The 70537-nt window shown below is 53.9% G+C and overlaps 1 long non-coding RNA gene across 1 annotated transcript; it reads left to right on the top strand.

The window, feature by feature from the left end:
- The first annotated feature begins 39099 nt into the window (after positions 1-39099).
- On the top strand, positions 39100-40173 carry LOC310922474. The gene is made up of 2 exons (XR_014592439.1): positions 39100-39198; positions 39635-40173. It is a non-coding gene; the product is annotated as an uncharacterized lncRNA (long non-coding RNA).
- The last annotated feature ends 30364 nt before the right edge of the window (positions 40174-70537 follow it).

The raw sequence follows: 70537 nt of genomic DNA, 5'->3' as shown, positions 1-70537 counted from the left end.
GTCACATTCTGATTTCCTATGCACAATGCCTTTGAAATGGAAATGTTTCCCCTCATTGTCTTCTCCAGTAAGGATCAAGAGGAAGAACGTGTTTCTCCTGGCTTTTCCACCCTCCATAATCGTTTTCTTCTCCCCAGCGACCAAACGAGTGCCATGGTTCCACACGCCACAGTATCTCGTGTGTGAATGCACGAATTCGGTGAATTTACAGTCTTGTTCTGGCACCTCTTGGGCTGTTTTGGGACACTCTCGTTTCTGACCCACAAAGAAGCTGCTTTCCAATCCAGGAAGAACTTTTCCATCTAATTTAAAAGGGGAATTTTCTGTACCTCCAGTCAGCACAATCTCTATTCCCATGGCCCGAAAGGATTCCCCCTTTTTCCCTTTATTCCTGACTCACCTCCCTGCACAATCCAGGTGAGGCGGGTCCAGCATGATCACGTCCTGGATTGTCTCCAGGAGGTTGTCCCATCCCTCCTGCTCCAAAGGGTGTGTCAGGAGAGGAGAGCCTGCCTGAGAGGCTCAGCACCCCCAGCACTGCTGGGCTGGATCTGGGCCAGGTGCCTCAGCCCCCAACCCTTCATCTGCAGCTCGGCTCCTGTCTCGTGCCGGGGCCGTGCCAGCAGAACTCCAAGGAATGCCATTTCCCGATGTTCTGCTTGTTAACAGTTGCCCACAAAGATTTAAAAGTCTCAGATGTGTGTCCAATCTGTTGGCTTTGGTAGAGTGATCAGAAGGGACCCAAAGGACTTGTGACTATCTTGAAATGTTATTAGAAGTTTGTCTGAATCGCTGATTTTCAGAACAATAACCTTCCCAAAGACTTCAAGCCATTCCTCTGCAAATTGGATTTAAAAGAAAATTAAAATGTGATGGAGGGAATTTTCTATATGGTGGGGTGGGGGGGGGAGGATTTCTGCCGGGGCTCAGAGAGCAGAGGGTGTGGTGTAAAATGTACAGAATTATTTTAGCTGAAGTATACGTTCCTCTGTGCCCTTTTTCCCAGTCTCTCCTAGAACAGGAACTCCGTAACATTTGATCCTTTAGACAAACTTTCAAACCCATAATGTTCAAGGGGGATTGAAATTAGGCGTAAAGAGTTTGTTCATCCTGAGGAATCTCTGAAATGGAGTAGTGAGAGCTCCTTGTCTTACACTGGGAATCCAAGGAAGCAACTAAGAATCATCCGGAGCCAAAAGAAATGAGGATTATTGGGTGTAGTGATGCACTTTTACACATCCAGCTTAAGCATCTCCTCCTAGAGCAGCACCTGGTCAAGGACACTCCCCAGGTCTCATTAAACTTGTCCCTCTCATTCCCATCCCTGGTGTTCTCACCAGGAAACGATCCCAGAGAGACACTGGCTATTGCTGTTACTAGTGATGGAACAGGGAGAAAATTGGCACAAATCATTAAGAGTGTCTGATAATTCTCCAGGTGAAAGCCCAGCTGGGCTCAGCAGCTTTCCCAGATCCATTTCCCTGATTTACAGTCATCTTTATCCTGGGAATCCTCCACTCCTGCAGCATCACTCAGCCATGAGCCTGGAGCCTCCTTTCCTCATCCTTCAGCCACAGGAGCCTGAAGTCAACCCCACCTCCACATTCCCACCCAGTGAGGTCTCCTGGTGGGAACTGGGAAGAGGCAGGGGGTGGTTTCCTTTGGTGGCCAAAGGCTGTGCTCGGTAGTCATTGTCTTCAGCTGTGTTTCAGTGGCAAATCCATGCAGGAATTTCCTATGTAGGATAGGCTTCCAGGTCCTTCCTAAGACAGAGGAAATGCTGATGAACAGAGAGCTTAGGAGGCACTGAGCTGCCAGGGAGGAATGGCCGGTTCATCCTCATGTTCACTATTCCCCCATAATGGGGATCTGAGCCTCATTCCTGCTTTCACTTTCCCCAGATAATGGCAGTCGTTGGCTCAATCCCATGTTTGCTTTTCCCAGATAATGGGGGTCATTGTCATTCCCACTTTGCCTTTTCCTGGATGATGGGGAGGAGGAGCACTCCCAGCCCCTGCAATGGTTCCTGTAGGATCTTGGTCCTCCCCAGCCTTGAGGGTGTTTATTGAGCCTGAGCTGGCAGGAATGATCCTCACCTCTGGATCCTCACCTCTGGATGGCAGAGCCAGGTCACAGCAGGGACAGGGACAGGGACAGGGACAGGGACAGGGACAGGGACAGAGATGCCATCACACCATCAGCCACCTTTCCCTCCCCACCCTGCGCTGGGACTGCTCTCAACACTTCCTCTCTGGAAGTTCTCCAGATCTGCTTTCTGGATTTCTTTGCCAGCCAGCAGAAGGGAAGGATGCTTGGCAGGTCCACTCTGTTTGGGAGACCTTTCCCTATAAAACAGGAAGGAACACCCAGCAGCATGGAGGGAATATTTTCATTTTGGTCTTTCAGACACCTGAGCGTGGAGTTGGTTTGTGAGCCTTGAGCTGAGCCAGGTGTGGGGACAGAGCAAGGGGAGACCAGAAAACTGCTGTGCACGGAGGTCCTGGAGCTCAGCTTGCCAAAATAAATCACTTTATGGAGCTTCCAGGTGACACCAGGAGAGAGGTGCCTGCCAGGGCTGCCCCTGGTGCCTGTGGCCCCACAGCCACAGGGCTCTTAGGCAAAGCAGGGAGGTTTTCAAGTCCTTCCTCAAAACACAAATTTAGATGAGTGTGATTGCAAAATGAAAATCGTTTTATATTTAAAAGTCAAAGGATTTCTCTTTCAGGAAATATTGAAATGTCTTAGTTCAGCCGATTTTATTTTATTTTATTTTATTTTATTTTATTTTATTTTATTTTATTTTATTTTATTTTATTTTATTTTATTTTTTAGGGGCAAGGGAGACAAAATAAATAAGTAAATACAGAAACAGGTGGAACATGCCAGGAGTTTTTTTGTAGTGTGGTGGTGGTGGTGTTTTTTTTGGTGTTTTTTTTTTTTTTTTTTTTTTTTTTTTTTTTTTTTTTCCCAAATTTATATTTTACACCTCTCATAAACTGCTGATAGATGCATTTGTCCAACTTCAACTCCTACAATATCCATTTATCAGCTGTGGCCAAGCCTCTAATGCAGCACTTCCCTGCTGCCTGGCTCCTATCAGGGAAGCATCAACCACAATCCTTCCGGCCATTGGGAAAACAAGAAAAAAAACATGGAAACACGGGACTTCTACCCCGCCTCATGTACCCGTCGGTGCCCTTAAGCAGGGTTTGTGTTCTGGATGTTTTCTGTGTTTCAATCCATCCCCAGCCCTGGCTGCCGCCGCGCTTTTTGTGGCTGAGCTTTCTCCGGGATGTTTTTTCCATTGTCATTCACGCAGGGCCAAAGGCAGAATGCATTAAAGCCACCGCAGGATGGGAGGGGGGCGGGGGGGGACGGCAATATTTGCCTCTCTTGGAGTTAATTCTCCAAATCGCTTCAGAATCTCTCCCTTCCCATTCATCTGGGGCACTTTCCGTGGATGTTCCCGGCGGCGCCGGGGCAGGCGAGGCGCTGGTGTGACCCTCGTGTTCCCTGCAAGGAGCTTTGCCTTTAGAGCGGCTGGGATGGGGAGGATGTGGAAGAATGCTCACCCGGAGGGTGCCCAGGGACGTGGGAAAGGCCAGGCTCTGCGATGGACTCACTCCCTTGGGAAAAGCAGTGGGAAAACCTGTCCCAGGGCGGAGCTGCTCCCGTGGCTCCCGCATCCCCCGCAGCCCAGTGTCTCCTCTCCAGTGACAGTGACTTTCCTTTTTATTCCAGAGCACGAACCTCGGCTGCATCCCTGCCCTGCCGTGCCTGTGCTCGTGCTGCAGCCCCTGCCAGGGTCGCAGTGCCGGGCACAGGGGCCTCCCGAGGGTGGGGCTGCAGCACAGGGGACATCCCGTGGTCACAGTGCAGGGTCCAGAGAGGGGACAGGGTTCCTGCACCCACCAGAGGACGAGGGGACACCCAGGAACTGCAGACCCCAAAGCAGCTCCATCCCCTCCTTGGTCCCCCCAGCTCTCCAGCACGGAGCCGATGGCAGTGGCCTCTTCTCCAATGTGTTCCTGCCCAAAACGTCGGGATCTGGAGAAAATGGGATTATTTATCCCTGCCTTTTGCCCCTCGGCTCTCCCCGGAGCGATGATATATGAACAGTCCCGGGTTTCCATCCCCTGAAGCTGCTCCGCCAGCCCCATCCACACCCCCGCTCCTGGGGGTACCCCAGGGCTTTCTCCAGGTCACGGGGCTACCTCTGGATTTCCTGGATTGTCTGAATTCCTCGTGCAAAGCTGTACATTTCTGAAATTCTATTTTTGGATTAATGAACATTTGGCAACAATACGAAGCCTGTTTGTAGCCAGTGGGGTGACCCTCCTAATGTATTCCCCATGCCTCCTCTTCCCTCTGGCCAAACTCCCCCCCAGGAAAGCCCTGGAGCCTTTCCCAAGTTTACCCCAGGAACGAAATCAGCTCCACGTCTGCCACAGCGAATTTTTTCTCTGTCCACAGGCACTTTCTCTTTTCCCCACCTGCCCGAGAGAGAGAGAAAGGAAGGAGGGGAAGCAGATGGAGGCAGAGCTGCAGACATGAAGTGTGAGAAAGGCAGCGGGGAAGAGGAAATTTGAGCATCAGGAAATTCTTCCAAGCACACCGAGGTGTCAGACAGAGCGATTGCCTTCCCGGGAATGGGGACCAGCCACACGTCTTGGGAAAAGAAGGGAGATTCAGGTTAGAGCAGACCAAAACCTGCAAGGCCCTGCACTGCCTGGGCTGAGATCCACTTGTTTTCCTCCCTGGAGTAAAGAATGACCCATGGGAGGATCCATGGGTTCAGTTCATCTTCCACCTGAATTCCCTCTGCTCTGGAATTGGGCTGGAAGAGCTGGGGGTGTTCACCTGGAGAAGAGGAGGCTTCAGGGACACCTCAGAGCCCCTTCCAGTGCCTGAAGGGCCTCCAGAAGAGCTGGAGAGGGATCTGGGACAAGGGATGGAGGGACAGGACACAGGGAATGGCTTCCCACTGCCAGAGGCCAGGGTTAGGTGGGATATAGGGAAAGAGAAGAATTGTTCCCTGTGAGGGTGGTGAGGCCCTGGCACAAGGTGCCCAGAGAAGCTGTGGCTGCCCCATCCCTGGAATTGTCCAAAGCCAGGTTGGACAGGGCTTGGAGCAACCTGGGATAGTGGAAGGTGTCCCTGCCCATGGCAGGGGTGGGATGGGACGAGCTGCCAAGGTCCCTTTGAACAAAATCTTGTCTGAGAATCCACAATTCCCAGAGTGTGGAGCCACAGCTGGACTCTGTCCACCTCCAGGCACCTGGTCCCACCTGTCCCCCAAGCCTGGGAGTTGAAGACTCCTCACAGCTCCTGCCCAGACTCACCTCAGCTCTCAGTGGGAGTTTTCGTGCTGTGGGACTGGGAATTCCATAAAACATCCTGAACTCTCCCTGCACCAGCACTTCCCAAGTGAATCCCTCTGTGTGGGCTGTGCTGAGGTGACACTTCCAGCCCCGCCACCAGACGGGAGGAGTAGCTCATGAACTGATGTAAAACAGGGGATGAAGGGTCCCCCGTGACTTTTTTCTTGCCTATTTCATCCCCAAATAATTCTGCGAGGGAATTTTTGTGTAATTGGATTAAGTGTGGGGAACTTGTCCTTGCTGACAGATTGCACAGGCACCAAACCAACATCAGGGGGGTTGCCACTAAATCTTCTTTCACTGGAAAAAAAAAAAAAAAAAAAGAAAAAAAAAAAAAAAAAGAAAAAAAAAAAAAAGAAAAAAAGAAAAAAAAGAGTAATTCAGGTTCGCAGCCAAACCGGATTTACCCAGCCCCAATGCAAAAGGATGGATTGCTCCCCATCAGTCCCACAAAAGCCACTGAGATCCCCTTTTTTTCCTCCAGTTTCATTTCATGGGCACGAGCAACTTCCACACAGCTTTTTTTTCAGTGAAAGGGGACTGTTTTTTAAGAGCAGGCCATGTTTGAGGGACGCGACGCCACGGCAGATCCGCCGATATCTCCTCTCTCCAAAGGAAGGGCTATTAGGGAGATAAGGGATTGCGAGAACACTCTCTCTGCGGCGCTAAAGAGCGGAGGAGGGAGATAACTTAGGAGCTCTGGTAAAGCCACCAAACATTTCTGTGAATAAAACCGTTTGAGGAATCATTTTCCTCGCTGCAGCGATTGTGTTTTTTTCCTGGGGGTGATGTTTATCTCTTGGCTCTGTTCCTGCGGCTCAGACACATCCAAGGCTCACCCAGGTCCCCACCCAGTGCTCTCGGCAGAGCCTGGAGGAGCAGGGGAAGCCTGGTTTAAAACTCACTGTCCTACACACCAGGGGATGTTCAGCTAGGACAGCAGGAGGAATTTCTTCCTGGAAAGGGTGGCCAGGCATTGGAAGGAGCTGCCCAGGGAGGTTTGGAGTGCCCATCCCTGGAAGTGTCCAAGGAAGGACTGGAGATGGCACTCAGTGCTCTGGGCTGGTGACAAGGTGGGGATTGAGCAATTTGGGGATTTGATGGCCTTGGAGAGCTTTCCCAACCTTAATGATTCTGTGATTCCATTAAGTTCACCCCACCCAGTGGCTGCAGCACCCACAAAGGCACCACCAACTCATCCCAGGGATGAGCCAGCACTGCAGGGCCGGTGTTGTCTGCCCAAGCTGAGCCCTGTCCAGCCTTTCCCTTTCCAAGGCGTCCCACAGCAAAGCCCAGAGCCTGTGGAGCCTGTGGAGCAGTCCAGGATACCCTGAGCTGTCTGTGCCCCCACCAGTTTCCTGCCCTGAGGGTGCAGCCAGCTCCACTGTCAGTTATTTACAGAGCTCCATCCAGCACGCCTGCATCGGCCCCCAAGCTCTTAATGAGATTACAAAGTTTATTTAAAAGACACCAATAAAAAGGATTTAAAAATCCCTCGCCATACCCCGAGTGCTCGGCCAGTGGGAGAGCTCCTCCAGCTCCCGCGTTTGTTTTCCTTTTGGAGCAGCCGATGCTGCTGCCTCCTGCATTCCCGTGCATTAGCAGCTTCTTCCCAGGTTGACCCCATGTATTATGGATGCGCTAAAATCTTCATGTTCTGAATAGGAGCTGCATTATTCATGGCTCTGCTTAGAGTTTGTCTTTAAAAGCCCTGCAGCCTTTTAATGAAATGCTCCGATTTTAACAGCAGCCAAGACCAGATATTTTGCTTTACATTTTTTAAAAGTCATCTCTGTGGATTTTTCCTCCCCTGTTCTCCCCCTCTCTTTGAAGGCTCAAGGCCACTCGGAAGACGGGATGGTGGTGGGGAACAGAGGCAGCTAAGGAGGTGTGAGGGTTCAGGGAGGAGAAGATGGGATGTGCTGATGGCCCCAAGCCTGTTCCAGCCCCACATGTGAGGTCAGGGGTGCTGGAAATCCCCGGGGTCCCTGAGAGGAGTGAGTGCTCCATGGGGCATCAGGGATGCAGCCGGAGGATGCACTGAGTGGGTGGCACTGAGCCTCTCCCAGCCTTGGTGTTGCTCCAGATTTGAGTCACATCAAGGTTTCCTTGGAATTGTAAGGAGGGAAAAGGGGAAGATGGAGGCAGCAGCACCACCTGGGCCCTGTGCGGTGGGATCACAGTTCAGTGTGGAAGGTGCAGGCTGGTGGGTGGGATGGAGGCTGTGGAGACCCCATGGAACTCCAGCGAGAAATTCCTGAGGCTGGCATGAGCTGGAGCAGAGCCAGCATGCCCTGCCTGGTCTGGGAGCAGGGAAGGAGCTCCAAAGGCTCTGCCTGGGCTGGACAGCACAGAGCAAACACAGCCCTTGCATGGGCACAACCCCAGCCCCGTCCAGGGGCTGCCTCTGCCTCCACCTGCAGTGAATTTGGCCTAATGACTTAAACACAGATCCCGTTTCCAGGCAAACATCCCAAGTGTTCTGTCCCTGGTGGCAGGGAAACTCCTTAAATCAAAGCGGAGCAATCCGATAGCCGGGGCCGCAGCTCGGGGCTTTATTGATCACATCTGGGCTGGGGCTGGGGATGGGATGGGACAAGGATGGGGCTTTGGGGAGCTCTGGACTGGGTCCCTGGGGACACTCTGCTCTCCTGCCCTCCTCAGAGCCCCGACCCTGCAGTCCCTCACACCGAGCACTGGAAGGAGAGAGAAGAAATGCTGGAATTTCTGACAGCTCCAGCCTTTCCGAGCCCAATGCCACAGATTCCTTTTGTCTCTCCAGTTCCCAGGAGCACATTGAATGCTGTTATTATTGTTTGGTAGGGTTTTGTGCTAATTCCTCGTTACCTCTGAGACTTGGGTATAGAAAAGTTGTGAAAAAAACCAAGTGATGGGAGGAATTTCCCTTCCTCTGTGCTCCAAATGCGATTAAACACCAAGGTCCCCTTGGCGCGGGGCTGTGACATGTGGCGCTGGCAGTGCAGTGCTGGGGTGGCTGCTTCCCGCCCTGGCTCATTCCTGAGCTGCTCCTGGTAACTCCTGGGAGTCAATGGTGTGGGACACACCAGCAGTGGCAGGGCCCCAGTGTGCTCTCTGCTGTGCCTCAGTCACTCTCTGGGGTGGAGATCCCTCTTTGCTGGGGTTTCAGCTCCATGAGAGGACTGTCCACTGGTTATGGACACCCTGCCAGCACCTTGGGAGCAGCAGGGGAAGACGGGATGGGGCACTAGGTGGGGGAAGTAGTGCCAGGCTGCCTGGCTGAGCTGACCCTGAGCCCAAAGACAGACAGCACATGCAGCTCCAGTACTGTCAGGACAATGCCACCATGTCCCAGACCGTGCCTGGGTGCAGAGCAGCCCTGGTTGGGTGCCAGTCCCCTGTAGCACAGCAGGATTGCAGCCCCATCCCTGTTCCTGGGACCTCCACGCTCCACATCCTCCCTCTGCCCACGTCAGGAGGCTCCGGGAGCCGCGGCCCCTCGGGAGCACATCCGTCACGTCCCATTTGGGAGGCAGGACTCTTCCCGTCACATTGTTGTGTCTGGAAGCAGGTCACCCCTCGTTTCCATAAGATCACATTTCCAGGCCAGCGCTGCCCGCAGCCCTGCCATTCATGCTCCATTGGAGAGCCGCTGCTGCCTGCACGGAGTGCGGGGGATAAAGTGATGTCTTAATTCATTGCACATTCTTAAATAAAGGAGCCGGAGAGAAAGGGAGCGGCTCAAGGTCAGCACTCGTTGCTGAGTGAGATTTCTTCGGCAGATTGTCTAAAATAGCCTGGAAAAAATAAATAAAAGCAAATTGATGGACGCTATATTGAGGCGATGGGAAGTGAAGATGAAAAGAGAAGTGCCAGCTTGACTGCTAGCTTGGTGTGAGAATAAAACCTGCAAAAATATTCTCAATTGGTATTTTAATGGCTGACCTGAATGCTTAAAAAACCCCAGGATTGCTGACTTGAGCCTGGCAGATGCTGAAGCCATTTGTGCATGGATGACACTGGGAGAATCCTTCAAAAATTATTTAATGATCTATCTCTCCAGTTCTGGCTGGAGCTGACCAAATTAATTTGAAATCAAAAGAAAGGCTCTCCATTACTTCCTTGAGCTTTGGATCAGGACCCTGAAGGCATTTAAGAGGCTTTGTTTTGCTTTGTTTTGTTTTCCACAGATATTCCTGTGAATTCTTTGAGGGGATGTTAATTGGAATTAGTGGTGGAAGTTGAAATTTGCAGATTTGTTGGTTTGATACCTTTGACCTTAAAGCCCCTTGACCTTAAATCCCACCCCTGCCATGGGCAGGGACACCTTCCACTATCCTAGGCTGCTCCAAGCTCCATCCAGCCTGGCCTTGGACACTTCCAGAGATCCAGGGGCAGCCACAGCTTCTCTGGGCACCCTGTGCCAGGGCCTCATCACCTTCATGGCCAGGAATTCCTTCTCAACATCCCACCTTACCCTGCCCTCTGGCAGTGGGAAGCCATTCCCTGTGTCCTGTCCCTCCATCCCTTGTCCCCATTCCCTCTCCTGGAGCCCCTTTAGGCCTGGAAGGGGCTCTGACATCTTCCTGGAGCCTTCTCTTCTCCAGGTGAATACCCCCAGCTCTTCCAGCCTGATTCCAGAGCAGAGGGCTTTGTGCTGTTTTAATGAGTTGCAATTATTATTTTGGCTCTTTAAAATAAACATTAAAAAAACCCCCACACCTATTAAAAAATAAAAAAAGAAAAATATTGCTGGGACAAGATGGAATTATTCTAGTAGGAGTTACAGCTGATCACCTTGGAACGACTGACTGGAAAAGAGGCTGGATGGGGTCAGATTCCTCATCCCAAAGCCCTGGGTCTGTTTTTTCCAGGTGTGAGCAGAGCTGCCCCAGGGGGATGAAGAAGGTACCAGACATCCTTCAAACATCCTCTGAGGTGAATTCCCAGCTGGACATTGGCCCCCCTCCCCTCTTTGGAACCATTCTGAGGCTTGTTCCAGCATAGCTCCTGCCCATGGTGTGCTCAGGGTGTCACAAACAGTGTCAGCGACAATCCCCAGAGCACCTGTGTGACAAACATTAAACATTTCCTGGCTGCTCATGCTGGGATGTGACACAGCAGGGAAGCTGGAGCTGCCTGGAGAGAAGGAGAACCAGACTGCCAGGAGAGACAGAGAGTGGAACTGCTGCCTTTTTTGTCCAAAACAGGAATTTTCTGGTTAAAAACAAAATATGGCTCAGATAAATAAAGATGAGTTAAAATGTAGGCAGCTGCCTCAGAGATCGTTCCTGCAGGCAGATCCTGAGCCTGCTGACAGCTCCCTGGCACAGAGAGCCTCCAAAAGCCACAACACCTCCAGTGGCTGGCAATAGAGATCCTGAGATGTGCCCAGGAGTTCCTGACCACTCAATATCTCGGGAAACAAGGGCTGAGGTGTCCTGTGACAGCAGGACCCCAGCTCTCTGGGCTAGGAGCAGTGCTGAATCATGGAATTTCAGATTACTGAGGTTAGAAAAGTTCTCCAAGACCATTGAGTCCAACCTGTGCCTGATCCCCACCTTGTCACCAGCCCAGAGCACTGAGTACCACGTTCACACCTTCCTTGGACACCTCCAGGGATGGGGATTCCAAACTTCCCTGGGCAGCCCCTGCCAATGTCTTGGAAGAAATTCCTCCTGATCCCACAGATGAAGAGATTTCCCATAGCACTTCCCAGCTGCCATTCCCACTCGGGCTCATCACTGCTCGTGGAAGGACATTTATCACATTCCAGCAACACAACAGCTCAAACTAAACCAGGGCTGGAGCTGCTCAGTCTCTCCTCCCAGGCTTCCCTCTGGATCCTGCTCCTGCCCTACCACAGCCTCCACTTGCCTGGAGCAGGATTATTCCCCCATGGATGTGAGTTCCTGCCAGCTCTGCCACTCACTGACCGAGTGCTGCCATGCAGATATCCCAGGATGAAAAGAATTGGCAATTCTGGGTGCCCAGTTTGAGACAGGGGATGCTTTTGGTCCCACATGGCCATTTCTCTAATAGCCTGGCTGTTCCAAGCCCAGCTCCTGATGGCTTTCCCCGGAGCCAGGGATGTTCATCACTTCTGAAGGCAGCCCCCAGGATCTTGGATTTGAATATTTAAGGCACAAGGCTCACATGAGATATTCTGTTCACCAGTAAACATTGTGGCTGGGGACACCAACAGACATCATGGCCTGAGCTGGGGACTGCACCCCAGAGGGGTGCTGGCATTCCTGAATCCCAAATCCAACTCCCACCCTTCATTTTCCTGCTTCACAGCCCTCACCCTGATCAGGATTTTAATAGCAAAGAGACAGTAAATTTTCATGAGCTGTCCTTGCTCATGGCTCAGCACGTGGCCAAGCCCAGCCGTGTTTTCCAGGCAGGAGGACACAAAGGGCATGTTCAGGCACTAAAACATCCTCCCAGTTTGGAAGCTCCTGCTGTAAAGAGACCTGGGGAAGAGCGAGAGCATTGTAAAGAAACATTTGCCAGAATTCAGCACATTTTTTCGTGAGTTTCATTCCTGGGAGCAGATTTCAGCGTTTTGGCTGAAACTTCGCAGAGTGATTTTGCTCCAGGCAGACACCGGCCCAGAAAATTTCATCTCCAACCATTCCAGTTTGGCAAAGCCGAGAGCAACTGCAAACACAGACCTGTAATGTGTGGAGCGGGAGCAGCCCGGGAGCCAGCACTGCACCCTGCACCCCATTCACTCCTCTCTTTCTGTAATTATTTGCTTAATCACAGCACACTTTTAATCCTGTGCCCTAATTAATGTGCTATTAGGAGCTGTGCAGGTCATAAACCTCCCCGTGGCATGAGCAGGATCATTTGCATTTGAGCTCATTTTTTTTCAGCCCAGGATCTTGAAGCACTTTCTGAAGTAGAGATCATTAACCCCGGGTTCCAGCTGGCGAGGCCCAGACAGAGGGGATGTGACACCGATTGTCTCTCTCAGCACTGATGTCCTTGTCTGGCAGATCACTGGAATACCCACCAGAATGCACAATCTGGGAGTGCTGCTGTCCTGGAGGATCCCTGGAACGCTGAGCTCAAGCACCACCTCTCTGTGGATGTTCTCCCTGATGCTGGCATTGCCCTGCCCATGGAGAAGAAGGATGACATTGGGATGGCAGGGGTAGAGCAGAGGGTCCTGTGTCTGGACATGGGAACAGGGACAGTGGGACAGCAGGACAGCAGGACGCTGGTCCAACATCCCTCCTGAGCCTGGGCTGCAGGAAATGCTGGCCCTGCTCCGGGATGGGCTCTGGGTGCTTGCCAGGGGCTCCCGGTGGATGTGCTCGCTCCAGGGCTGTTTACACAGGTGCTGCTTTGAAAAGCAAATGTTGCTGTTTATAAAATACTTTGCATCCATTTCCTGAGGAGCAGAGGAGCTGAGCAAGGTGGCTGAGCTCTGGCAGTGCTAATCCTCAATCCTCTGCTGCCAGCAGCTCCCAGTGTCCCAATGCCACGTCCTTGGCACATCATCCCTGCAAACCCTGCTGTCCCTGATGGGCTGGAGATGGATCCAGGTGAAAACAGAGATCAGCAAAACTCTCCCAGGCCCTGCCTTAAAAAATTCTACTTGAGAGAAGGACAGTTTCCCTTTTTAGGTCTGTCTGGGTAGAGACAGCCAGAACTGTTTGGAGTCAGCAAGAGGAATCTTCACTTCCTCTGGGCGTGCCTTAGCTTTGGGGTGCACACGGATTTCAGGCTATTCCCCTAAATACTAAATGGAATTACAACCTATCCCAGGTTGCTCCAAGCCCATCCAGCCTGTCCTTGGACACTTCCAAGAATGGGGCAGGCACAGCTTCTCTGGACAACCTGTTCCAAATTTCTGCAGAGGGAAGGAGAGGGGTTTGCCCCGGGCTCAGCCTCGCTGCAGCCCAGGGCCTGGCTCTCCTTGCTGAGCTGGCTCAGGGTCGTTTGTCTCCCCCAATGTGTCTGGGTTTGATCAGCCCTTCCGTCCTGGAGCTCAGAGACTTCCCCCGATGACAGTCTCGTCAAAACCATTCCATTTCCACACAGCTCCTCGGCTTTGACAGCTCCACATTTTCTGACAAAACCCAAACCAAAACAAGGCGCCCTTGGAAATTTCTCAAGCAGCTGCAGGGGAACGCTGATGAGATTGGACATATTTGGGTGAGAAAAGGAATGGGGAACAACCCTCAGCTTTCCTACTTTGGTTTCCGAGGATTTGATTTCAAAGCATGGACAGAACCGCCTCACCCCGGGTGACACAGAGCCACCACCCGTCACCTTCACACCATGTGTGGACCACCTTGGGCACAAAGAATGACAATGGTGACAATTTAGGGAGGAAAATCAGAGGCTCTGGGCACCAGAGTGTGTGGAGGAGGTTTGCTGTGGGAAGAGTGACACGGATCCAGCATGTTCCCATCCGCTCTCCGGTGCCATCACCTCCCAGACATCATTCTCCCTGTAACTGGCCAAGAAATGTCAGTTATTTTAACCCCTCTCACTATGTAATATTTTTTCCTCTGTAACAGCAACCTTCTTGAACAAAATTTGAAGGCCTTTCAAGGCTGAGCTGTGTTTACTCAATTTTTCCAACAGTCAGGAACCTCTTCTGTTTTTTTCTCGTCAGCTTCTTCACTCCTCCTTGATCTGGAAAATGAGGTTTCACTGGAAAACCTCCAGCCTCACTCATGTATGAGGAACACGGGTGTTTCTCTGTTTCACAGGTTGCTATGCAAAGTGAAAGAAACAAAAAACCTGATTTTCGGAATGTAATTTTGGTTAAACCCCACTAAGGGTTGTGTTTATAAAACAAACAATCCTTGGGCTTATTTGGCTTAAATGAGCCCCAAAATATTTACCCTCTGCCTGTTTACCCAGTCAGCCACTGGGACGAGGAAAGGCAGAATTGGGAGGATAGACAGGGACCACCAGCAATGGGAATTGAGTCCAGAGCCTTCCCTGGAGTAGGACTCTGCTCAGAGAACCTCCTTTGGGTGCTCCTGTGAATGCTCATGGCCAGTGCAATAAACTGAGTAATGGAATGATTTGGGATGGTTTGGGTTGGAAGGGACCTTAGAGCCCATCTCATTTCACACCCTGCCATGGGCAGGGACACCAGGGACTACACCACAACTATCCCAGGTTGCTCAAATCCCTGTCCAGCCTAGCCTGGAACACTTCCAGGGACGGGGCAGCCACAGCTCCATGATTTGGGATCTGTTCAGGAGACTCAGCCTGACACCCCCAGCAGCAGCATCCCAGACCTGGCTCCTCCAATTCTCCATTGTCCCATTCCAGCTGGGAGCTGCTCCAGGAGCTCTGTGCTCTTCCCAGCCCCAGCTCATGCCAGAGATGCCTCTTCAGGCACTCTGCTGGCTCCCGTATCCCAATCCAGCCATTCCTTGTGGAGCTGTCAGTGCCAGCAGCATGGGCTGGCACTCAGTTTGCAGAATTCCTGCGTGGAGCTCTTTGGCCTCTCTGGGAGTCCTGCTGCCAGCATGGCACGGGCACAGCACATCCCTCATGCAGGGCAAGCTGCCTGTGGACACAAAGGAATTCACCAGAATTAGTGGATCCGCCACCTCCGGAGGAGTTCAAGTGCGCAGCAATTATCTCCTGAGCCACCCGTCCCACCTTCCTCTGGGAATGCCCCGAGGCGCCGCCTCGCAGCGAGGGCTAATGAGTGGATTATTGCAGCATTTTAAAACTCAGCTGTTTTGTAAATTGGGATTATCCACTGAAACCAAGAAGACTTTCAAGAAGGAGCAGCCCTCCACCCCCTCCTCGCTCTCTGCAGTGCCTCTAACAGCAGCATGGCCACGGGGAACGGCTCATTTTTCAAATTCTCCATCTCAAACACTTCCTTCTCAATCAACATCAAGCCTCTCCCTCCTGCTCCCCTTCTCCAGTGCCAAGGAGCTGCACGTCTCCCTGTCCCCATCTCCTACTGAAAGCATGGCAAATCCAGGCAGTTCTGAATTGCCAGGGATCTGTGAGCTTTAAGATTCCTTCCCACCCAAAGCATCCTGTGATTCCATAATTCTGTGTGTGGGGCTTTCTGTGTGCTGTCCCACAAAAACCCTCAGTCCCTGGCCCTGGTGTCAGAGCAGTGTGGGACACCCAAGGAGCCACCCCGGTGTCCTGGGCAGGGCCATTGGATTTCCAGCACCAGGAAAAGCAGCCCAGTTGTGAGATGTGTCTGGGAGTCCACTGGCAGCATCTTCCCAGACCCAAAAATACTTTAATGAAATATTTCAGTTTCGATGAACTGGCGTTTTCTTTCCAAGCAAATTTCCCTCAGCTTTAGCTGGAGGAGCCCGCTGGGAGCAAGTCCAGATCCCACAGCCCTCTCTTCCCCACACTGCTCCATCCCCCAGCAGGGCTTGGCTGAGCCAGGTCCTGCATCCAGGGCTGTCACCTGCACCCCTGGCCAGGCTGGGATGTGTGACCAACAGATCTGAACTCGTCCTGGAGTCGAGCTTTGTACAAAAGCCTCTGTCTGCTCCCAGAATTATCCCAAATAATTTGCTTTCCCAAGACGTTTAAACCGGGATATTCTAATAGCGCTTCCAGGGGTGAATTTCACACACACAAGAGGTACCATTGAGACCAGTTGCCACTCACTTCTTCCAGAAATTCCTTTTCTGTAGGATTTTCCCTTTTTTTTTTCTGCGCAGCACAGGGATCTGTGCTTGTCCTGTGGGGCTGTGGCACAGGATGACCATCAGCCCAAAGAACCTGACCCCAAACCCAGCACCAACCTGACCAGTGGGGTGAAACTCATCTCCCTCCCCGGAGCCCTGGCAGAAAACCAAGGAGGTTTCTTCAGAAAGCTGTTTCCATTTTCTGGAGCATTGTTCTGTGGGTATGAAGTGGAGCTATTTCCCTGGGGTTTATCCCAGCTGAAACCCAGGAACAGCAGATTTTACCATAACGGGATGTGCCTGCAGACCCTCCTGGCACAGAGCGGCCCCAGCCCAGGAAATCCGGGATTTCCTACAGGGAATGGATTGTCCTTGTCCAGGACGGCCCCTAATTTGCTTTGGGCATTGAGCTAGGAGGTCCCAGGGGACACTGGGCTCTGAAGGCTCCTCAGCTTGCAAAGGTTTGTTTTAAGCAAAGATTTAAAGGCCACCAAAACTTTTCAGCGTTTTCTGGCTGGGTGTGACACCAGCCCTGGTCCCAGTCAGCACATTCCTTCCTGATTTTCCAAAGCCTTGTGCCTCCATGGGTGAAGCTGTCTACAGGTCCTTGAAAATGTCACAGTTCCAGCGTCTCGTCTCTCGTTTCCTTCTCTTCCTTCTTCCAGCTGCTTCCCAGAGAGGAGGAGGGAAAACCCCTCGGGTTGCCCCTGAACAGCCCTCCTTGATGTCTCCGTCCTCCCATTAGCTCGGTCCTCCCCCCCACGATGCCATTGGGAGCAGGGTCGCCTTTGGCTCCTTTCATCCCCTCTGTGACATTCAGGCGCAGCCATGAGGGGCAGGGAGGATTTCCATTTGGAAGGATTTCCATTCTGAAGGATGCCGCTGAGCCCCTGGGGGCCTGCCATTAAAGAGAAGACGAAGAGGAATGAGAAGAGAGGAGAAAAAGGCAAGCCCAGCCTTCCTGGCTCTTTCTTTTCTCTTTTTCCCCTCAGTCAGAAATCCCTAATTGGTCTGAACTCTGTGGGTGTCACGGGGGCCCTCCTGGACCACCGACCCCACACAAGACCCCGGCTCGTCCGCTGTGGAAGGAGAGGCTGGAGCTGCTCATCTTCCCTCCCTGCTCCCACCAGAAACGCTGATCCCTGCAAAGCTGTGACAGAAAAATGTGGAATAAATAATTGCGAAGATCTGAAAAATGTTATTTTTTGTGGTGAGGAAATACATTTGGGGGAAGGATGAAAAATAAATAAGAGGGAAAGGTTTTGAACTGATGAAGAAAACAGGGTCTCGTCAGAGAGTCCCAGAGAGACCCCGTTTGCCATTAATGGGGAAAGCAAATTGGAGGCTAATTGCTGGATTTGGAGAGGGGGTTTGCGATGTAGGAAACAGGATCTGGGTTATGATTGCTGTGTTCTGGGCACAAGTGAGCACTGAAGGGAAGCTGCTTTAGCCATCAGGTGTCCGGGGTTGGGAGCAATGGGGATTTTGGGTTGTGGCATCGCCCCAGCAGCAGTGGGTGGGACAGGGCAGCTCCTCCTCCCTCCTTTGGAGAGCATTCCATGATGGCAGCAGTGACCCCACTCCATGCCAGGCTGGAGCATCAACGGTCCTGCAGCTTCACCCAGCACCTCCACCTCCTCATTCCAGTTCTCCCAGCACTGCTTCCTGCCCTTTCTGGGCTGATGGGATGCCCGTGAACTCTTCTCACCCAAAGTTGCCCAAAAATTCACCACTGGAGATGCTCTGGCCTGATAGGAGTGCCAGTAGCAGAATCATCTTCCTTACCATTGCCTTTTGGGAGGCATCTCCATGGGAATGGCGATGGAGAAGAGAGGGGACAGTGGGATAGGGGGCTGCAGGAGCAGCACAATTCAAAGAGGGGGTGCAACAGCTCTTTCCTGCTCTTCCTGCTTGAAGGCAGAGAGAGAAATAAAGGACAGAGAGAAAGAAATAAAAGAAGATGAAGGACAGAAAGGGAAGAAGATAGGGACAGGTGTTTCCCACTTGCCTGTTGGCTGAGCAGTTATTTTTGGGAGGCTCTGGGGCGTCTCAAAGAGAAACAGCCCATGACATGCAGCCCCTGGTACCCAGTGGCTCTCAGGAGCTGTTGTTTGAGTGCAGATGGTCCTCAAGTCTTGGTGGGGTTGGATCATTGTGATGGGGGAAGAATTCCAGAGGCTGCATTTACCCACGGCCCAAACCAGGACACCCTGTGTATTCCAGCTGGGAAAGTGATGAGCAAATTCCAAGGCTCCTGAAAGCCAGCCCTAGCTGAGCACCGCTCAGGAGGTGTTCTGAGGGCTCCCCCCAGCAGCCCACCCAGATTTCATACCCAACAAGCAATTCCCACCCCCAGTCCAGTCACCGGGAGCACTGGGATGAGGTGCACGCGGTGCTGGAGCTGAACACCCCCACAGGCAGCCAGGAAAAGGAGCAGTGTCACCCTCGGAGGCTGGCACCGTGCTGTGTTTCATAGTAACGAGGAAATATTTTATGCATCAAAAATAATATTTTGGCAAGATCATTCCCAGGCACTTGTAAGTGCTTATCACGGCACGGGAGCCTGGATGCTCCGGGCCCTTGGACTCAGATGCTCTTTGTTCTTGTACAACCTGATGTAGGTGCTGCTGCAGAGAGAAAAATAAACACCAAAATCGGAATAAACACCCCGTTGTCTGCTGCCCCCACCAACTGTGTCTGTTCCTAAAATAATTGCGTCTGTGGTAAACGCTGACTAATTAATGTGCACATATTTAGAAGAGGATTAACATCAATAATAATCAATGCAGATCTATTATGGCTAATTACGGATGTGGATCTATTGCATAGCACCTAATCTTCTATAAATATGGTTTTTATAATCACTTTGTTAGCAGGTATCTAAAGCAATGCAAAGAATTTGCAATACAAGTTAGAGCCTGGCTCTGTTCCAGCTCAGGTAATTACACCCTGACTCTGTCTATCCCTCTGCAGCTCCCCCTGGGAATATATTTAACTTCTTACCCAGAAATGTCTGTGTCACTGAGGGCTGTGTGCTGTGTGACACCACAAAGGACACAGAGCACAGGGGGAGATGTGGGATCTCTCTGGGTGAGCCTCTGAACATGCTGGGTGTGTTTAGTCCATCACAACTTGGGATTAGGCTGTTATTAGTCCCTACAGAACAGCAGGAACAGCTCTTTAGTCTGGGGAAAGAGGCTGTTAAACAAAACGAGGAGGATCTGAGAGGTTTGTTGGATGAAACCCTTCTCTCTGTGTGTCTGGGCTCCTCACTGCTCCACGGCCACTGCTCTCCTCAGGGACTGATGCTCAAATCCTGCTGGTGCTGCAGCTCTGTGGGGCTGGATCCATCTCAGCATCCCAGCAGGGTTTGGTGCACAGGGATCCCAAGGATCCCCCAGGTCTGGGGGATGCTTGGCTGCTCGGCCATGGGGCTGTGGGAAGGGGCAGTAGGAGCTCTGCAGAGCACAGTGGGATGCGGGATCTGGGCTAGAAGAGGAAGACCATGATCCAGCAGCAGGATGACTGGGAGCTGGGTGGTTCCCTCCCACCTCTGCCCAGGCTGCTCCTGGAGCTCCTGGATTTTGGAAGCACCAGCCTCTGATTTTTTTTTTTTTTTTTTTTTTTTTTTTTTTTTTTTTTTTTTTTTTTTTTTTTTTCTGAGCAGTGACCTTGGGAAAAGTGAGCTGGGGTGGGAGCTGTCACGCTGTGAATGGGAAAGAGGTGACAGCTGCACAAACCTCAGGCTGTCCGGGAGGCTCAGGAAGCAAAAAACAACATCCATGTTTCACCACAGCCCCAATTACAACGGGGTTAAGTTTGGCACTTCAGCAGTCAAAACATCTTTCCAAAGTCTCCCCAGGCTGGAATCCTCCTCCAAGAGCCATGGGAAGGAGGACTCGTAACCGAATCTGCTGCCCCAGATTATGCAGTGTCCAAGTGTGTAATTGAGATTAATCACTTCTTCCCCCATGCCCAGAAATACCTTTCATGTCTGGAACACTCTTCCCCGTCCTGAACCACTTGAACTTTGAGACTTGTGGGTGATGGAGATGGAGGAGGAGAGGGCAGGGTGGGATCCATCAGCCAGGCAGCACTTCCTGAGGGTCCTGTGCTGGTCTACAAGGTGAGACACCACTCAGGGACCTCGAGCAGCAGCTTCTCTGCCTCCCTCCCACCACGTTTGTGCCTCATCCCCCAGAGGTCTGTGGTGTGATGCTGATCAATGATTTGATCATTGGCAAACCCAGCTCATGTGACCTTCTCAGGTGCTGTGGTAGCATGAAGACAGGTGACGAGGGTGACCTGAAATCTGGCAGGGTTTTATTTAAACCTAAACCTGTGCTCAGCAGGGCTGAATTAACAACTGCACTCAATGATCTTAAAGGTCTTTTCCAACCTAAACTATTCCATGGTTCTCCAGACCATCCCTGCCTGGGCCCACAAGGGACACAGCATAATTCCACCAGGCAGCTCTGGGGAGGTGAGGAACAGAGGGGATAATTCTCCTTCCTTCAGTGAAGCAGACATGGGGTTTCTTGTAATTCTCCAGGATTTGGTAATGTTTGGTAATGTGCAATACAGAATTTCTGTGGTGGTTTCCCAGCCTGGAAGAGGTGGGAATCTCCCTGCAGTCATCATAAGGAAAGTATGTGTGACCTTACTTGTTTGTTCCTTCGTGGGGCTGAAAGGAAAGATGCCCACCCCAGGCAGTCTGGGCTGGGGTCAGGAATATCCCAACCACACGGATGTGTCACTGTAGGGACACAGGGCATGTCCTGGGACATGGGGCTGGGAAAAGCAGCCTTATAGGAGTGGGATGGTGAGTGCAGCCTGGCTTCCTGCTCCAGTAGGTCCTGGGGCTGCTGGGCTGGGCTGGGTGATGGTGAGGGACACCCAGGTTCCTGCTCCAGAAGGTTCTGGGATTGCTGGGAGACTCAGCAGGCCGTGCTGCTGGCACAGCCATGCGTGCAAGCTTTGCTTTTCCATTTTAACCTAAAGACCCGAAAAGATTGGGTTCCAGCTGACAAGCCATAAAAGCTGTCGTGTCCTGTATCACAGCAAACATCTGCCAGCGGCATGGCTCCCAGCAGGATCAGCGCTCCAGCACGAGTTCAAGGGCTTTTTGGGGGCCTGCTGGAAGAGAGCCAAGGGAGGAAGAGGAGCAGCAGTGCCCCCGAGGTCCTCTTGGCCAACCGCAGAGGAATCGCAGCTTGGGCTGGAGCTGGGGCAGACCCAGCGAGACTCTCCAAAGGTCAGCAGCATTCCAGCTGCGGGAGCTGCGGGACAGCCGCCCCGGGTAACTGGAGAAGGAGCTGGATAAGCTGCTAGAAGACACGGTTTAAGGCAGCTCGTCCCTGCCCTAGGGGGGGCTGCTGTGTTTATGGGTTCTGCTCTCAGGATGGGATAGGTTTGCACTTCACCGGAGCTCACCCCGAGCCTCAGAGCCCCTTCTTGGCACCAGCAGTGCTGGGGGCCTTAGGGCTGGGTGTGTGAGGGTTTATGGGAGCCCCACAGGCTGCAGGGGATGGGAGGGAAGGGTGGGGGGAAGGAGGTGCTCAGATCTGAGCCCTTCCACTTCCTAAAGCAACCCCAATGAAGGGAACTCACTCCCATCCCTCTGCCAGACCTTGCTGCCCTCCCCAGCTGCCCTGTATGGCCATGTCAGGGGGTGCAGGACAGTCAGAGCTGGAGCCCAGGAAAAGTGGCTGAGAGAGGAGGACGGTCCCTGTCCTGCTGCCAGAGAGCACAGCTGTGGGACTGCACAGACCATTGCACAGCCCCCAGTGCACTCCTGCCATCCCAGCTCCCCATGCAGTGCAGGCAGCAGCTGCCATGGAGGAAAAGCCCCAGTGCCAGCAAGGGAAAGCCAAAGGAGAGCTGTGTGTGGCAACAGAGCAGGAAATGAGTGAAGACCCTGCAGGACTCACTAATGGCCTCCACCGCGTGCCTCTGCCTCGTACGAGGCCTTCACTGTGCGAGTTTGGACACATCCCATTTCCCACAGACCCTCATTATCCTACTCGTGTTCACCGCAGCTCTCCATAAATATTTTATGAGCATCCTCTTCGCAAGGCTTTCGTTTGGATTTGCCCTGTGAAAGCGTCTGCCTGGCAAGGAAAAGAGAGGGGAAATGAATAACAAGAATGATCATGGAGAAGGGTGAGGGGGGTGGAGGGGACAGCAGGGAGAAGGAGCATCTCTCTCTCTCTCTCTGCTCGATAACTGGGTTGTCTCATCTCTGCTCTTGTGTGATAACAACACAGCAGCTGCGTCCCTGAGCCGGGATCCTTTGGAGTGATGTTCTCGGGAGCGGTGCCCAGCTGCCTCTGCCACCACCCAGGGGGACAGAGCCCAGCTGTGCCCTGTCCTCCCGGGGCTGGGGAGAGGGAGATGGAGGAGAGGAAACAGCTCCAGCATGAGGAGACATGGCCACCTGCTGTGCCCTGCCTGGCTGAGGCCCTGACACACAGGAATGTTTTAGCACATCCAACCCTGCCCATGCCGGGCGGAGCAGGAGCCCCGGAGCAGCAGGGCACAGGTGTGTGGGGCACAGGTGTGCTTCCACAGGGCAGCCCCAACTCAGCATCCACACACAGCATCCACACACAGAATTCCACACACAACATCCACACACAGCATTCCCTGCACACAGAATTCCATACACCGCATTCCCTGGACACAGAATTCCGCACACAGCATCCACACACAGCATTCCCTGCACGCAGAATTCCATGTACAGAATTCCACACACAGCATTCCCTGCACACAGAATTCCACACACAGCATCCAAACCCAGCATTCCCTGCACACAGCATTCCATACACAGCATTCCCTGCACATGGAATTCCACACACAGAATTCCATGCACAGAATTCCACACACAGAATTCTACATGCAGCATCCGCACACAGAATTCCACACACAACATTCACACACAGCATTCTCTGCCCACAGCATTCCCTGCCTGCAGAATTCCACACACAGCATCCATGCACAGTGTTCCCACACACAGCACCCCTCATTTCCCACACACAGAATTCCCTGGGCCACTGTGCAGGTGGGGATATGTGTCACCAATTCCATCTTGTCCCCCTGGCTCAGACACTTTGGCCGTGGCCTTTGGCCTTGTTTGCCTTTGGGACCTGCTCTCCCTCCCCTCCTACCCCTGGGTGCTGCAGCCCTGCAGTCACAGGGTTTCTCTCCTCTGGTTTCCAAGGCAGAGTCGGAGCCCATTCCAGCCCACCTCCACCCAGGAGAGCCTCCTGCCTATCCTTCTGCTTCACCAGTGAGCTGAGGCTGGCTGGGAAGCAAGAATTCCATTTAAGGGGAAAAAAAAACAACAAACCCTGAGGTTTGGAAATTGGTTTTCATCATCATTTCGAAAAGGGAGCGAAGTGCTGATGACACCAAGGCAGGAAGGGAGCCTCTGGCACTGCTCTCCCTCTTTGTGACCATGGCCCTGCAATCCTGTATTTCTGTGGATGAAGGACCTGGGGCAGGGCTCAAACCATTCCTGGGCTCTCTCCAGAGAGCTCCATTTATGGACCTCATAAATCTTCTCATCTGTCCAATGGGATAACCCTCCCATCCCGCTGGAGGAGCTGCATTGCAAATTCCTCACCAGGCAAAGCTTTTCCCAGAAAAGGGGATGAGCTGGGCTGAGTTGGGTGAGCAAGGGGTGACGAGGGGCTGGTGCTGCCCCAGGAGCTGCAGCCCCAAGCTCTGTGGGGCTTGAGGGTTTCTTTGGCCCCTCTGGAATTATAGAATGTCTCTAGTAAAGGAGGGAAGGCAAAAGGGATGTTCCACAAAAGCACCCATCCCCAGGACACGGCAAATGCCACTTCCCTCCCCTGGCCCTGTACCCACATAGCCTCAGAGGCTTGTCGGGAAAGGTTTCCTCACCAGATTTTCCTTTAGAAGGTGTTTTTTTACAAATGTGTATTTATGAATGAGGAGCTGGGCTTCCACCCTTCCCTTTGCACAACGGCAGCTCTTGCCGCTGGGGCTTTCCTGCTGAGGTACATTCCTAAATAAATAAATAAAGCAGTTAAATAATTTCCTGTCTAATTGCTAAGAGGATGAAATGAGTGACCTAATCAGCCTTTTCTGTCTGTCGTTTCTGCCTGACTCTGACCTTGCTCAGCCCAGCTGGGCAGTACAGGGAACCCAGTGTGTGTGTGGCTGGGTTGGCCCCATTTTCCCTGGAGCAGACGTGGGAAGCATCAGGCTCATGGGCTCTGAGCTTTCCTTGGCTCATTTCAATCCCATCAACCCTTACCTGGAGCTGCAGAGGCCATAAAGCTTCTCTGTGCATCCCAGTTCTCCGTGTGCAGCTGTTGGGAAGCAGGCCAGCCTGAATGTTTGTCGAGATGCTCCCATAAAGCTAAAAAAGCCTGGAATTACCCCAAACCAGGCTGGTCTCCTGTGCCCCAGTGCAGCCAATGCTGGCTCCAGGGTGTGTTGTCAGTGTCCAACCCTGGATGGTGCAAGGAAACTGCTCCAGGATTGTTACTGAGGGGGAGGAGAAGCCAGGAATGCTCCTCTCAGGACTGGGCTGGGTCCCAGCATGCAGAAACACAACCAGAACTAGGTCCTCTGTCCCTGATAAGAGGAATTTGATTTTTTTCAAGTAGCTCTGCCACAATGAGCCATCCCTGCTCCTCATGCCACCCCCAAGGAGCTGCAGGGCTGCACACTTTAGAAGCTCAGCTGATCTCCCAGAGCCACAGCAAGACAGTCCCATCTCTTCCCAGAGAGGAGTTTCTCACCCCTCTGCCTCTCTCTGTTGGATTATTTGGATTATTTCCCTGAAATTTATCATCTGTTTTCCTTTCCTCAATCCCACCTTCCTAACTCCACATTCCTCTACCTTTCTAAATCATTCCCCTCCCTTCTGCCTGCTGACACCTTTAAACCAGCTGAAGGTCAATGGTTTGGCACCTCTCCCCTGCTTTTCTGCCTCTCCCAATCCAACATGAGCAGGTTCCAGTCCACAGGCTGTCCCCATGGGGTGTCCCCCACTGTAAAGCTGATTTTCCCTCCTGGTTCCACAACCCAACTCCCAGGTGACAAAAAAGCCTTGGGGTGAATTGCTCAGCCACCTGCAGTGAAGGTTTCTCAGTTTTCCAGCAGATGTGCTGATGTGTTGGCCATGCACAGATGAAAACATCTGCCACCCCACCCAGATGGGCATCCTCTTCCTTCTCTTTCTCCTCTTTTTCCTCTTCCTTCCCTTTCTCCTCTTTCTCTCCAGCCCTCTCCATGCAATTCCTTGGGCTCTGCTCTCCCCCTGCCTGTCCTGTCTCCCCGTGCCCATGTCTCCTCCATCCCTTTGATGTTTGGGGTGTGTTCCCAAATCCTGGCCGAGCAGGGGCAGCTCTGGCTCCGGGGAAAGGCAGGCAGGGAGGGCTCCGTGCTCCATCTCCGCTGCACCTTCCAGCCACCCCCTGGAATTTGTCACTCTAATCCCGTTTGGACACCGCTAACTCCGGCATCCTCCCCCTCCGCCTTCCCTCTCCGGTGCCTCGCGGTGACTCCCGCAGGCGCTGCCTTATCTACATCCCATTTGTTATTCCCATTCCTATTCATCCCGCGTTCCCGGGCTGCTTGTGCCGCGGGAGACAGGAAAACAAAGTCAGCGCCGGTCTCGGGGGACCCTGCGCTCGGGGAAGGGGAGGCACACGGCAGAGGGAGGGATGCGGGGATTCGGAGCAGCGCTGGCGTGAGGCATCTCCACGGCCGGCTCGTTTGCCGTGGCCATCACGGAGGGAACAAGAGTGAGAGCAAGTGGATGCACGGAAGAAGGTCTGCGGACCCCCGCCAGCTGCCCTGGGCCCTGCCCCGGGTGTTGTGACACAGCCCCGGGAGCGGTGACACGGTGACACCTTTCCCTGCGGCCGCCGCTGTGCTCGGGAGACACAACATCTCCCCCCAAGATGGATTTCAGAGCAGGGACCATCCATCACCCGTTACTCCTGTGTTTATTTGGGGTCGGTCCTGAAGCGTTGTTGCTTTTGACAACTCTGTCTGTGCTGGGGAGGAGTGAGGGGGGGATGAAACACGGGGCTGGGCAGGGGGACCATCCATCACCTCCCCGGATCCATCCCTGGATCCACCTGCACAACCCCACAGAGGGGCAAGGCTGAGGAGACAGGACGTGGGGGATGAAATCCCAGATTATCCTGACTCAGAAGAGACCCACCAGACTCTCTGAGTCCAGCTCCTGGCCGTGCAGAGGACACTCCAACAATCCCACCCTGTGTTCCTGCCCAGACCAGAGGCTGCCTCCCATGAGCACTTCCATCCCTCTCCATCTTCCCTCCAAGGGCTGATGCCTTAGGGCTTCTTTAGTCTTCTCCTTAATAGGAGAAATGTAAGGCTAAGGATGGCTGCAAACTGGAAAACAAATTCCCCAAAAGTAGGGCAGGCCACAGAGCAGAGCCGAGCCCGTCGCATTGTCTTTTCTCGGGGAAGTTCACATTTTTTCAGTGAAAAACAATATTAAAGCAAACAAGTTGTGTTTGTTGGGATTTTGTTCTGGCTGTCGTGTGCCCCAGCGTGCCTGTGCCTGTGTGCATGCGTGGAATCGTTTGCTCCGGATATTTTCCCATGGGAAGCCAAAGTAGGGAAATAAAAACCTAAAGTGTTTTTTTTATCATTGCTGCTCAGAAACTAAACAATTTCAGCTATGCAGGATCCTCACAGAGGAAGGTAATTGAGATCACAGAGGCTTTTCCCCCGCACAGGCATTTCCATGAGGAGGGTTTGATCCACCAGTTTTAAGTGCTTTATTTTTAAATATGTCTTTTCTACATGGCAAAAGAGTTGTCCCCAAACTGGTGTTTTGCCCCAAACCCTCTTGTTCAGGCTGTCCCCAAGGGCAGGGATGTGCTAACCCAGGTGACTCAGGCTCAGAATAGGCCACAACACCATTTCACTAATTAATGTGGCATCATGTGTGTGGTGACCCAGCTGTGGAGGAGAAGAAAGAGAGAGTTTGGCCTAAAAAAGAGTAAATAAAGGACAACAGGTTTGTGGGACCCAGGCAGGGAAAGGTTTGATCAGCCTTTAATGAACAAACGGCTCAAAGCACACCTGGAGCTCAGGTCCCAGAGACAGCAGTGACCAGTCCCAGTGACCAGACCAGCCCCTCAGGGATGGCACTGGTGGCACCAAAGACAGCCTGGGAGCTTCCACAGATGCTGGTGGGACAGCCAAAACCCATCTTGCGGGACCCCATGGGTGCTCACCCCTTTCTCCCTCCATTCTCCCTCCTCCAGCCAGGACGAAGATGGATCTGTGTGGATCCATCCATCCATCCATCCATGGCTTGCTTTACCTCACCTCTCTGAGGATATCCTGCCAGGCAGGAGCAGAGCTGGGCAGCAGTGCCCCAATCCCCCCACACCCCACTCCCAACACTTTTTGTGACTCTCCTGCTTTTCCCCCTGCCCAGAGCCGCAGCCCTGGGATGCAGGGAGAGATAAGGCCCTGCTCACGTTACCTGACACTGCCTTCCTGCCACCTGATAGCATTAATTATGACTTATTCTAATATGAAAGGACCCCTTCAGAAGGTTTTCCCCTGTTCTGCCTCCATCCCTGTGCCCACCACGGGGACCCCCCACCCCTCCCTCCTCCCCTTCCCGAGCCCACGGGACTTCCCAGTTTTCAGCAACACGAGATACAGGAGGCTCTTTGAAAACGCTGCACGCTGGCAGCTTTCCCACCTCAGTTTCAAATCTCACTGGATAATATTCTCCATATTCCTTTATGGAAACCAGAAATTCTGGCTTGGCCGTGTCTCGGCGTGGCCACGCTCGCGCCTGAGGGGCGGCTGAGAGGAGCTGGGGGACAGCAGAGGTGACAGCAGTGACAGCAGGCACAGCCCGTGCCACTGGCCATCAAATAAGGTCACAGAAGGCAGAGCTGGAGGAAACTCCTCTGCCAAACACGTTTTTCCCCCAAAAATGCAGCCACAGCTCAACCATGACACCGACACAACGGGAACAATCTTGTACCCCACAAAAAAAGGGAAAAAATCTATCAAATCAGCCAAGTTGAACAGGTTTGTTCTGCCGGCTCTGAAGGAAAGCTTCTTGAAGCTCCATGATTTGGGCTGAAATGATGTTTTCAGGAGAAATTTGCCTGTGTTTAACTCAAGCCCACTTAAGAAGCTTAAAAAGGAAAAAGCTTGGAGCGCACATGGAATGTTTGCTCGATGATTGAACCGAACGTTTGGGTTGACTTGAGGCAGGTTTTGGACAGGGGATTTTTTTTTTCAGTTTGTTTTTCATTCTGCTGAGTGCAAGTTTGGGTTTTGTCAATGTCTCTCAAGTTTCCTGTAACCCCTGTGGAAAGATGGGCTGCCAAGGGCTGGGAGAGCCCCATGTCCCAGTGCAGGGGTGATTATGGAATTCCCACAGTCCCAGGATGGCCAGGGGCCTGCAAATAACCTGATGTGCTCTCCAGCTGCCAGGAATTCCCAGCCTGGGTTGTATGGGATGGGAAGGGCTCTGCTGGGGCACAGGGGAACATTTCAGGGTCTCTGGTTCTGGGGTCCCTGTGGAGACGATTGTTTGGAAAACCTCCCTTGTAAATATGGTGAAAACAGGTTTTCTCCCAGGATATCAGTGAGGCAAAAACACAAATCTGCTCTAATCTGGTGCTGCTGGGAGCACTCGTGAGCATCTGCCTGAAGGTAAGGAAGAGTGAAACATCCTGTGGGGTGACAGGGGGACATTTGTATTTCCATACAATTTATAAATGAACCAGGCATGGGGGTAATGGGGTGGAATGCTCTCAGGAACAGGGGCAGGCATGGGCAGGAGCAGATAACACAGCCATCCTGAGGGGAAAAGGCCCTGGGATGGGAATGGAGCTGAGCATGGGGGCAGCAAGAACTAAAAATGCACATTTTCAAGCCCCAAAATGTGAACTCATCCCCCTGGATAAGGGCAATGCCACTCCAAGGACCGGTGGAAGGAAAGGAACTGCACAGCACAGCAAAGGACAAGAACAAACCCTAAAAGGAGACTCTTTGCCCTAAAACACCCTCAAAACACTTAAAAACCTTCATGGCTTGAGTCTGCTTTGAGTAGCCAAGTGACAGCAGGGGGAAGGACCCTGCCTGAGGGGAGCAGCCCTGGGAAGGCCTGGACACCTATCCAACAGGTGCTGGGAAGGGAATGTCAGCTCAGCTGAAGGGGAATGTTCCCTCCCAGCCTCTGAAGTGGAGCTGCCAGGCCTCCCGCTGCTCTTAATCCACAGCACGTTGAGCAGCTAAATATATTCCCATCCTAATGCAGCAGGGCCTTGCTAATCTGCCCTTCATCACTTGGACACCCAGGACTGGCTCTCTCCACATCCCAGAGCAGAGGTTTAACAGCAGAACCGGCGGGATGAGGGGCTCCCATTACGGAGAATTCCCAGCTCTGGCAGGGGTGACTCCGGCTGCTCCCGAGGACATGGGGAGGACGTGCACCAGTAATTGAAACAGAACTGCACTTGTCAGAGGGAATGAGCCGTGGCCTTCCCACCGGCCTGACCTTGCCCTGTGCTGGATTGGGGAACAAATAGCATTTGTTAATTTGCAAAACGATTCTCCCAGTCGTTAGTGTGACTCAGGTCCTAATCCCGGGTTTTTTTTTCATGGAATCACAGACCGGTTTGGGTTGGAAGGGACTTCAAAGCCCATCCAGTGCCACCCCCTGCCGTGGGCAGGGACACTTTCCACTATCCCAGGCTGCTCCAAGCCCCATCCAGCTTTGCCTCGAACACTCCCAGGGATGGGGAGTCCACAACCTCTCTGATTTTCCTTGTGGATCTCAAATCCCCATCTCAGGTCCTAGTTCTTGGGATAAGGGCTGTTTGGGGAACAGTGCCAAGAAAACCCCCTTGAGCTGGGCCTTTGGAGTCAGTGATGGGATAACATTCCTGTCCTTGTGCCTGGCAAAGCCCAGGATGCCCATCAGCCAGGGGTGAGTGTGCAGCCTCATAGCAGAGGCCCAGGCAGCTGCCTCCAACTCAAAAGATAACTGAGTTAATCCAGGCAAACGGGGCAAGAAATGTTCCCCAGGGGCTCTGGGCAAAGGCTGGATGCAGTGGAAATTCCCCACTCAGCCCTTGCTTTGGGAGAAGAGCCCAGCCAGCCCTGCTCCCACATCCCAGGGGAAACAGGAGCTGGGGAAGGGGGAGCCAAGGTGCTGCCTCGTGCTCGGCCACCCGTAGCCAGCTAGTCCCATCTCCCACTCCCTGTGCCTGCATTAGCATTCCCCAAATCCTTTTAACGCACTGATCTGATAAGGGATCTGCCTGTATTGGATTTTTTTTTCTCCCGGTGACACATAACCCAGCTGGCTGGGTGGCGGCTCGGGGAGGAATCAAACGGTCAGGAACAAATGAGTAAATCAAGTTACCATTTTACATCTCTTTAAGTTGTTTCCCTCTAAGAGCTCCCCAGATTTTATCTCAGGTAGCTTAATTGGAACAGGAGAGCCGGGGCTCCTCGGAGCGCCGGGCTTTCCAAGGGAAGGGCAGCCCCCACCAGGTAGGAGGGAGCTTTGCTCGGGAAAGCGGGGATAATTCATCCAGCCTTGTGGGAAGTCCAGTAAACGGCCGGGAGTTGCCGTGACGGTGAAGGAGACGGGCGAGGAGCAGCCCCTTCCCATCGGAGCTGAGCCCTGCGGGGAGGGGGCTCTGCCTCTTGGGGGGACCTTGGTCCCTCAGCATCACCTGCCCGGCGCCCTCACCTTCACCAGGTTATCCCGGGCATCCCACAGTGCCCTCCCTGCCAGCGTTTGCTGGAGGCTTTTGTCTCTAGAGAGTCACAGGGCGACTTCTCCAGGTTTCAGCTTACCTGCTTCAATCTCTCCCTTCCTTGTTTCCTGGCACCAGCTGTCTCCAACCCCCAGAGCTGGAGCTCCTGGGAATTTGTGCCTTGGCATTACAAGTTGCTCATCCAGGCGAGAACTGAGCAGTTGCTGTCATTCCCTGAGCCCCTGTGGGCACAAGGCCACTCAGGAGCCCTGTCCTGGACTGCTCCATCCCACTGTTACCCTGGATGAAGCCCACACCAATTCCTTGGGCTGGGAATCCTGTGCGTATTCCCTACACCCCGGGATGTCTGCTGGCACTGAGTGTGCAGACACACCCCACCTCCCATTCCAGCCTTCCCCAGACTGGGAGAACTGGGCAGCTGCTGCTGAGCTTTGCTGTTCTCTGCTCCTGAAGTGTTTTCCGTCCAGAAACTTGCCCAGGTTTCCCTCACCTAAGAGATAATAACCTGAGGAATTTCTAGTCAGGCTTCATTGGCCATGGCATTTCACTGCTCTTTCACAAATCCCTGATGTCTTCCTACCCCCAAAACACAGCAGAAACAGAAAACAAATCAATCCACATAACAACAGCATGATCAGCTTTTGTCTGGCCCAGAAGAGAGGAGAGAGCAAGGGAAGAGAGGAGAGATGGAGTGATAGGGAGAGAAGGGAGAGAAAGTGCAGGGCTGAGGAGGGGCAGCATTTATGGACTCGTTGGAAACCATCAATCACTGTTAGTGCAAGAGGCTGTTTAGAGCTGGTGAGTATTAAATTCCAGCAGAATTTGATGAATAACAGGAGGAAAAACATTCCTGTTGCAGAAGAATAAAAACATGAGTTCCCACTTCCCCCTGTGCCAAACATCCCCAACCTGAGGGAAAGTCCTGGGAAAGGTTGTTCCTGAGCAAGGGGACATGGAGCAGCCTCATTGGGAACTCAAGAGGGGCTGCAGGACTGAAAGGGATCTGAACTGCAACATGCAGGACCCCCACTTTCCCAACCCAAACCTCCAGCTGGGGTGGAATGGATAGGGAGTGGCTCATTTTGCCTTGAATGATCAGCCAGCCCCTGCTAATTATTAGCAACTGGAGTGAGCCTGCTCAGATAAAATCAGGCTCCTGACTCCCCAAGCCCTGCACCCTTTGGGGCTCAGAGGGGTTCCTGCTGCCCAGGAGCCTCCTGCTGCTGAACCTGTCATTCCACTGCCTGGGACACACTCAGGGGTGCCCTCCTGTCTCTAAAGATCCAGACCCCAAAAGCACAGACCCTGGTGATGGAGATTGGCATTTGTTGCTTTCCCACATCGTTCTCCAAAGCAGTCAGCAGCAGCATCTCTCCTTAATTAGACAGGCTGGTAATGAGAGCCGAGGGCCCCAGAGGCTTGTCTGACATCACCAGGTATTGCTGTCAAGCAGACACAGAAAAATGCACTGAGATTCAGCCAGAACATCCCCAGAATGAGGGAATTTGTCCTAAAAATGCAGGGGCTGATGCTTTGTCTTTGTCGTGTCTCAGTGCTGGGGAGGAGGGAGGAGAACACCTGAACCCAGGCAGATTTCGAAAACATCAAACAATAGCACAGGGGGCACTTGGGCTTCTGATGAAGAATTAATTTGGCATCAGCATAAATGTGAAAGGGAGAGGCTGGTACAGCTCAGGTGACCTTTTCCCAGAGCCGTGCGGGCTGTCAGGGTGACAAATGGGACTCTCCAAGGTCACCTCACTTTGCTAAACAAGGGATGGCTGCACTTTGGGGCCAGAGCCTGGAACCCCTAAGCTGCTGTGGGACATGAGACTGAGGCATTCCCACTCTGGCCACATCCCAGAGCATGGGCAGTGGCTGTGCACAGTTCCAGCTGGGCAGAGACCACAACGTGGCCATGGCAACGTGAGCGTGGCATGAACATGACATGGGAACATGAACATGTTCATGGTCACTCACCCCTGAGCATCAGATTCTGACACAGCCCCCTTCTGCCCCCAGAGGTGCCAAAGCTGCTGTGGGAACAGGACAGCCAACATGGAATATGTCCTAAAGACACTGTGCCATGGAGGGCAGGCACAGAATTCCCAGCACATGGCATAGCCCCCAACAAGAGACTGGAGCAATGGTGGCACAGCTGGGAGCAGGATCCCCCCTGGGCCCTGGCCCTGTGTCCCCTGGGCCCTGTCCCTGCCATGTGGCAGCAGCCCAAGGACGGCTCTGATGGGAGAATGACTCACAGGGACTCTGCTGCGGGTGTGTTTCCTATTAGGGCCGTTCAAGTCTCCACAATTAGGAATGCAGCTCAACCAGAGTGTGAATCCCTAATAGGAAACATTCCCCAGATGCACATGAGGGCCCCGAGGAAGATGCCAGCCCTGGAAAGGGCTGGGGGGCGAGAGCCCCCGGGATGGCTCCCACATGAGGCGGCATCAAAGGCGAGGCTGCAGCCCCGGGGTCTCCATGGCCACTTCTGCCAACTTTGATCAGGGTTTGTCGTCTGACTCCCAAACAGTTTTTTCACACTTGTTTCCCAAGTGTGAAGAGCCCGAAGCCATGTTGGAAACTCTGAGACAATTTCGGATTCCTTTGCAACAAAGCCAAGGCCAGGACAATGGGACTTTGATGTTATTGACATATTGGTTCAGAGTTTCCTTGTTTCCATTTCCCAGCATTAGGCCGGAGCAGAGGGCTGCTGCCTTGCTCTGTTTAATTAGGTAATGTTTGTACAGTGCTCGGAGAATATAAAGTGCTCAGCAAGTGGAAAGCGTTATCCTTATTACTATGCCTTCCATATCCACTGGCTGCGTTTGGTGGAGCTGCAAAAAGCTTTGAAAGAAAAATAAAATAAGGTCAAGTTTATTTTATTTAAATGTAAAATAAAATTGTAGTGCTGAGCAGAAGTAATGGACTGGCAGAGGCTGGGAGGGAAGAGCTCTGTGTGTCTCCAGAGCAGGGACAGAGCAGACTGTGCCAAGCTGAGTCCCCTTGATGTTGTCCCAAGCTGTCCTGTCACTGTGTGTGTCCAGTGTGGCCTGGACAAGCCCTTCCCAGAGGCAGCAGAAGCCAGGGCAGCTCCCAGCCTCCCTGCTGGAACTGCCACCAATGGAGCTCCTGGTGGAGATGGGACAGCTATGGATGGGGTGGCTGTCCCAAGCAGGGCCACCACGGCACTGCCAGGCACAGCCGGGCTGGACAGGGGCTCCCAGCACTGGCACATCCTCCAGGCAGTTCCCTGGGTGCTGCCAGCACTGCCAGACCACGGTGCAGCATTCCACAGACAGGGAAAACATCCCACTCCTGTTGTTGCTGATCTGTCTCCCAATCCCGGGCACTGAGGTGCTGTGAGAGACCCTGGAGGATGCTCTGAGTGGCTGAGAATGGGACACCCCTGCACTGCCACAGCTGTCCCCCAACCCAGAGTGATGCCAGGGATGCTCCCACCCAGGACTGCTCCACTTGGGCCCCAAGGCTGGGGCTGGCTGAGTCTTCTCAGGCTGCTGTTCCCTTTTTCCTTCCCCTGGGTGATTTCCCCTCATTGTGATTCCTCTCCTTGCTGGTGATAAAATATTTGACGAGTTGCACTGAGGGCCCAGACTCAGCAGCCCACCCCAGCCCTCCCACCCCAGCCTCTCCCCCACCAAATATGTTTGTATTTTTAACATTTTTAGGCAACAATCTTAAACCGAAGCAGATGTGACAATGAATATTTATCTGCAGCATCTCAGTATGGGATTTTCTCTTAAACTCGATAAAATAAACTGCTCAGGATACAGAACAACATTTCTCCTAATATACAATACACAAGGGGCAGGAGGGGAATTAGCAGATGAACTCGGCATTAAAGCCATTTAAAATCAAAAGAGCAGCAGCATTTACATGCGAGGAGAACAGTTGGTGCTTTCAGTGAGATCCTGGCGTGTTTTCCTTCTCATTCCTGGAGGCTTCCAAACACCAGGCAGAAAGATTCCTGCCAGGGAGGGGCAGGTGAGCAAGGGGCTCTTCCCACAGGTGGGAGAGGCAGGAGCAGCCCCTGTCCCGAGTGGGGAACAGCTCCCATGGGATGGGATGAGGAGCAGAGTGAGGAGGGGAAGAAGGCAAATGCTGCTCCAGTGACAAGGAGGTCACCATGTCCCAGCCTCGTGTTTCTGCCATGCAACCACTGCTGTTCCTCCCTCCTGGGGGCTCACAGCAGCTCCCTCCTCCCCTGCTGACTTCACCAGGGTTTGTTCCCATCCAGAAGGAGAGTGGCAGTCAGGGGGAACTGTCCCCACCCACGCTGCTTCTGTGCTTGGAAGCTGTTGGATTTACCCTGCTGGGGCTGATCCACACAGGACGCTCCAGGCTCCCCAGGCAGGGGACTTTTGAGCTTCCAGGGCAGGATGTGACTTTGCTGATTCTTCAGCATCTCCCTGTGCAGAGGAGGGTGAGATGCTGTGGGATCCCTCATGCGCAGGGTGAGCTCCTCTCCCACTGGGCAGCCCCACGGGACCAAATCTTGTGCTTGCTCTGGTGCTGAGAGCGCCTTCCTCCCTACCCTGCTCATCCTCAGGGCCTGGCTTCTGTGACTCAAAGTGAGGAGTAACTAAAAGCTGCTGCAGACCTTGGGATGAGTGCTGGGGCTGGGCCCAGCCCTGCCGGATCCGGCGGCTGCTGGAGGCAGCGCGTTCTCCCGGAGCCGGAGGGCATTGCCAACCTTGCCACGTTGTGCTCCAAGAGCCAGCCACGTTTCTCCAACCTGCTGTCTCTGACGCAAATCCAGAACAATATGCAGATTAAAAATAACAACCACAACAAAAAAAGGCTCCACCACCGCCCCAGAGAGCCCCACGCACACGGAGCTCCCCACCAAAGCTGGAGAGGGGAGTGGGCGCAGGGGGTGGGTGTGAACTTCGGGGCCTGGGCATGGATGGGAAGCTGGAGGGTACCCTGAGGACCCTGAGGGTCTGTCCTATCCTGTGTCTGGGGCTGAGAGGCCACACGTGCTCATTCACTCCACCAGAGCTCTGCAAAGGGAGCAGTTTGGAGGGACCAGGGACAGTTGTGCCATGATGGTGGCCCTCTGTGACCAGTCCCCAGCTGAGTTGAGCCAGTGACCGCAGCACCAGGCACTGGAACATCTTGTTCCCCTTTGGCTTAGGACCATCTACCCTCCTCCTTCTCTCCCAGAGAGGGATCTGTGTCTCTGGGTCCTGAGGGACCCCTAAATAACAAGTCAAAGGGACAAGGTCTCCTTTGGTCTGCTGCAGAGAACATGAACTGGAGCCAAAAAACTGCTGACTGAAAGGGCTCAGCAGCTTCCCGAGGGCAATGGTCCCAGCTGGTGGCACTCACAGTGTCAGAAATGGGATGGTGACTGTTTGAGCCTGGAGGGAACATTTCCCATGCTGAACAAAGACCAGGCTGACACAGGAGATGCCTCCAGCCACCAGTACAGGCCCTTGGGCCAGTGAGGGTAGTGGAAAGCTTTGGAGTCCCTGTGCTTTTAAAGCATGGAGAGGGTCCCCAGGCCCTGCTCTCATCCCCTGCTCAGGTGTGGTCCTGTCCCTTTCAGCCAGCACAGGATCCCACCCCACAGTCCCCCTGCCCTGAGCAGGGATCTTCCCCTTCTGCTTCAGTCCCTGACCTTGGCCAGGTCAGGGCTCCCCAAGTGACTCCTGGAGCAACGAACATTCCACCCTCATCCTTCACCTCCAGAGCCTGGCTAGGTCCAGGCTCCCCTCGTGCCTTCCCGAGGTGTGTGAGGGAGGAAAGGTTTGATTTCCTGAGCTGTGCCCAGAGCCCCCAAGGGAAGCAGAGGGACATTCCCAGCCCAGGAGCTGCCCAGCACCCCGAGACAGGTTTTGTTCATTCCCAAACTCCACGAGAGTGGCCTGATGCGGTGCTGCAGCCACAGAACATTCCTTTGTAAGGAAATAAAGTGTCAGTGCCACAGCTGTGACATCCAAGCTCCGCTTCAGTAGCGTGCCCTGGGCAGAAAGAGGCGGCGGGTTCCTGTTTAGGTTTTCGGTTACTCTGTTTGTAAAATATTTATTTTTCTTGGTGTTTCTATCCCAGCCTTTTTAGAATCCAAATATTTGGAGGCTGGAGGAGCCGTGGCCGGGCCCAGCACTGCTTTGCTGGCTGGGCTTGGCGTGTGCCAGGCATGCTGATGGCCCTGGACCCCCCCAGCCAGCCCTCAGCATCAGACAGTGTTTGAATGCAGTCTCCAGGGGTGGAGAGGGTGGTATGAGGCACTGAAAGAGCTGGGAGAGGAGGAAAAAAAAAAAAAAAAAAAAAAAAAAAAAGGAGAGAGAGAGAAGAAAAAAGAAAAGGGAAAAAGAAGAAAAAAAAAAAAAACCAAAAAACCAAGGCAGTGGCGTATAAATGAATAAATAATAGTAATAAAAAAGATCATTGGGAAGCAAAGACATTCTTTATGGTGCATTAATGTGTTTTCTCAGCTGCTCTCTTGACTCGGCACCAGCTCTTGCAGTTCCTGTCCTCAGGACACTCCGTTGGGCGCAGGAAGGTTTGTTCTGGCTCCTCTGTCCCCATCCCACTGCCCCTGGAGCTCCTGTCACCCACTCCCTCGTGGGGGAAGGAGAGTCCCCACCTGCCCCTTTCCCCACGGCCTCCATCCCCCATCACTATCTCCTGGGATTGAGCTCTTTGGGACAAGAGCCTCTTCTCCAGAACAGCCCCTCAGGTGGGAAACACCACAGGAACCCAGGGCTTTGTCCCCTTGGTGCCACCCGGCACTGCCTCCTCCCACTCTCTGAGGTTCCCTGAGCCCGTGCTTTCCTCCTCCCCCACCTCCAGCAGCTTCCCGGGGAAGGGATCCATCCTCAGAGCTGGTGGGACCCCAGCCATGGAGGCAGCATCTCTTATCAGGCGGCTGCCAGCTCTGTCACCACGCTGTGCTGAGTGACGGGCGCTCCCACCTGCTCCCGGCGCTGAGCACGGGGTGCTGCCGCTGCTGCTATAGAAACACCCAACTTCTTACACTCACCTCCTTTTTTCTTTCTCTCTTTTCTCTTTCCCTTTAGACCCTCAAAGCCGCGTCTGAATTCCCTCACGATTCAAAGGAAGATCCGACGGGCTCCCCGGTGCAGCTGCATCCCTGCCAAGGCACCCTGTCCTGGCTGTGACAGGGTGTGCTGATCCATCCCCACCTTACGGAGAGGGAGCTCTGGAGCCACCACCTGCTTCCCAGGAGCTGAGCTGAGCCCTCTCCTGCTCACTCCAGGGCCAGGGGATTTGTTCCCTGGGCTGGCACTGCTCTGTGAGCTCATCAGCTGCTCCAGCAAAGCCCCACACAGAGCTCTGGTGGGTTTATTTTGCTGGCTGCTCTCACCCAGCTGTTTATTTTCTTGAGTTTCCCCCGTGAGCCCACTTCACACCTGGAACAGTGCTGACGAGTTGACTTCAAGGCTGAGCTAACTCTGCAAATCCCTTCCGTGCCTGACTGTGGGGAGCAGGTGCTCCTCCCTTCCCCAGGGCTGCAGAGTCCCCCAGCAGGAGAGCAGGATCTGTCTCATTCCTCATTTGCCAAGCAGAGACACCACATGGAAAACCAGCCTGCCCTCACGTCATGGAATCGCAGAATGGTTTGGGTTGGAAGGGACTTTAAAGCCCATCCAGTGCCACCCCTGCCATGGGCAGGGACACCTTCTGTTATCCCAGGTTGCTCCAAGCCCCATCCAACCTGGCCTTGGACACTTCCAGGGATCCAGGGGCAGCCACAGCTTCTCTGGGCAGCCTAAGCCACCAAGTCTGGACTCATCTGGCATCACTGTGGTAGATCCAGCACATCCCTTCTCATCCCTTCCTGGTCTCATTGGCTTTGGCTGACAGTGGCTTGTTTTGGGATCAGTCCCCGTGGACACTCTGCAAACCAAACCAGTGTAAGATCCAAGGAGACATTTACTAATGAGTTTTGGGCTGAAATTCAACCCTTCTTTAAAAAAAGAAAAAAAATTCCTTCAAACTAAAATATTCTAAGCAAACCCGATTTGAGAGTCATTTAATACCCTGTCAGCTTCCCTTCTCACTGCTCCCAGCTCTGGAGAGGTGAGCTGTGTCCCTGGGATCAGGGTCCTGCTCTCCTGTGCCTGCAGGAAGGTGCAAACAAATCCTGAAGTGCAGATGCCAGAGTAACTGACCCAGAGAGATCCTGGAGCCTGGCTTTGGCTTGAGCCACAGTGGAAGGCCAGGACAGGTCATTTCCCAATCCCTCCCCTTGGATTTCCATTGTCTCTGCTGTGATTCCCACAGAGCAGCCCAGCACTGCTGCATTCTGGAGGCATTTCAGAGTCCTGAGGGTGCTGGTCTGGGCAAGCGGCACAAATGGTGATGCCATCAAAGCAGGATAGACTTTCCAGCTGCGACACCTGTAAGAATCAGGTCAGTCGTGTTTTTCCTGCCCCACAGCTCAGGAGTAACCACCCAGATTTCCTTTTCTCCTTCCCTTCCCTTCCCTTCCCTTCCCTTCCCTTCCCTTCCCTTCCCTTCCCTTCCCTTCCCTTCCCTTCCCTTCCCTTCCCTTCCCTTCCCTTCCCTTCCCTTCCCTTCCCTTCCCTTCCCTTCCCTTCCCTTCCCTTCCCTTCCCTTCCCTTCCCTTCCCTTCCCTTCCCTTCCCTTCCCTTCCCTTCCCTTCCCTCTCCCGGATCCCGGCTCTCCTTAGCCGCGCTCTCCCCCTGGCGGCAGCGCTGGGTACTGCCCGCCCCAGGTGCCGCCGCCCCGCCCCGCCCCGGGCCCCCGGTCTCTGTCCCCTCGGTCCCCCCGGTCCTTGTGTCCCTGGGACGCTCCACCAGCACTTCCACCTCTCCCGAACCCGCAGGAACCGCGGGGCTGTGCAGGAGAAGAACCCCGGAGCGTCCCCCGGCCCGGAGGGCTCGACTCTGCCCCGGACCCCCCGCGCCCCGGAGGTGACAGTCGGCACGTGCTGCCGGTGACACCTGACGGGGAGCCGCTGACTCCTGGAATCTTTGCTCTTTCCAAGCACAGGGAGCCCCTATTCCATGACTGGAGCGACGCCCAGTCATGAAGATGCACCTTCCAGCCCCCCACCGTTCAGTGAGAACCCCCCACTCGCCCCAGCCCTGAAGTTGGTGGCCTCCTTGGAACATCCTCACTGGAGACTGAGGGAAGAGAAGAAAGGGAGGGAAGGGGAAGGAGAGAGAGATGGAAACAGAAAGAATTAAACCCCCTGCTTTAAATGATGGAAAATATCCCAGCAGTGTTCCCTTTCAAGCCTTATTTTGCTATTCAGGAGCTTGAAAGGCACCGAGCTCCCAGGCCCTCACAGAGCAAGCAGAGATTTCACGTTATAAAATATGAATATCCTGGCTTATGAATAAACTTGGGTTTGCTGCTCAATTCACGCCATCACACATCTCCTCGGTTTCTCTCTGGGTGGGGGGTGCCTCAGGTGTGGGGTCGGCAGAGAGGACGGGAACCAGCAGGAGCAGCTGGAGGCACCGATCCCCCTCCCCTCCTGGGGCTGCGAGGGGCGGAGGCACTGCTGGGCTCTGGGGTGATGCCAGGGCTGGGACACGTCCCAAATCCAGCGCTGGGAGCTGTCCCCAGAGCTCAGGCGCGTCTCTGGGTGGAGATGCCCAGGGTTGGAGCTGGAGCTGGAGCACCAGCCCTCGGGAGAGACCCAAAACCTGCCCCCGCGTCCTCCGAGGGCCCGCAGTCCTGACAGAAGGATGAGAAACGAGCACGGAGGGAGAAAGTCTGGGCTCCCCCCGCTCCGGGTGGGACAAAGGCAGCAGGGCCGTGGCAGGGATGTGACACAGGGATGTCCCCGGCTCCCGCCGGGGCTGGCGCTGGGCACGGGGTCGGGGCACCGGCGCTGCGGCTCCACAGCTCACCTGCTTTTCCCCGCCTGGGGAGGAGGAGGGGATGGCACGGGCATCCCCCAGCCTCTGCCCACCTCTGGGCGCACACCCAGGGCACGGACCCCGCCAGAGCCCCCTCCCCTGGCCCCGCTTTGGCCCGAGCTGCGCCGGGAGGGACGGACCCGCACAAGGAGCAGCGAGGACTTCAGAAACGCTTTGGAGGAAAAGGAAGGAAGGACAAAGAGAAGCTGGGAAGAGGCCATGCCTGGTCCCCTGATGCACTTCAAGAGAAAACAGTCTAGACTTTTTATTTTTTCTTTCCCAGACCCTGTTTTCCATTTCAAATCAGCCCTGACATTTTGGTTATCTTTTCTTTTAATAAGCCGGGTTTGGTTTGTTAGAATCCGCTCATCTGTGTGGCACAGGCAGGCTCAAAGACAAACAATACCTGGGGACGAGGGAGCTCGCCAGTGTCTCAGCGCCACCAGTCTGCCCTGAGGCAGAGGCCAGGGGAGCACAGGAGGACACCCAGCACCTGTGTCACCCTCCCGACAAGGACCTGTGAGCCCCAGGGGACACGAGGCTCTCTCAAGCTCCTCTCCACAGCCTTCCCTCTCCCGCCAGAGGTTTTGGCACGGGGCAAATCTCCTTGTCATAGCCGGGGATTGCTCCTGCCTAAGGGCGCAGGGAATCAGCTGCAGATTTGGGGCTCCTTGAGCCTCCCTCACCCCTCCTCGCTGCCGCCAGGCAGAAATGCTGGAGCGCAGCCGCTCTCTGGGGCACTGCCAGGGGATTTCCAGCTCCTCCCGCCTGACCCCGGCGCAGTCCCTTTGGCGATGTTGGGAGAGGTTCCCAAAATCCCGCCCCAGGAGCCCTTCCCTGCTGGCAGCCTGGCTCAGCCCCTGCCCGGCCCCGGCCCCAGCCCCGCTCCGAGCCCTCGCCCCTCATCCCGCAGAGAGGGGAGAAGGCAGATGGAGCTCTGCAGGAGAAGGCGGCTTGAGGGAGGAAAATAACAACCAGAAACACGGAGAAAGGGATGAAACGTAACAGAAAAGTTGGCCTGAGGGAAATAAGGGAGCTAAAAATAACCCGCCAAAGGCTGCGATGGGAGCGAGGGGAGAGCTGCCGATCCCGAGGAGAAACGGGGTTACCCTGCAGCTGCCCCCACGCTGCTCCTGCTGAGCCCCCACAGCTTTGTGGGGGTGTCTCATGGCAGGAGGCGGCCCAGGGGGGGACAGAAACCTCCAATAAGGTCCCTAAGCCAGGCCAGCGCTCCTCAGGAATGGGAACATCCCATGGGAACCAGGCATGTGCCCACCCAGCTCAGCCCAGCCCAGCCCAGCCCTGCGAGCCCTCGCCTTGATTACATTTCTGTTTCCTCCCCGAGCCGAGCACAGGAAGCTGCTTTGCCATCCATTTACCCAGGGACTTCACTGGTATTTAATAAACTCGATTAAGCAAGCGCCTTAATTTGCTTTGGTAATGAAAACATAATTGTTTCTGCAGCTCCAGTGCGGGGACTCTCCACGGCGAGTGGCGGGCGCAGGCAGTGGGATAATCAAGCAGAAGAGCCCAGAGCTGGGGATGTTGTTGGTTCTCCCCTGAGGAAATAACCGGGTTTTCACCTCAGCAGAGCACAGCTGGGGAAGGGCAGGGGGAGAAGCTGGACTGGGTTGGGCTGGGGTGATTCAGGGCAATACTGACCCCTCATCCTTCTCACCCTGGTTCAGTCCTTCCCCAAAAAAAACTGCACCAATAGTGACTTTTCCCGTTCCCTCACCTCACAGCTCCATCCACACCCTGGGCAGGGTGCACCATCCCACACAGTGTGATCCCATGGAGGGATGCAGGTGTGATAAAGCAGGTGTGATAAGGCAGGGACTCACCTTGGACCTCCTCAGGCACTAGTGCACAGCTGTGTCAGGCCATGGATAATGCAGAACTCTGTCCACAGATGTGTGTGCAACCCTCAGCACTTGACTCAAAAAGGAGCAGATGACCCCACTGTAGTCCCTCCCAATCCCTTTGGGACTGTGTGAACAGAACATACCAATGCCCAGGGACGTGTGCCACAGCACCCTGGGGACAAATAAATGGGAAAACAGAAGTTCCTTGCAATGGAACCCCCAAAATGAGCAGCCACGTGCAGCCTTGTGTGACACGGGAGGTCCTTGCAGGGACCAACCAGTGCAGCCCTGCAGGGTTTGTACTCTAAATGTGAGATATTTCTCATGATTGATGATTTAGGAATTACTGCAACCCCTGCAAAGGTGGGGAGAGCCCAGGTGTCACCGTGGCCAGCAGGAGCTGGGTGATGTCAGACCCCAATCGTGCTCCCCAAGGAAGACTCCAGGGAAGAAGGGCCCTGGATGTGCAGTGAGCACAGAGAAGGAAAATGGGAGGAGGAAGAGACAGATGGTCCCATTTTGTATGAAAAGGCAGAGAGGGAAGATGTAACTTGGGAATCTCCCCAGAACAAGCCATCTGTGAGGTGTAAGGCCTGAGCTGCCGCCAGTGCAGCCAAAATCCTGGAGCAGCAGAAGATGCTGTGCTCAGTCCAAAGATTTCATTACCTTGTCCCTGTTATTTGTGACTTGGAGGTCACAGGTAGTGAAAGCAGCAATTTAATCCTTTGTCTTTTTTATTTTCTTCTGCTCTAATAGGTTTGTGTTTTCCCTCACCCCTGTCTGATGCCAGCCAGGAGCTCTGGGAACTCTTGTGAGCCTCAGGCAATTCCCTCCACTGATTTAAGGAACCCAAATAAATAAATATTGTAGACAAATCCTTTAAAATATTAGAAACTGGGAGCAGCTCTGGAAACCTCATGAGCCAGCCTGGCTTTCCCACTCCAGCTCTGGGAATGTCTGTAGGAGCTGCTGGAACAAGGAGGACTCAGCCCCAGGACCCTCCCCATCCCCAGCAGAAGGAATGTCCCATCCTGTCCAGTGTTGTTACAGTAGGAAGGGAGGCCTGGGACAAGGGCAGCTCCTGGGTTATCTCCTCTAGACAGTTCATATCTCTGGAAATTTGTCACTCTGGAAGGACTGAGCAGCTCTGTCCCTTCTGCAGTGCAGCCATGGGGACTTGCAGGACTTTCTACCTCCAGGGGCAGCCAGGGAAGCAATGTCCCCATGCCTGGGGACACTGGGTATCCCAGCCCCAGGCTGGGCCCTTCCTGCACAGGGACCTGGGTGTGAGAGAGGGGAAATGAGAATGTCCAACCTCTGGCAGCCCCACACCTTCCTACCCTTTCCACAGCTGGATCCCAGCACTGCCAGATGTGCAGGGCCAGCAATCCAGGCAGGGCCATGGTCCATCCCAGAGCCCAGCCATGCTCAGGAATGCAGGAGCAGCAGGGTACAAGCAGCCTGGCTTGCCTGGGCACTGCCCTTTGTCTTATGTCACCGAGTTTGGTCAACAGAGCTGGGAATGGGAGCAGCCTCAGCACCGGGCTGGGGCCAGGTGAGATGTCCTGGTGCCACTGGGCTGGGTCCCTGCAGGGTGCTGGGCTCAGTCCCCAGACAGATTCCAGCAGGATGGAGCTGCCAAGGTGGAATCCAGGCACAGATCTGGGGGTTTTGGGGGTTGTGGGCAGGAGGGGGAATGAAACAAGCCTCAAAAATAAAAGACACCGCCCCTATAAATCACTAATATTAAAAAGCATGAAAGGGCCAGAGTCTTCAGCCCCGACTAAGCCCTGGGTGGGAGAGCAGGAGCAGCGCTGGCCCCGCTGCTCAACTCTGCAAATATCCATCAGCTCTTCCTGACACATCGTTATTAGCTTTCCTACGCTGAATTGCACAGGGATAAACTTGGGGCTGGGAGAAAAACCGCAGAGATTATTGTCAGCCCGAGCACTGCCACGCGCTGTGCTTTTCCTCCTTCCCCCCTCCGCCTTTTTTCATGCAGGAACACAAAGGAAATTCATGGCATTTCTACGGCTCATACCGCAGGAAGCGTTGGTGGGCTTGAAAGAGGAGAAAGAATTAGAGGCTCATCCAGACAGTGGGATGTGGGGGGCGAAGGAGGGGGGAGCAGGGGGGGGGGCGTCAGGGAAGGCCGAGAGCAGCTGATCTCAGTAAAGTGAGAGTTTGATGCATTGGTTGGGGGGAAATAAAGAAACTTCAATAAAACAAATTGAATTTAAATCCTCCGGCAGAGCCGGTTCCCAGCGAGCGAGCCCCGGGAATGGGTTTGGGTTACACTGGGACAGCCGTGGCCCCTCACTGCAGTTTGCTGACAAAGGAAGGGGCTGGGGGGGGCTGGGGACAGCGAGGGGCCGACATTTCCCCACTTCCCATCCACACCCATCCACTCTGGATTCATGTGTGGCCCACTTGGTGTCTTCCTCACACACTGGAGGGATCTCAAAACACTGCCAGGCAGTCTGTCCTTCCACACAGCTCCCGCACAAAGCCCTACAACTCTGGGATTCCCGCCACCAAAATTTTGTGTCCTCTCCACCCAGTTCTGACCCATTCCAAGCCCTGGATCCCCTGTGCCCCTCACAGAATCCCAGCTCTGGCTCTGCCTGGCCCTGCTGATGTCAATGGAGCAACTGGCTCCCAGTCCAGGAATGATAAAAGCCAACTTTTGGGAAGAGCAGTGGGCTCAGGAGGCTCACGGGGATCAGAGCCTTCCCTGGGCACTGGTGCCATCCCTGGCTGCCCATCAGCACAGTTATGAGATGATCCATGGAGGCCACGGCATAAGAGGAGGAGGATCCACCTTGGATTCCACTCTCCATAAACAGGGCTGGATGTCAGGTCCCCAGAGGGGTGAAGCCCCTGGAATTTACTCCCCTGCTGCCAAGTTAACTGCCCAGAACATTGATGATACAATCAGCAGTAAAGCCTAAAAATAGCCCAGAGCTGCTGTCAGCAGTGTAAATAGAGATTGGTGAGTGTCGTGGAGCGGGATAAATACTGGGGATTCATGGATCAGCTCCCTCATATGGGCAGATGATGCCTATGGGTTATCTCGGAGCAGCTGTGACTTTGGGAGTTGCCCAGAGAAACTGGGCTCTGTGGGGACACAGGGTGGCATTTCTACAGCAGCAAGAGCTCAAGGAGAGATGGAGAGGTACTTTGGACAAGGACCTGGAGGGACAGGGAAAAGGGGGAATGGTTTTCCACTGCCAGAGGGCAGGGTTAGATGGAATGTTGGGAAGGAATCCTTCCTTGAAGGATTCTGGTCCTTCCCTGTGAGGATTGTGAGGCCCTGGCACAGGGTGCCCAGAGAAACTGTGGCTGTCCCATCCCTGGAAGTGTCCAGGACAAGGCTGGATGGGGTTTAGAGCAACCTGGGATAGTGGAAGGTGTCCCTGCCCATGGCAAGGGGTAGAACTGGGTGATCTTTAAGATCCCTTCCAATCCAAACCATTCCAGGATTCTGTGGCATGGAGTGGAACTGGGTGGGGTATTGTGTCTGCAAGATGGGGGAGCAAAGCCAGGGGTGCCCCAGGCTGCTGGGGAAGGCAGCTCCCAGTGCCTGATCCACTCCCCTGCTCCACAAGATTCCAAACTCCTTCCCAAGGCTCTGGTCTCCTTCCCAAAGCTCACGTCTCCTTTCCAGACTGAAAAGCTCCCGCTGCGCTGGAGGCCTCCACGATTTATTTATGAGTTTATTCCTGCAGGAGGGCCCCCCGTGTCCATGGAGGCAGCCCCCAGGAGAGCACACAGCACCCTCTGCTCTCCTGGGGGCTGCTGGAGCTGAGGATTCTCGTGGCACTGGGAGAAATCTGGAAGCGATTGCTCCGGTGCGCCTCTCCAGAGGGAACACCGTGCCCAGTTCATTTCCTTTAAGGAAACACAACCCGAGGGGATAATTAGAGCTTCTTTGCGTACACAATCCCATATTGTTTATCCAACACAAATTAAAAAATGTGGTCCTCAGGAACACGGAGTGGGGAGATAAAGAAGCGATCACTCCCAGACGGGTTTCATTACCGCCCCAGCACACCAGGCCCCTGAAACCACCTTGTGTTCCGGGACAACAGCAGGAAAACCAGGATATCTGGAGCATGAGAGAGACCCAGGGATACACCCAGGGTGCTGTAAATAAGTATGATGGAAAATCAGCTGAACCTTGGCACCAGCATCCATCTCTATCTCTCTCAAGCTTTTCTGCCTCTTGTGTCATATGTTCAGGGCTTGGGTGCACACAAACCATGTGAAAGCCTGTTGGTGGTGGAGATCATGGAATCACAAAATGGTTTGGGTTGTCAGGGACCTTTGACATCACTGAGGACTTGGGGAGGTGCTGAGGACCAGGGTGGTTTGTGCTCCCCAACTGGTCTCCATGGCAGGAGCAGAGAGCCCCAGCTGGGGGTGCGGTGTCTCCCAGCCCCAGCAGTTAACTGGGAGCTTTGACGGACCCCAGAGATGGGAAGAGGGTTGAGAGGGAGTGGGGAAAAGCCCCTGGAGTGGAGCCCCAGCTCGGTTACCACAGGTCTGGCTCCGTCATCGCTGCGGGCAGGCGGAGCAAGGAAAATGCCATCTGGGGTCTCACTTGAAAGGGGTTTTACAAGCATTGGGATTTTATTACAAGCAGCCAGCGCTGGTGTGATTCCTGCCTGGCTCCGGGGTGGAAGGGCAGGACTGGGAGTGGGGCTGCCCCTCCACACCCCAGCACAGAGCTGGGGACACCCCGGGCAGAGCCACCCAGGGCCCCAGTGCCGGCACGGGACAAAATCTGTGTCCCCTCTTGGAAATGTGCTGTGAAAGATCCATCCCAGGGGGACACAGACACAGGCTGGGTTTGAACACTTTGTCCTGCGGTAAAACAATAGGAATGTGAGAGGCCAAACCCTGCAGGGGCACGCAGGAAGATGCTGGTGGCATCCCCCGGTGCCTGCAGACCACGCTGTGGGATCAGGGGAATGTCACCCCGGGAAGGGCCACGGGCATTGCCTGACTGCGGGGCCGGGCTCCCAAAGCCAGCACATGGCAGCGGTGGCAGCCGGTCCCAGTCCCCTCCTCCCCTCGGAGCCGGAGCTCATTAGGGCAACGCTGTTTGTTTGTTTTGTTAATCGACACCAAGAGGCCCCATCTGGGCTCTGCCGAGCCCCCTCTCCATCCCTGGCAGCACGGAACCCGAAGCCAATTTTCCAGTGTGGTTTCTGTGGCTTGGGAATGTATTTCAGGATCCTCATTTGGAGACCTCGAGCAGGGCTCAGAGCTCTTCCCTTGCACTCCCTGGTCTCCATCTCTGCTCCCCCCATCCTGCGTGGGGCTGAGTTGAAAACAGAGCATGTTCACTCACACCCCATCCCCTCACAGCCTCTCCTGGGGCAGTGTCACTGTGGGAAGGATGGAGGGACATCCCCAGGGGATGTGGAGCATCCCTGGACTCATCTGGGATGGGCACCTGCAGGAGGTGCCAACCAAAGCTGGAGCCAACCAGCAGCTGGGCACCAGCAAACCTGGAAGCAGCTCCCATCCCGTGATCTCCTGGAGACACCAGTGGAGAGGCCACCTTTGAATGGCCCTGCTGGTGATTCTGCTGCCTTTGGGGGACACTGGAGCCACCTAGCTCTGTGATGAGCCAACACAGATGAAGCAGAACACGCTGTGCCAAAGACAACCTGTGCCCTGCAGGCAGGGACACTGGCAGGGACTCTGACAGGGACACTGGCAAGGACTCCTCTCCCCTGAGAAGCTGTCACGCTGGCAGCTGAGTGTGGATGTGACACGAAGATGATGTGACAAGCATTTGCCACCATGAGCCAGCAGTGGGGACAAGCTGGGCTGCTCCCACCTCCAGCCTCCCCTTCCTACCCCCACAAGGCCTCCCCCTTTTTTGCCGGCACAAACGTCTCTGCCGCCAGGAGAGAGGAACAGCTCTGGCTGTGAAAAGCCACATTTGAGAGCAAAGCCACCCCGTGTGGCGGTGGCGGTGGCTCCAGCCGTGCCCCCGGGACACGCTGCTCCTCCCGGCCGTGCCTCCCACAGCCCCGCGCTCCTCCGCGCCAGGATGCTGCAAAAAGGAAAACAAAAGCCAGTGAAATCTATCAGGTGAGAAAAGCTTTCTGGAGGACGAGAATGAAAAGCAAAAGGCTTTTCTGAGCCTTCCCTCAGGCTCCCTCCACACGCACGTCCGAGAGAGCGTCTGTCCCGCTCCGTGTGATTTACTGAGTGAGACAGCGCAGAGCAAACGTGCCATGTGAGGGAAGGAAGGGAAGCTGCTGGTGTGTTTGGCATTCCTTCCTTCCTAATGACCTTGGGAGGCATTGGAGACACAGGTAAAGGGACACAGGGGCCCGTGGCCACCAACCCAAGGGGCAGCCACCAGTGAGCCCAGCCAGGTTGTGACAGGGAGCCCCCGGCAGGCCGTGCCTTGGCTGAAAAGCTCTCACCAGGTGAAGGAGAGGATGAATCTCAGCACAGGGGGCTCACAGACCCCAGCCCTCCTTCCCATTCCCTCCCAAGCCTCTGTACATCCCGGCTCCCCCTCCCCTCCCTGGACTCAGGGAACATGTGTCTGGCAGATTTTTATTAACTGTGCAGCTTTCCCTTGCTCGCTTTCCGTCTCTTTTTTTCTGCTCCCTGCTTGCTTGACAGAATTTAGATTAGACAAAACATGAGATCATTCCTGCCTGCACAAAAAGGAAACAGAAGAAGAGAAGGAATTGGCTCTGGCTTCTGCACCCCCTTTCCTTCTGCACCCCCTTTCCTTCTGCACCCCCTTTCCTCCTGCACCCCCTTTCCTCCTGCACCCCAGCGTCTCCACCTGCCCCAGCCCTGTCCCTCTCCCCCAGCCAGCAGATTTCTGACATTCCAGACATGATGAAGATCCAGGGCAGACCTGCTGCCGGCCACCACCTCATCCTCAAACCATCCCTCTCCCTGTGCCTGACGGAGCTGTTTGCTCTCTCCAGCCCTGGTGTTTTCACGCTCCACATGCACAGAGCCGGTGCAGCCGCCCGGAATCTTCCCTGCAGGGATGGACAGGGATGTCCTGCAGGCTCTGCCAGGGGGCCTCTGGGCCAACACTGCACCTCTGGCCAGAGCTGAAGGTTTCCCCATCCTCACTCCTCCCCACACTCCCCAAAGATTGCTGGCTTCCAATGAAATGGGAGCAAGAGCCAGATGGGGACTCTGGTACTGGGTGTTCAAGGGTGAAGGTGGGAGCTGTTTCTCATCCACAGGATCTCCCACTGGAGAGAGCCCCTGGCACAACCCTGGGTGCTCCTGCCATCCACAGAGCTGCTCCTCTTCCCCAGGAAAACCATGGAGAGGGGGCACGAGTGTGGATTCGGGTTTCCTCCTCACTGCTGCTTCTCTTTCTGAGGAGGAATCTGCAGCTAATTTTATGGACACCTGGAGGAGCTGGAAAAATGATCTAACATCTCCCAGGGCCTTGCAGAAATGGAGGGAGGTGTGAGAGGGGGAGGCAGGCAGCTCTGGAGCCATGAGCCATGTGGGCAGCTGGGAGGTGGGAGGATTTTCTCCTGTTCCCTGGTTTCCAGAGAAACTTGCCTCTGGGTGGAGAAGAGGTGGTCCAAGGCTCCAGTTAGCAGTGGCGCCCAAAGGCTTGGGAATACCAAGATCACAATCTCATGGATAGGCTGTGAGCCCTCCAGGGTGTCCCTAAATGGGTGCTCCCCACATTCCCAGATCCAGGACATCCCAGCCCTGTTCACACCTCCTGGGGTAGCACTAATCCAAGGTGAGGGAAAGGAAGAGCAAAGAAATCAATCCTTCCTTCCCTTCCTTCCTTCCTTCCTTCCTTCCTTCCTTCCTTCCTTCCTTCCTTCCTTCCTTCCTTCCTTCCTTCCTTCCTTCCTTCCTTCCTTCCTTCCCTCCCTCCCTCCCTCCCTCCCTCCCGCCAGGTCCTGTCCCAGGTGAGCAGGGATGATGTCCCAGGGGCACAGGGATGTCATCCATGTGTGCCAGCCCTGGAGGGGCAGAGAGGCTCCTGTCCCTGTGTTTTCCCTGTGCTGTTGATGCTCTGGACAGCTCACTCATGTTCTCACACACACCTGTTCTCTCCATGCACAATCCCATCCCGTACCCAGGAGCAGTGCTCACACGGACAGGCCAGAGGATACATCTGTGGATCTCACAGCCTCTCTTGTTTCTCTCACATTTCCTTTCCTTCCTCCCTGACCTTCCCCTTGGACAGGACACCTGGATGATTGACTGGAATTTAATTATGACAATTGGATAAATAAACCCCTGCCCTGACAGCAGCAGTGACATCAGCCTGTACCCCACCATGCCTCCAGAATGCTGGCTTCCCAGGATCACATCCAAGCACAGTGCCTGCTCCAGAGGGAGGAGAGAGCACTACAGGAGCTCCTGGAGGAGCTCACAACTTCAGCAGCCCTGGAGTCTGCTGGGACACATCTGATCACCTGGAGGTCCTATTTCAGGCCCAGGTGACCTCAGGCAGAGGAAATCCAGAGGGCCCCAGCCTGCAGTAACATTCCCAAGGGAGCAGGGATGCCCCAGGTTTGGTTAAATTGTTTTGTTTAATGACATCCCAATGACAACCTGAGAGACTGGAAGTCAAGACCCACCAAAAAAACAGTTTGAGGAAATCCTGATGTGCTTCTCAGGAGATGAAGCAAGGCCAGTGTGGTTCTGCCCCAACCCTTCAGGGTGCTCTGGGAACACCTTGCTCCTGTTTCTGGTGTTTTCTTTCCCTGTGGCCATGAGGTTGTTTTTCAACAAAACCTTCATTTTGGACCTGATTTGCCAGGGCTTGGAGCTTTAAGAAACAAAGAAGAACATGTGAAATGTCTCCAGACCTGCCAGGAACACAGCTCTGAATGCACCTCCTTCTGTGCATCCCACTGGCTCCTCCTTCACAAGGGGGACATCAGCTCTGGGCAGGCAGAGGCTTCACCAGACCCCCAATTCCCACCCCAAATCCCCTCTCCACTGGGAATATCCTCACCCCAAGGACACAGCAGCCCCAGAGGAGTGGGTGGGCCATGGCTGAGGCTGAGGCACAGCTCCATGAGTGATGTCCCTCCATGATGTCAGAGCCCGGAGCTGTGCCAGGAGCCTGGTGCATCATCTCCCAGTATAGAAGCGTGAGCTGTTCTCAAGAGCTGAACATCTTGAATCCTGAATTTCCAATGTGCTCCAGCTCTTTGAGAGCCCAGGGAAATGTCATCTGCTCGCTGGCAGTGGGAAGGCAGCCCAGGCCTGGTGCAGGCTGGTGGCTCCATCCCCAGCTGACACTGATGCCGGTGCTGCGGCAGCAGGAAGTGTTTGGGGAAGGGGCAGCGTGTGCTGACATGGAGTTGGGGGAGAAGGAAGAGCAATTCTGACAATTTTCAAAGCACAAGATCCAGCTGGAAGATAACTGCAGCACCCCACAAGGCAATGCCCTCCTTGCCACCATGGGCTGGCCTCCATTCTGGCTACAGGATCTCCCAGTGGAGTGACAGTGAGGGATGAGGAGCTCCCACCATCCCAACTCCTCTGGAGCTCCCCAAATAGCTCCCTGGGCTATTTTATCTCCTATTCCTCCTCCCCACTTCTGTGCCTTGGTATTTTCTGCTGGAAGGAAAGGAGAAGGCCCCCTTGCCCAGAAGAGCAGGACAAATCCACCCCTTGGGTGGGGGATGCTGTGGTTCCCCCACTACAACCAGAGCCCTGTTCCTCCCATACATCTCCTGGAGCCATTGCTGTTTCCCTTGAAATCTGTTTGTTCCTGGCTGTTATTTCCCCTCTCCCCATATTTTCCTGCCAGGCACCCTCCCTGCCCATGCCCGTGTCCACCCCCGTGGTCCCGTGTTCCATCCTCGTGGTCTCGTGTCCCATCCCCGTGTTTTTGGGGGCGGGGGGGCCCCCCCCAGCCCACGAGCTCCGGAGGTGCTCACCAGCCTCCGATTACAGCTTGTTAGAGGCTATTATAGCCTCCCTCATTTAGAGAATTACTCATTTTTTAGGCCTTTCAGGAACTTTAATGAGTTGTTTTAAACACATGCAGCAGATGTGGCCTTGGGATGAGTTCCTTTGAAACCCTCCCTCCCCCAGCACGCAGCCGGGAGCCCCCCCAGCTCTAGAGGGGGAGAGTGGGGTCCCTTGGTGATGTTCCTAATCCCCCTGTACCTGAGCACCTCCAGCCTCGCTGTGGTGCAAAACCAAACACCCCAAACCAGCCCAGCATTGCCTCTCTGCTCGCGATCTTCCTGTTTTCTGGGATGTAGAGAGCCCAGAGGATGCAGAAGAGGGGAAAAGCACAGGGAAGATGCAAAGGGAGAGGAAGATGGGTGTGTTGGAGCTGCTGGAGGCAGCCTGGGCTCTGTCTTTGGGACCTGCTTTTAGGAAGGGAAAGAAGTGTCCATTGGTGAATCAGGATCAATCCTCCAACCTTGCTCCAGGGAAGCCAGGGAGGCTGGGAAGCAGTTGTGGGAAGCAGTTATGTGCCAGCTGGCTGACGAGAGGTGCAAAAAGCTCCCAGCCCTGAGCTCTTCCCAAAGCCCCCGCAGAGGATCCAGCTGGGATTTGCTGAGCTGGTGGCTGCTGTGAGGAGCTGCCCCAGGGGAACACAGCCCAGGAGCTCATGGAGACACAGCCCTGCTCTGCCTCCTCCCAGGAATCTCCACAGAGATTGTGTTCCTTTTTTTTTTTCCTTTTTGGATATTCATCAATGTATCTGCAAAGCCTGGACCAAATTACAGCCCATTACTCAACCCAGCCTGTTCCAAATCCCTGGCATCCCTGCAATCAATAACTGGGATCCAGCTCCCATCCCAGCTGAGCCCAGCCTGACACAGGTTCCTGTCACCTCCCCCCTGCTGCCCCTCGTGCCTGCCAGCCCCCGCCTGGGGACACCAGGGTGGAGCTCAACAAGAGGGGGAAAAAGGAGGGGAAAAGAGAAAGGAAAAGGAAACCAAAGGCTTTGGGTGCAAGGCAAAGCTTCAATCCGTGCTGGAATGCAGATTCCAATTGGAATTCATGTAAACATGCCTGGAGTGCAGGTTGCACAAGCCAAGAAATTGCAGGTGCAGGATGTTGTCCCTGAGGAGACCCTCAGCAGAGCTGGGGATGGGGCAGTTCCCCCCGTGCACTGAGGGCTGGGCACAGGATGGAGGACAGTGACAGAGCCCTTCTGACCCCTGTGCTCCTGGGACAGGCTGTGCTGGTGCTCTCCTGCCCAGGGACATGCTTTCTTGGGAAAGGGGATAGGTGACATCAGCCACTTGCAGAGACAGCCACATGTCATTGCTGACAGGGATCGCTGTGTCCTCTTTTTTTTTTTTTTTTTTTTTTTTTTTTTTTTTTTTTTTTTTTTGCCTGTCACCATGAGGCCACTCGAGCTGAGAGCAGGCTGAATCACACCCACCAGCGCTGCTGCACGAGGGAATTTCGGGAGATAAAACCCGAGGACCAAAGCAGAGCTGTGGAGAGCAGGAGGTCTCTCAGAGCTGCCGGGAAGGAAGGGAAGTGTCACTTCAAATCACTCTGACAAGAAGTTGCCTTCGGTGCCTCCCTGCTGAAGCTGCTCTGCTTCAGCTGCAGCCCAGCGAGCGTGGAAGTGCCTGGGTAATGGAGTTAAGTGTTTCCATGCATGCCAGGGAGCTGCAGCCTCACCTGCAGGAGCTGCTGTGCCCTGTGGTCACCGGCAGCACTGGGGCTGGGACTGCAGTGCCTGGAACAATGCAGGACTCAAATAATAATCCCCCCGGAGCTGAGGTTGGCTCAGGGAGAGGGGAGAAAGATGCACTCTGTGAGCCAACTGCTCCCAGGCTCAGGAACGAGGCACAGAGTCCATCTGGGGCTGTAATTTGTCTTTACACTGAGCTGCTGTGACCCAGTAAAGCACAAGGATAAAGGAGGGAGATGAGTGGGTGCCTGGCTGAGTGGGTGCCCCACTCTCAGCACAGAGCTGGGAAATAAGACCATAAAGATGAGTGCTTGGAAGGAAATCTCATTTCTGAGAGAGCTCTGCTTCCCCTGGTTTATGTGGCCTGCAGGTTAAGCACCAGCAGCAGCAGCACCGGCTTGGCCAGTCAGCCCTAAAAATACCTGTCCCATTAACCCAGTTCCACCCCAGCAGGGAGAGGGAGCAGCGATTCCCCGGAGCCCCCCCAGCTCCCCCGTGACCCCTGGCTCCCCCTCCCCAGCAGCCCTGGCACAGCAGAGGCTCCGGGATGGCTGCCAGGAAAACAGCACCGAATGTAAACCCGGCTGCTCCCGAAAGCGCAGCTTAGCCCAGTTTCTCCTACATTCCCTCTGCTCTGCTTTCGCTTGGGTTTGCTCCCTGCAAGCAGCAGGAAATTGCTCTGTTGGCACTTTTTAAACTCTCCGGGGGGGAGCTGGAGAGTCTGATGGGGATTTGTTGGGAGTGTCCATCACTGGGACAAGAGGGACAGGACAGAGACCTCAGGGCTGCGGAGCTTCAGACCATCACCCGTGATGGAGTGGGTGCTCCCAGAGCCTGGCACATCCCAGCAGGGACTGGGAAAATAAACAGATTCCAGCCAGGGAGACATCCCTGCCAGTTCTCTGATGCCTTCCCCACTCCTGCTTCCCTCTCCTGCACCCCACATGTGCATTTTTCCAGAGCCCCTGCTCCTTTCCAAATGCCACAGCTTGTCAGGCCTTGGCAAGGGGGACAAAGAGGGAGCAGAGATGTGGGGAGAGCTGGAGGGTGAAGGGAGAACATCAGGAAGGAGCTGCAGAGGGGCATAGCACTGCTAAATCTCTGTGGGAAGGGAAGGGAAATGGGAAGGGAAGGGAAATGGAAATGGGAAGGGAAACGGGAAGGGAAGAGGAATAGGAAGAGGAAGAGGAAGGGAAGGGAAGGGAAGGGAAGGGAAGGGAAGGGAAGGGAAGGGAAGGGAAGGGAAGGGAAGGGAAGGGAAGGGAAGGGAAGGGAAGGGAAGGGAAGGGAAGGGAAGGGAAGGGAAGGGGAAAGGGGAAGGAAATGGGAGAGGGAAACGGGAGAGGGAAACGGGAAAGGGAAACAGGAAGGGATTCTATTGTCATCTGGAAGGGACTGAGCACACCCCTCTAGTCCAAATGCCCAGCAAATACCAAATGCTCTGTTGGTTGGAGGTGTTTTCCCTCGGCCCAGGGAGCCAAGTTCAACTTCCCAACCAGTGTGAGGGAAGAAAGGCTGTGGGCACCTTCCCTCCCTTCCCTCCTCGTGGAGCTGGCAGCTCTCCTGCCTCTCTTATCTCTCACTGAGCAGAGCACTGAATGATTTTTGCAGCATGAGAGCTGCAGCTGGAGGCCTGTGTGTAAATAACAAATGCAGGGCCAGCGAGGAGGCAAAGCATGCAGGAGAGTCGTGCCCTGATGGCAGAAGGGGGGCTCAGCTCTCGAGGAGGGCTCGTTAAGCAGAACACACATCGAGAGGGTGACACAAACTGCTCAAGTGGCTCCATCGTTCACCTCTCTCTCCAGGGGCTGAGGTTCCCAGGGAGCTCAGCACTGAGCTCTGGAATCCTGGTGCAGCCCCTCATGCCTGGGATCCCTCTGCTCCTCCCAAAGTCTCGAGGATCCATACACAGCTCCTGATTTGTGGCCGTGGCCCCAGTGCAGAAGAGCTTTTGTTTTCCTGCTGTCACTTCCAGGAGATGAGACTTACGATGAGTCTTCTTTTATATCATGACTGTGAAGATATCGTCCTTTCTTAATGAAATAAACTAATAAAAGCTGACAATAGCATCTGTTCCTGGGGTTTAATCTGCATATAGATCAGGAATTTGGTGATTCCAGAAGGAGGAAACAAGAGTTTGATGAAAGAAATAAGATGGGAAAAAAATACCATCTGGAAAACAAAGGAAGGAAAAGCTGAGGCCATGACAGTAATGGGAGATTTAAAACATGACAGGCTGTAAATCAGCTCAGTCTGGGGTCGTACCTGGGCTCCCTGCCTGCTGTGGGACACAAAGAGTTGGCTGGTGCTGCTGGCAGGGGGTCCCAGCCTGGGCCGTGCCCACCCTGCCTGCTCTGGCCTCTGCTCCAGGGAGGGAGGGGGAGCACAGGCCGGGTTGGACTGGCTCCAGCCTTGGGGCTTTTCTCCAGCCAAGCAGTGAGTTTGGGGTGTGATGTGATGTCCAACAGCCTGTCCAGGACATAGGGTGGGGACACCAGGGGATGGCTGGATCCACTGGTACCATCAGGGAAGGAGGAGCAGTGGGCAGGGGCAGGAGAGCTCCACAGCACAGAAGGGTCCACGAGATGTGGAGCAGCTTTTTATGTCAACATCTACAGCTCAGAGGGTCCCTGCACCAGGCAATCTTGTGAGATGGTTTTGTACTTTCATCCCAGAATGGTTTGGATCCCTACGAAAGCAGGGTAGGAATTTTCCCAGGGAGCATTTTCCGCCAGTCCTGGGCATGTGTATGGTGCCCTGCAGGAACGCTGGGTTGGTGGAGCCTACTGACCTGTTATCCATCAGACACCTTGGACTCCCAGGAGAGTTCAGTGTGACTTTCCATGGGACACTGGCAAGGACACGTTGCTGCAGCTGGTGGGTCTCATGGGAATATCTGGGAATGGTGGCACACTTTAGCCAGACCTCAAAGACACTGGGAAGCCTTGCAGTGAGGCAGACGAGCCGACCCACACAGAGAGAGCCCAGTCCCTCTTTTCTAAGCCATCACAGAGCTTTAAATCCATTTCCACATCCTGTACCGCGCAGGATGGAGCCCCCAGCAGATCCTCCCAGCCTGGAGTTTGAGCCCAACCCTCGAGATGAGACCTGGACCCCCTCCAGGCCTGCAGGCAGCAGTGGGACTGCAGGACTCTGGTTTGGCAGAGCAGAGTTTGCGGTGATTAATTACCCCCCTCTCCGGGAAGTCCCTCCCGAAGGGCCCTGACCTCCTTCTGCTCCTTTTGTCCCGCTCTCCCCAGGAAGCCCCTGCCTGGAAAAAGGCTCTTTTTAAACCACTATTTCCAGAAGGTGACGATGCCCTGCACCAGTCACAGCCCTCAGTTACCCCCTGTGATGGGGGGCAGGAAAGTTTGGTGGGGGGGAGACACACACAGTGAGGGTGGAGGTGGCTGGGAGGGGCTGGGATGGAGCAGACTAGGAAGGAAAGAGATGGGACCTCTGTGTCAGCCAGGCCTGCATCCTTATCCAGGGGGATGCCAGAGCCTTGCTGCCCACCTTGGCCCCTCTGCTGCCATCAGCAAGGTGTCCCTGAGGCCGGTGACATCACAGTGTGCGGAGGAAATGACCTCAAGGGGAGGGCGGCAGCAGCCCGGTGCCAGGTGATGGCTGCAGAAGCATCCCGGCCATTCTCATGCAAATGGGGGAGGCAGGAGCGGGGAGAGGGAGCCCGGAGAAATCTGATGTGTCGGCAGAATTGTTTCTATACAGAATATTTTTTTTCAAAGACTTCAATAAGGCAAGAGCAGCGTTTGCAAAGGGAGCGCGAACAAAGAAAACACAGCTGCATCTTGGGGCTGAAAGGAAGAGCTGGGGGGCGGCTGCGATCAGCTGGGCGGGGGGCGACAATCGGGACAGCGGGGCAGAGAATGGGCGCATTTTTCTGCAAATATTTGACGCTTTTGGATGAGTTTGCTTTAGTGCTTCTTCCCCCTTGTGCGCTCCCACTCCACAAACATTAGCACTATCAACTTTTACTGGCAGGAGAGCTCTCAGTGGGAGATCTCCGCAGCTGATTCATTGAGGGTTCGCAGGAAACGGAATTTTTTAAAGGGAAATTTGCATTGTAAGTGCTTTGCACGTTCGGCTAATCAAGGCGAACATCAACGCCATGAGGCTTCCATGGCCAATTACAGCACAGCTCAAATATTGGCGATGGAGCCAAGGGGGAGAATTTCTCCAGGAGACGTTCCCGGGAGATGGGAGCCGTGGCCGGGGCGTGTTTGGGGGGCTCGGGGGGGCTGTGTCTGGCTGTCGGGGTGTGCAGGGAGAACACGGAGAGCTTCCAAGTGCGAGAGCCGGGAGCCAGAGCTCATCCATGTCCTGCGAGCAGAGATCCCGTGGCCGAGGTTTTGGGAAGGCTGACAGCTGAATTGGAGAAGTGCTGACTGGATTCAAGAATTTTCAGAGCAGCTTCCAGCAGTTCCAAGCTCTGTCCCGAACCCTTTTGATCCTGAGCTCGGCTCTGAAACCGTGGCACAGGAGTTCTCCCCTGGTGTTGGTACCCCACGGTGATTTTCGCTGGATTTGCAGACCCCAGGAATTGTTCCTGGCTTTCCCAGCTCAGGGTTTTCATTTCTCATTCTGGCCCAAGCCTGGAGGAACAAAGAGGCCTGGGAGAAGAATATTAAACAGGATCTACAGCCTTGAAAACTGTCCTCAAACAGCAGCTTGTGACCTGTGCCACGGCTCCAGTGAGGGCCTGAGCAGGAGGGTTTGAGTCTGGCTGTAACTTTATGTCATTTTTCCTTTGCTTTCTGCCTCGAATCACCAGGCAGGGAGAACCCTGCAATATTTCCATGTGGTATTTTTAGGGTGACACCCAGGTTACCCCACACAGTGCCCCAGTGCATGAGGGGGGTGTGGGGACAGCCAGGTGTGATCCAGGTGTGCAGCTCCTCTGTTCTCCTAAGCCTGGCTTAAGTTCTTCTGCTTTTCCACTCCTTTGTCTTCCTTTGTCTTCTTTATTTGCCCCAAATTTTCCTTCTTTGGAGCTATTTCCGACTGAGTTCCAAGGGGTCTGTACCATATCTTTCAATTAACCTTCATATCAAAAACATTGCACCATGTTCAGCAAGTGTTTTTTGGAATAAATGCTAAAAAAACCCCACACTATCCTGATTTTTCCTTTCTTTGCTGTTATGCCTGGTGGCATCAACACCTGCCCGTCACAGCGCTTTCATTCCTGGAACAGCTCCATCTCTAACACACTCTACTTTTTTTTTTTTTTTTTTTAATGTTATTGTGAAGCCACTTGTGTTTTCCTGTCTCCCTGTTCCAATTCCTCCCATGTATTTTCTGTTTCTGCTTTCCCACCCAATGGCAGCAGACACATGCCTGTGCTTGGGGGATCCTTGATTCAATTCCTCTCCCTGACTCCAAGAGCATCACGCTCACTTTGAGGCTGCAGCAGAAATTTGGGTGGAAGCCCTGTGGAAGGGCTCCTTTTCCAAGAGAATTCAGTACTGTGGTGTTTCATTCACATGCGGAAGTGTAAAGTCCACTCTTCACATCCCTCTGGGGTGGGGAAGAGCCATGGGATCTAAGGCAGCTGCTTGTGAGTCTGAGATTGGAAAAGGGTGATGGAACTGGAGGATCATGGAATTTTTGGGGCTAGGAGGGATTTCAAAGCCCATCCAGTCCTGCCCCCTACCATAGGCAGGGACACCTTCCATTGTCCCAGGTTGCTCCAAGCCCCATCCAGCCTGGCCTTGGACACTTCCAGGGATGGGGCAGCCACAGCTTCTCTGGGCACCCTGTGCCACAGCCTCCCCACCCTCACAGGGAAGGATTTCTTCCCAATATTTCATCTAAATCTACTCTTTTTCTTCCAGTTTAAAGCCATTCCTCCATCCTGGATCCATTCCAGGATGTCCAGAAACAAGTCTCAGAAACCATCCACTGCTGCAGAGACTCCTTTGTTTTAGTTTTATTTTTAAAGAAAACTGGAAAAAAGAGAAGCTGCTGAGCAGTTTGGGAGGCCTGGCCTCGTCTCCAAACCTGGAATGACCAGGTTTAGTTCCCAGCCTTGGGAATGGAGCACTGGGCATCCCAGCAGTGACCTGAAGGATCAGCTGGGACAGACCTTGGTTCCTTTGTTTTCTTTATGGAGGCTGTCAAGAGGCAGTGGCGGCTTTGTCATGGAGATCCTGCTGTGACAGGAAAGCAAGGGAGCATCCCTAGAAATGGTATCCCTGTATCCCTGCACCCCTGCATGCAGATCCCACACACAGAGAATAGTTTCAGGTGGAAAATCCCACAGTTAGGTTTTGCTTCCTCCACCTTTCTGCAGCAGAGGAAGCCACAGCTCCCAGAGGTGACCCAGGAGCACCAGGAAGTGTCACCCTGACCCTTAGTGGGGGGGTGACCCAGGGATGGGACTGTGCTGGGAGGGGACTCCTGCACAGACCCTCCCATCCCACCACCACACAGGAGCCTTTTTTTCAGGAGTTTATCCACCTGGAGCATCCTACGGGGGCCCAACATCCCTAATTACACCTCTTCAAAGGCCTGTGGGCTCTGGGCAATTTACTGGGGCAAAACTTGGGGTGTTTTTAATTAAAAGTTTCAAAAAGTTGGGCCAGTTGGGTCAAAGGAATTCTCTGTTGCTCTGACCCATTGTCCGCTTGGAAATTGTTGAGCTGGGCATGTTTTCCCCCCCTTTAATTAAAACTGAATTAAAACACAGCTTATTTGGGATAATGGCTGTAAAAGCCATTTGCATTTTCTGTGGGTTCTGGCTGCCCAATGGACCATGCAGGGGGAGAGCCTGGTTTGGGGAGAGCCTGGTTTTGGGGGGAGCCAGATCTGGGGGGGCTCAGAGGCAGCTCCAGAGCAGCGGGGCAGTGGGGCAGATGCCAGTGTCCCCATCTGGTCCCACAGCAGCCACTCCCGTGGAGGATTTTGGGCTTGGAGGAGGAGGAGGTTGGTGTTCCCAGTGCCCCACAGAGCTCCCCAGATGTTCTGACCTCGCTCTTGGCTCGAGAGGCAGAAGTGGTACCTTGTCTTTGGTGACATCTGTGCTTGGCTCCAGGGAAGGCCTGAGAGACCATCCTGGAGAAAAAAAGAAAAAGGGAAAAAGGGGAAAAAGGAAGAAGGGAAAAAGGGAAATGCAAAGGGGAAGGAAGGGAGGAAGGGAGGAAGGGAGGAAGGAAGGAAGGAATATAAAAAAAGAAAGTGAAAGGGAAAGGGGAAAGAGAAAGAAAGGAAAAATAGGAAAAGGGACTGAGAAAGGGAAAAAAATTAAAACTGAAAATTAAGATGAAGAGGAAAAGAAAAAGGAGGAAAGAGAAAATACAGAAGACCCTGGAAAAGGACCTTAGGCCCAAAGAGCCATCAAAATCCCAAGTGCTGAGCTGAGCTTTGCTGGTTTCCCCAGCAGGTGATGAACAGCCCCCACCTGCCCCCTCTGCGCACCCAGGCCCATCCTGAGGCTCCCTGAGGCTGTTCCCCCTTACCACCCCCAGGCCTGGGTCCCATGAGAGGCTGTGTGAGCCTGGGAATCTGTGCTGGGAATACCCAGGGATTGGTGATCCCACCTGGGCTCTGCCAGCAGGAGGCTGAGGCAGCTCTGGAGAGGGATCACTTTCCTGGGGTAAAAGGAACATGGGAAAATCCCTACAAGCTGAGGAAACATCCCCTGCTGCCATCATGGAGCATCTCCCTGGATGCAGAAAACATCAGTGCTGCTTTATTTGCAGCTCTGCTCTGGCACTTCTGGGAACTGCTGGCTGAAGGTTTGGAAATGCAATTACAGGCTTTGCCGGGTAATTTTGGGTTTATTTCCCACTGTGTTTGCTGGTGCTCTGTGGAGAGGAGAGGCTTTACTTAAAGTTCATGGAACACAGACGTGCCCATTTTGTGCTCTTCCTAGAAAGTTTGTGCCACTCCTCTGTGGGAATGGGATGGGCCATGGGAAGTTTTCTTCTGGTTCGACACAAATAAATGTCCAAGTCCTCCCTGCCTGGGGCTGGAAGCAGGATATAGAAAGTTTCACCACTACATGATTTCCCTACATCCAAAGCAGCTCAGACAGGACCAGAGGCTGGTGCAGTCTGAAGGCTCAAGGTGTTTTGGGGGGCTGAGCCACACTCCCCACGATGGGGCTGCCCTCCCACATAACCCCCAGCAGCCTGAGGTCGGCCACAGAATTGCCCCACCCTTAGAAGTGTATCCATGTCCCTCCATCCCTTGTCCAAAGTCCCTCTCCAGCTCTCCTGGAGCCCCTTTAGTCACTGGAAGGGGCTCTGAGGCCTCACTGGAGCCAGATGAACACACTCCCAGCTTTCCCAACCTGGCTCCAGAGGAGCTCCAGCCCTCAGAGCATCTCCATAACCTCCTCTGGCTCCAACAGCTCCACATCCTTCCTGTGCTGAGGACACAAGAGCTGGATGTAGAGGAGCTCTGGAGAGGCTCTTCTGTGCAGGACAGCCCCGCCCACATGGAAACCCCATTTAACCTCACACCCCTCACATGCTGGGAGAGCAGAACCCCCTTCCCACACCTGGCCATCATTCCCCATCCATCCCCCCCTTGTTTTCCTGCCACATTCATTGCTGGCACAGCTTCCCACAGCCCCTCCGACCAGTAGCTACTTTGTGCTGGATTAATCATGCGTTATCCCTGCAGTAATTCCTGATGGGATTGAACATGTCACAGCCCAGGGAGCCATCAGGAGCTTGGCAACTTCATCCTGTGGGTCCCTGAGTGCAGCGACAGAGGCTGGATGGGAAAACATCTCCCTCATCCCTGTGTGCTCCTGGTCCAGCTGGAGACCCAGGAGGGGCTGGGAGCGCAGCAGGGCTCCAGCAGGATGGAGCCAGTGATTAAAGGTCAAGCTTACCTTAAAGGGAGAGCTTGAGCCCTTTTATTAAATATTTATTTGTAACAGTCATTTCTCTCTTTCCTCCTTTCAAGTACCAGGCAGCTGCTAAGGTTTGGAAGAAGCCAAATAAAAATTCCAGCAGGAAGAGAGGAGACCAGGAGGAGAAAGGATGAGCAGTGATGGGAGCAGGGCTCTGCGCTCCCTTCCACCCTCAGAAGAAGCTCCAGTGCTGGATCCTCTGCAAGCAGCTCCTCACCTGAAATTCCCATTTAACAGCCCCTGCCACGTCCTGTCCTTCAGAGCTAAAAACCCCCACAAGGCTGGGCACAGCTGGTGGGAAAACTCCATTTTTGGGGAAAGGAGGAGGGTGTAGGCGCGGGTGCCTGAGGCACACAGTGCTGGGCCAGCATTCCAGCTGGATGCCAGAGGAGGGGATGAAATGGAGGGAAAGGCATCCTTGGGAGAGCGAGCCAGGGGAAACGCGGCTCCTTTGCACCTGATTAAACATCGCAGCATTGGCGGGGGGAACTGGAGCGGAGCCGTCTGAGCCGCGCAGGGAGAGGGGGCGGAGGAGCATCCTCCGGGGCTGGGATGACATTCCTGCTCCGGGAGCTTTCCAGCCCTGCACTCATCCGGGTGGATCCTGCCCTGGCCGGTCACCGGGGTTATCCATCGGCGAGACAACGAGCAAGATAATGCAGATTATTCGTTGGCAAGGCAAAGCCAACCAGATGAGAACACTGAACTTTGGTGTATTAGACCGATGAAAAGATAATATTTGGGGTTTAGACATTGGAAAACCATAAAAGCAGCTATTGCCCTGCCTAGGCCTTGTTGTTCCCTCCTCAAGCTGCTCCCTGGGCTCAGACTGAGCCTGTAGGTTTGGGGGACCTGGGGGGACCCAACAGAGGGTGTACTGAGAGAGAAAGGCCAAAAGCCGACACATACCTAATATAGAAATAAAAAGTTTAAAAAAACCCCCATGAAGGCCAGAGGTTGACACGTACCTAATACAGAAATTAAAAGTATGCAACATGTACATAACACAAAATATATAAATATAAAGCAATTAATACAGAGAAAATACTGATTCTATTGATATTATTAATATCTAAACCACTGGTTATATACATGATGAATCTATAAGGTATTGTGCATAAATAAATATATTTAATGCAAATTTTATTTTTCATTTGTTTGAGCTGATGCCTAAAGGCCTGGGTGGAGCTGGCACTCCTGGGTGTGGCTGGTTCTGCAGCCCTTGGAGAGGATGTCCCAGTTTCTCCCTGGGGCACAGGGACATGCACATGCCCATTTCCAGTGGAAGCCACACAGCTCTGGAGAGCCGGGAGCACTTCCCAGTGAACGGCTTTTGTTTCCCAAATCCCAGCTACTGAACAATCTGGTCCTTGTCAGCATTGTCTTGATAGTGGCAAAATAAGGATCTCCCGGGATGGAGGGAGGAAATAATTTGGGGTGGATTTGTCCAGGACACCACTTCAACCAGTAGATGTTGAGGGTCCAAAGGCTCCTTCCTTTATCCCCTGCTGATTAAAATACGCAGGTCAAGGTGTCCCCACTCCCAGGAAAATGGAGAATGTGGGAGAAATGCAGCCTCCAGATGAACCCAAGGCACAGACAATCAACTGGAGCTCAGGGGTGATTTTCGTTTCTGATCAATCTCAAATCATTTTGACCCAAGGTATAATTTGAAATGTTCCTGTCTCAGTTACTACAGCCCCGGGGCCCTCTGGGTTGTTTTCACCCTTTTGCCTCCTTGTTTTCTCTTGCTGCTTGTAAGGTCCCTGGAACAGTTTAATGAAAAATGAGTGTGTGGCTGGAAGGGTCAATGGAGAGTCATTTTAGATCCTTAAAAAAAATGGGGCAGGGTTTGATTGTGTTCTTTTAAACAGGGATTTTCACACTGGAGAAGATTTGTGGGAAGAGAAAAGCATTTATTCTTCTGGCTGCCTGCCCCTGCTGTCTTTTTCATGGAATCACGGACTTACTGAATCATGAAGGTTGGAAAAGCCCTCTAAGAACATTGTCTCCCCAGCACTGCCAAGGCCACCGCTAACCCATGTCCCAAAGTGCCACATCCACACAACTGGACATCCATCCATCCATCCATCCATCCATCCATCCATCCATCCATCCATCCATCCACATCCATCCATCCATCCAACCATGTGGGTTTGTGCTGTGCTCTAGGGAAGCCTTTTCCCATCCCACCAGGGCAGGGGCCATGTCACCCCTGGCCAGGGCACTTGGCTTCACCTGGAGGTGGCCCAAACCTGGGAATCCTTGGGAAAGGTGCTGCAGCCTTTTCTGACCAACAAACAATGCCTGGGGTCTTGCCTTAAGGACAGGCTGCTCCATTTTTGTGCCCTCACCAGCCTGCCCTGTCTGGAGCCCTGTTTCCCCCGGGAATGCCATTCCGTTGGGAAATGGAAGGGAAAGGTAAATGAAGGACGTGGCCAAGAGCAGCCACTAAAACCTGAATCAGCACAAAGCCTGGGCAGGCTGGGCTGGAGGGTGGAGGGTGCTCAGCGAGGCACCCGGGGCTTGAGGATGGCAGTGAGCAGTTGGCAGGATAATTATTACAGGCGGAAAACAAAGGAGAGTGACAATTTTCATGTGGCTGGATTCAGCCCTCGTGCTTCTTAATTCCCGCGGAACAAAGAGCTATAATTGTTCTCAATAGCGAGGAGGGGAAGAACCTAATTTCCAATGTGAGTCAGAGAAGCTTTCAAGCAGGGGGTGGGTGGAAACTATTTATAAAGGACCATTAGGGAAAATCAGATTTCTACGCACAGTAAACAGAACACAGAAATAAAGCATCTATTTATATGTGAGTGTGGAAAGCTTGTCCCGAGCAGCGCAGCGCCCTGGTGACACCAAGGGTCACCCCGCGGGGCCGCCAAGGGTTGTGGTGGCTTCGTGATGGAACAATGCCTTCCTCCAGGCAGGCAAACAAAGCTTGTTCCATCCTTCCTGTGCTGCCTTTAGAGAGAGACAGAGAGAGAGAGAAAAAAATAAATTTAATTGAACAATTGTCTTTGTTTGGCCAAAAATGTGCATAAAGCAAACACCGAAGCGCTGTGCCAGAGTCGTTGTGGAGATGAGCTCCCAGTCTGCCCAGAGCTTGTGTGCCCAGGTAAACTGGCATCCTGCTGCAGCCAGCACTACTGGAATATTTACAGTTCTGTATTCACAGCATGGAGAAGAAACCCTATAAATAAACAAAGCGTAAACACAAATTCTGGTGGTGCTGCAGGATGGTGAGAATGCAGGCATCAGGTGTGAGAGGAGGCTGCAACACACATGGAACGTTTTTCTGGGAATTGCCTTACTCCCTGGACTCGTGTGCTAAAAGCATCTTAGTGGAGTTGCAGGAGCCCCAGAGCTAAAGGGAATCTGCTCCTGGCAGGGCAGAAGGGCCTGGCTGTGAGATCCCTTCTTACAGGAAAGGAGATTCCCAGTGGTGGGAAGGGCACCAGCTCCAGGTGTTCCTCTGTGCTGTGACTCCAAGCCCAGCTCAGCCCTGTGTGCACATTTTGGGACTAGGACGGGATTATTTCACTGCAGCCACTCAATAAAAGTGAAATGCAAGCAAGAAAAATCCTTATGTCACAGATGAGCAATGTGGGCTCCCTCCTCCCCACTCTCCATGAGGGACTTGCCTCCCTGAGCCTAAATACAGGCTTGAGCAAGGTCTGGAGGCTTGGCCGGGATAACAAGGACATGGAACAATCAGAGTGATAATCTGCTGATTAGCTCTGGTTCAGTGTAATCTGTTAGGTATCAACTTCACAGAGAGCTGGCAGTTTTCCTCAGTTACTTTTGGAACACTAAATCAGCTGGGCGAGCGGATCCATTTAGCATTTTTTCAGTGGATTTATCCCTATTTTATGGGTTAATAGCAAGCAGAGGTGAGCACGGCCATGCCTTGAGCTGTCCCCACGCTGCAGCTCACGCTCCCCCACAGCCCTGCCCTTCCTCCTGCCTCTCCCTTCGGTGGTGTCTGTGACTGATGGCACAGCCTCTGCCTGTGGAGCAAAGCCCGGTTTATGGGATGTCTGCCCTCGCTGCAGAGTTGTGCTCCCAGGCTTGGAGCGCGAAGGAGAGCTGTTCCCGATGTGAGGTACTTTATGCGCACACAGGACTGATTTATATCTCTTCCAACAAGCTGTTCTTTGCTATCATGAGCCAACAGGACCCATAGGGTGTTACAAGACATATTACACACAGCCAAGAGCTTTAATCCCCTTGGGGGAGTGATTACAAACAACTACACACGTCCCAGAGTTGCTTAATCACTGTTAAGAAATTTCTTTATAATCTGAGTAAATTACTTTAATTACTTGCAACTACCAATTAGCGTTTGAATGCTTCCACTGAGAAGTTTGCAGGCATTAATCTGCTCCCTTGGAATGTGAAATCAGCGGCTGGAAGATGGCTTTGGTCTGTGCACAGGCAGCAATCTGGCAGGACGGGGAGGCAGCAGCCCCTGCCCGGCAGCCCCTCCACAGCCGCCTGCCCTCGGCTCTGATTTATTTAGGAGCTTGAAAGGAGAGTTCAGAGCTTCCACGAGCTTTAGCAGCTGGATAATATTGCTGGATCCTGGGAAAGGGAGGGCCTGCTTGAACCCTGCAGTGGGCACAGAGGCTCTGCCTTTTGTACCCGGACAAAGCAAACAATCCCAAACCCTCCCTACCTGGGAGATCCTGCACTCAGACACATCCCACAGCCTCTCTGCTCCCATCCCTGTCTGTGCAGCCCCAGTTATTCCTTAATCCCCAGTGTTCCCCAGCATGGAGTGCATTTTGCCAGCTCTCAGGTCTGAGCTGAGCTTCCCCTTCAGACAAGAGAGCTGGTGAGGTCTGGGCAAGCACAGCTCTGCTCCCCCTTCTCCCACCAGCCTGCTCTGCCAGGAACTCTCAAACTTGAAATGGCAGGATCAAGGTCTGGACTTGCTTTTCTGGCCACTTTTGAGGCTTTGCCGGGCTGGATCGGGTTCAAAACACTTTTTGTCTTTGATATTTCGGCCCAGGGTGGCTGCTCTGGTCCTCTTTTCCTTTGCTCATCATTAGGAGGGTGCTGGTGTGAGGAGCTGGGCACAGCCCCAGAGTGCCCCAGCCTGTGCCCGTGGTGAGGGAGAGCAGCTGCCATGGAGGAGGCTGGGTCCATGGGCAGGAATCCTGGGAGCTCCCTGCTGGATCCATGGGCAGGGATCCTGAGAGTTCTGTGCTGGGTCTATGGGCAGAGAACCTGGGGGCTCCATCCTGCATCCATGGGCAAGGATCCTGGGAGCTCCATGCTGAGTCGGTGGGCAGGAATCCTGGGAGCTCCATCCCCAGCCTCTGCCAAAAGTGCCTCTCCATCTCTCTCGTAGGCCATGGCTGGGCCTCTGTGCCTGGGGCTCCCACTGCTCCAGTCCAGGCACCTGCCTGGGGCTGGGGCACAGGGACTGTTGTCAATGTCCCCAGGCCATGTCTGAAGGGACAAGCACTGTCCCTTCCACACGACCCCAAAGGTGAGCTGGTGCATCAGCCTCATCCCCCTGCCTCATCCCCCTCCACAATGCAACAAGCACAGCTCCCCAAAAACAATGGAGTCACAAGCTACGTGGCTCTTTCCCACGGCACTGGCACTGTCCTGGCTGTTCCTGAGTTTGTGGGCAGCCCTCAGACGTTTCCTTTCACCCAAGAATTTGCTTGGCTGAAGGAACTTCTCTCCTCACACCAAGTCCTGCCACAAGCAGGTGAGGAGCTGTTTGGAGCAGGTGTGTGGCTGCTGACTCACTCAACCCCAAGTCAGGTCTCCTCTGGGGCTGGTAGCGGTCCCACCACCATCCCATCCTTTGGTGGCTCCCAGGGGATGGAGCGTGGCCAGCCCCTGACCACGCTCCATCCCCTGGGATGCAGGCTGAGCTGCTCCTCCCAGCCAGCATGGATGTGGCCCAAGCTCCACCAGCCTCTCCCAGCCGCTGTTTGTGCCTTGTGATACTTTCACATGAGAAACAAATAACGGCTGATGGTATCTCCTGCAGGAAAAAAACAAGGTTACTCCCCTGACCTGATTAATGCAAATAAACTGAACGGAGTCCTGTTGCCCGGGGCTTGCAAATTTAATATCTGTTCCCTGCCTCATTTCATGCTGGTTTAGCCTCTCGCCCTGTGACTGCAATTACCTCTTGTGGCTCTGCCTGGGCGTCGGGGCCGCTTCCCCCGCGCCGCACGTGATGGGCTTGGGCCGGGGCGCCTCACTTCGGTGTTTGGGCTTTCTTCTTCTTGTGGTTTAATTTCCTTTGAGTTTATTAATTATGGCCAGGGGTGGGGGCCAGGAATGTTTGGCTGATGCTTCCTCTTTGCGTGGTGCAAAACTTCAGCCCTGTAATTCCCCCTTTATTGGATGCCCCGGGTTGGGTCGGGGAAAGAGGAGCCGGTCCTGGCTGCAGGAAGCCAGGGATGGGAACATCTTTTTCCTTGTTCCAGCCTGTGATCCCTGTGCCCAGCTCCCTGCACTGCTCTCTGCATCACTCCCTGAGTCCCCTCCACCCTCTTGCCCTGTGTTCCCCACTGTCTTCACTTGGATGAAGTGACCACTTTGCAAGCAGCTCTGGAAGGTGTTTGGAACCATCTCACTGGGGCATTGTGTTGGTGTCCCTTGGACTGAGACCTGAGAAAGCAGGCACAGACATCCACATCCCCATGCCTGGGTGAGCCAAGAGATGCTCCAGATCCTGCACTGGGCATTATCAGCATGACCTTTTGCAGGGCATGAAGCAGATTTTTATTCCAGCCCACCTGCCACAAGCAGGATCTGCATCCAGAATTTATTTGGGTGTCAAAAGTCTTATGAGAACAATGGGCAGGACTGTCCTGGAGGGATGGGATTTTCTCCCCATGCTCCCAAGGCATCCTACCCCCCTCCACTGCACTGGGATAGGTCAGTGTCCAAGGCAGAGCTGGATGCTGGTGCCCTCCTTGGACACTGGTGCTGTGCCAGGCAGGAAGTGTGGAGGGAGGTTGTAGCCCCTTCACCTGTGCCCATGAGAAGCAGACACGCCATGGCCACGAGCCCAGCCCACCTTTCAGCAGCACATTCAGTTTAAAGGCACAAAAGCAGCTCTGTGAATGGCCCTTTATAATTTCCAGCCAGGACTGCAGAGCGGGGGCTCCCACCCTTCTGTTTGCTTACATCTTCCTTCGAGCTGGGAGCTGTCAGGGAGGTGAGAATGAGGGATGGTGACTTCCCAAGCGTGCCTGGCCCCACGCAGGCGCTCGCACACCCAGCGCTGATTCCGCAACTCTTGTTTGGTTCCAGGCCCCAGAGCTGCCAATCTCTGCTGGGTTTCTGTGCCTCCGTGCGAGTCTGTCACGCTGCCTTAATGGCTGTATCACCTTGTGAAGCTTTCAGGCATCCTCCCTCCTTTCATCAGCGGTGGGAAACCTGCCAGGCTCTGACAGGTTCTCCCAAACAAACCCCA

This window comes from Zosterops lateralis (genome assembly GCF_965231275.1).
Source record: "Zosterops lateralis genome assembly, chromosome: Z".
In the NCBI taxonomy this organism is placed as follows: domain Eukaryota; kingdom Metazoa; phylum Chordata; class Aves; order Passeriformes; family Zosteropidae; genus Zosterops; species Zosterops lateralis.
The sequence above is the reverse complement of the archived record's forward strand: the minus strand, read 5'-3'. Positions and strand labels throughout refer to the sequence as shown.